The sequence below is a fragment of the Phragmites australis genome, chromosome 5, assembly GCF_958298935.1.
Source record: "Phragmites australis chromosome 5, lpPhrAust1.1, whole genome shotgun sequence".
Taxonomy (NCBI): Eukaryota; Viridiplantae; Streptophyta; class Magnoliopsida; order Poales; family Poaceae; genus Phragmites; species Phragmites australis.
This window is the reverse complement of record NC_084925.1, coordinates 32,981,868-33,053,956: the sequence shown is the minus strand read 5'-3', so window position 1 is coordinate 33,053,956 and position 72,089 is coordinate 32,981,868. Positions and strand designations below refer to the sequence as shown.

Genomic DNA, 72,089 nt, shown 5'->3' with positions numbered 1-72,089 from the left:
AGTTATGAGCCCCGCCGGCCGCACCAATACATCTGATGGTGCAACCCAGCCAAAAAGAGCCGCAAGAGCCGTGATATGAGAATGGCTAAGCGGTGCGCTAAAGGCCCGAGCATACTCCTCCAGAGCATCAGGATTAAATTGCTCTCGATCACCCAAGAAACCAAGAGTACGCATAACATGCACCGAAGCCTGAGAGTGTTGTCGCGGCGAGGTATGTGCCGCAGCTCCAGGCCGTCAAAGTGCCGCTCCAGCATCCTGACTTCCGCCACGTACGCCGCCATCTGTTGGTCTACGCACTGGTATTCCTTGGATACTTGGTTGACCACCAGCTGGGAGTCTCCCTTGACAAGCAGCCGCCGGATCCCGAGGCCCACCGCTGCTCGGAGGCTAGCGATAGGCCCTCTTACTTCGCCATATTGTTGGTCACTCAGAAATGCAGCTGCACAACATACTGGAGTACTTCACCCATTGGGGAGGTGAGCACCACTCCAGCCCCCGCGCCTTTCAGCGTGAGGGAGCCGTCAAAGTGCATGACCCAGTACCCGGGGACCGGTGTCCACTCTGCCACAAAGTCGGACAGAGCCTGACTTTTGATTGCTTGGCGGCTAACGAAGTGCAGATCGAATTCTGCGAGCTCAACCGCCCACTTGACGATACGCCTAGTGCCTTCTCGGTTCTGGAGGATCGGCCCCAGTGGGTATGTGGTTACCACAGAGACTTTGTGAGCTTGGAAATAGTGGCGCAGCTTTCTGGAAGCGATGAGCACTGCATAAAGCATCTTCTGGGCTTGGGGGTATCTTGTCTTGGCGTCTCAGAGGACTTCACTGATGAAGTACACCGGTCGTTGTATACGGCGGGCCCGGACTGTGATCTCGCCCGAGGACTTGTCACAGCCCCCGAGCTCGGCGCAGTGGTTGGGACCAGTTGAGGTCTCGAGCTCGACTCCCTGGTCGGGAGGAGCCAAGGTCCCGGGCTCGACTCCCTGGTCGGGAGGAGCCCCGAGACTTGTATGCTGCTCGGGGGCGGCCGGGAGCTCGGACCCAGCACCTTGCCCCGAGCACTCATCACGCTCCACTACCAGTACCATGCTCACGACCTGAGGAGTGGCCGAGACGTAGAGCAATAAAGGCTCGCCCTCGGAGGGGGCCACCAGTACGGGTGGTGAGATGAGATACTTCTTCAAATCTTGGAAGGCCTGCTCGACCTCCGATGTCCAGTCAAAATGACCGGTCTTCTTCAGCAATTTGAAGAGCGGGAGCCCTTGCTCCCCGACCTTGGAGATGAAGTGCCCCAGGGCTGCCATACAGCCAGCGAGACGATGGACCTCTTTCAGCCGAGCCGGGGGATGCATCTGCTCGATGGCCAGGATCTTCTCCGGATTGGCCTCGATTCCTCGGCTGGAAACCAAGAAACCGAGGAGCTTGCCCGTGGGTACCCCGAAGACGCACTTCTCGGGGTTGAGCTTCAGGCATGTGGTGCGGAGACTATTGAAAGTCCCGGCTAAGTCTTCCAGCAGGGTGGCTCGGTCTCGAGACTTGACCACGAGGTCGTCGACATAAGCTTCAACATTACGACTAACCTGTGTATTAAGGGTAATGCGCACGGCCCGCTGGAATGAAGATCCAGCGTTGTGCAAACCAAAAGGTATTGACACATAGCAATAGGTCCCCACCGGGGAAATGAAAGATGTTTTTTCTTCGTCCTGTTTGGCCATGCAGATTTGGTGATAACCCGAATTTGCATCTAAAAAACACAAAAGATCACATCCCGCAGTAGAATCTACTATCTGATCTATGCGGGGTAAAGGAAAAGGATCTTTTGGACAAGCCTTGTTAAGGTCGGTGTTGTCGACACACATCCGCAGCTTGCCGTTGGCCTTCGGGATGATGATTGGGTTGGCCAGCCACTCGGGGTGGAGGACCTCTCGGATGAAGCCGGGGTCGAGGAGCTTGCTGACTTGCTCCCGGATGAACTCCTAGCGCTCAGGCGTCTGGCACCGGATCTTCTGCCTCACCGGCCGCGCGTTCGGGCGCACGGCCAGGTGGTGCTCGATCACCTCCCTAGGGATCCCGGGCATATCCGACGGCTGCCATGCAAACACGTCGGCGTTAGCCCGGAGGAAGGCGACGAGCGCGCTTTCCTATTTGCCGCCCAGGTCATCGCCGATCCGGATGATCTGGGACGAGTCTTCGCCCACCACAACCTCCTTCGTGGGGATGGAGGCGTCGGCGGTAAGTCAGGGTTTGGATGAAGAGGGTCTCGGGCCCCCTGGGTGTCCTTCGACCTCGGCCCGAGCAGAGACCAAGGTCGAGTATAGCTGCTCGGCACAGGAGACGGCGTTGTCGGTCTCGGCGGAAACAGAGATGGAGCCAGCAGGGCCCGGCATCTTGACCGTGAGGTAGGCGTAGTGCGTCACCACCATAAACCGGGCGAGCGCCGGGCACCCGAGGATTGCGTTGTAGGGGAGAGGGACTTCCGCGACATCGAAGACGACGTTCTCTGTCCGGAGGTTGTCTCGACTCCCGAAAGTGACAGGCAGCTCGACCTGCCCGAGGGGCAATGTGTTCTCCGGTGTCACCCCGTAGAAGGGGAGGGACGGCTTTAGGCGCCTCGAAGGCACTTGCAGCTTCTTGAACGCCTCCTGGGATATGAGGTTTAGGCCTACACCCCCATCGATCAGCACCCGGCTGACCTTCACATTGCAGATAGTGGGGGACACCACCAGAGGTAGTCGCCCCACCCCTGCAGTACTCACGGGGTGGTCCGCCTGACTGAAGGTGATCGGGGTCTTCGACCACTTCAGAGGCCTTGCGACCGCAGCGCCCGGGGTCGCCGAGCACACCTCACGCCACATTGTCTTAATGCAGCAATGAGAGGAGGGCGTGTACGCGCCTCCGTCGATGAAAGTGACGGTGTGCTCGGGCTCTTGAAACCCGAGCTCTTGGTTTTCGGGGGCGGCCTTGTCGTCGCCACCCCTGCGGCGTTCTTCGCGCTCCTTCTGGCGTCGCTCGATGAGGCCGTTGACCGACCGGCACTCAGTGAGGTCGTGCCAGTCAGTTTGGTGGATTTCACACTATTTTCCCGGTTCGGGCCTCGCGGGAGCGGGCTTTTTGTCGACAATCGCCGGCAATGGGTTGCTCAGGGCGCGAGACATGCCACGCCCGAGCCTTCGCCACCTTGGCGCACTTGTCGGCCAACACGAAGAGCTCTGCGGTGGTTTCGACCTCATGCGTACCTAGCTTTTCAAGCATCCGCTCATCGAGGACGCCCTGCCGGAAAGCGATGATTATGACATGGGGGGTAATCCACGGGATGGTGTTGCGGACCTGGTTGAAACACTGTATGAAGCGCCTCAACGTCTCCCCCTCTTGCTGCTTAATGGCATGCGTGGTTTTGGTAATTAATGATAATACCTATGGACTAACAATGGTGTTGAGTTTGTTAGTAGGTTGTTCCATAGGAGATGCATGGATGAGAAATATGCATGAGCTCTAGGTAAATAGGGAGATTGAAAATGCATCAAGATGAATGAGCTCTAGGTGATGCTCAGGTAAGTGATGACAATGCCTATGAACTAACAATCATATTGAGAATCGCTATTAGGTTATTCTATAGGAGATGCATAAATGATGAAGCATTGGTTCTTTGAGAAATGCCATGAGTTCAAAGAATTGCATCAAAAGTCATTGAGATTTTAGTGATGCTCATAAGAAGAAGAAGAAGCTCAATGAGATTGGCAATAAGCTTGAAGACTAAGTTACTTGTGGAGATCAAGTAACTAAAGGTATGACTTGTCAATAGAGTTTTATGGATTAACCCGTGTGCTATGTGTTTAAGAATGAGTGGGGTTAGGTTCTAAATGAAGATTGACAATATGCATGAAGGCTAATAAGTTACTTGTGGAGATCAAGTAACTTAAGGTATAAATGTTGCCATTTAGGTTTTATGAACTAACCCATGTGTTTTGTGCTTGAGAGTGAGTTGGGGTTAGGATCCATAAGAAGGCATAAGTTGAATTGAAATCATATATGCTAAGAGTGAAGAACAAGAGTGGACTCCATATTTGATAAAATGAATTTCTTGAAGATGTCGAATACAAAGTGATTTTCTATGGCAAGACGGTGAATGGCAAGCAAGACTCGGCTGCGATGGACCATCCGTGGTGAAGGGCAAGCAATGGCTTGGCGCCGAAGGACCAATGCGGTGGTGAAGAGCGAGTAAAGGTTTTGTGCCGATGGACCGTGCGAGGCCATGGGAAGCTATGGATGATTCACATCAATCATATAAAGAATCAAGTGAAGAATATATGGAAGTTGGCAACCCTCAAGGTTTGAAAGAAAGAAGCGGTACTTAAAAGTTTTCAAATTCTCAAAGTGGTTCAAACGAGTTTTATCTTTGAATTTGAGTATAGGTATGCCGCACTATTAAGAGGGATGCAACGTGAGCTAATTGTCGCGTCTCAGTGCTCAAGAGTTCCCAACCAAACCCAAAGTGAGAGTTTCTTGTTAAGAGTCCGAAGCGGAAAGTGTGGAAGTGTCCAAAATAGGTTTTAGAGTATTCCTAGTTTGATACTATGTGTTTTAGGTCATGAATTCAGTTGGGATGTGTAGCCCTCTGAATAAACTTTCCATAGAGTCCAAAATCGTAAAAATCGGAACTGACTCTTCTCGGGTCCTCGGGGAACTGGCTCTTCTCGGGTCCTTGGGGAACTGGCTCTTCTCGGGTCCTCGGGGAACTACGGGTACTCGGGGACCACTGCTCATGGCCCCGAGCACCCCTCCTAGAACTGTGTCTTCTCGGATTCTCGAGGAACTACGGGTACTTGGGAACCACTGTTCATGGCCCCGGGCACCCCTCCCGGAACGGGGTCTTCTCGGGTCCTCGGGGAACTACGGGTACTCGAGGACCACTATTCATGGCCCCGAGCACCCCTTCCAGAACCGGGTCTTCTCGGGCCTTGGGGAGATGGCCCCTGAGGGAAGGCGCCACGTGGCATTTGCTGTCTTGGCCTCGGGACTCGGAGACCCCTGGTTCCTATGTCATCGACAGGTATACTTTCGATTGTCTGGTTGTGGACTTTGTCTGCGCTTTAAATAGATCAGATACCACTGTTGGGGATTATAGCTCAACTAGCTGTGTTACCGGATACCATTTTCGGTGATATAAGTAATAGTTAATAAGAAAAGAATGCTGATAAACACTAACAATAGAGTACAAAACTGAGGCTTGATCCCATTATCACTTTATTATACTGAAGCTTATAAGCCCTTTTTACAAGCTTATAAGGAAGGCATACAAGACCTTTTTACATGCCCTTGTGCACCGACTCTGCTGCTTTCAACCATCTTAGCCTCTTAGGCCATCCACTGACTATATGCTGCAACTACATGCTAGTAGTGGTACAACTCAAGCTATGCTAGTACGATGTGACTGGGTGTCTAGCTTATTTTTCACCTTTACAGCTAATGCTGAACCCCCCCCCCCACCCCCTCCCCCCCAAAAAAAAATTTCTGCTGAATCCGCCCCTGGTTGGAAATGAGCATCAATGATAGTAACATCTGATCTGGAAAGTTCCTCTCCACAAAACTAACAATGCTGATTTCATCCTCAAACATAGAGCCGGTTGGTCTTTTGCCTATTAGCATCTCCAGAAGTACTCTCCAAAACTGTAAACATCCCCACTGGTTGGCTTGAACGCTTTGAGCATACTCTGAAAAAAAAACAGACAAAAGGAATTGATTAGTGCAATCTAAATTTTAAATATTCATGAGAGCAACAACATTCCTTATTCTTATACAAATACAAGATATGGCGGATCTTTCCTGAAGGTACGGATGTAAGTTTTGTATTTTCTAGATTATTGGTTCGACCCAAACTAAAAAAAAATGAACTAAAGATTCATCCTCACCTAATTAAATTAAAAAAATAAATTAAGTGTTAATCCAGAACTACCATTTATTATCTACTTGCATCACTACTAGGTATATATCCTACAGTTATTGTCATTGCGATTGAACTATTAGAACCAGAATGTCCAACTGTCATTGATGTTGAATCATGAATTACACTCGCAATACAGAAATCTCCCAAATGGGCATTCATATCATCATCAAGAAGGATATTAGTTGGTTTCAGATCACTGTGGACAACAGGCATTCCAAAGTCATGGTGTAAATTGGCCTATTTAGCTAAAAGTTTTGGAGCTACACCACCACGTTTCTGTTGCAATCTTCTTTATTATTATAATCTAAATCCTCTCGGATTCTCGGCCTGTAGTTGAGCCACGTGGGTAGAAAAGTGTGAGCCGTCCGATCTGAGCTGTAGTCAATTTGTACCGTCCGATACGAGACAGAGTAGACATCCGGCACTCACTAGAATCTTCGTTTTGCTTCCCGTCCGCTCACCTACGCGCGCAGCCCTCGTCTCCTCCCCGCGCGTCTCCCGCTGCCGCATCCCCGTGCTCACCGCCTTCTCCACCCCGAGTGCCTCCTCCCCCGAGCGCATCCTCTGCCTCCTCGCTACTCTCTGTCTCCAGCACCGCCGGCCCCCTCCCTCCGAAGCACTGCCACAGCCGCCGTCCGCCTCCTCTTCTGAAGGATCGGCGCCGCCGCCAGCACCCTATTTCCTCCGAAGAATCCTCGCCGCCGCTAGTCCTCTCTCTCCTCCGAAGAACCCTCGTCGTCACCGGCCCTCTCCCTATTCCGAAGCCCTGCAGGCCCCCTCCCTCCTCCGTCTTCTTCAAGCACCGGTACGTGCCCCACGCAGCCGCCGCCGCCCAGGCGCCGCTCGCCGCGAAGCACCACCGGGTCGAGCCGAACCCTGACGCGTCGATTGCACCACTGGATCCTCTACTGTATCGGTGCCGCGGACCCTAACATCATCAGATCCACCGTCAACAAAAATGCTCACGCCTTCGTCTCCGCCAGGTGCGGGGTCCGCAACCACTCCGGCGCCCTCCTCTCCTCTGATCTATGCGTGGCGGAAGGAGGGCACAACGGAGATGGCTGGAGGAGGGCACACTGTGCTCAGCCGTGGTGTGCCCGAGGCGACTTCGGCGGCGCACGGCGACCTCATGCTCTTCTCCGAGGTTGACGTTGCCAACGTTATCCCCATCCTCGAGCGCATCGTCGCCAAAAGGGTCCCGATTGATGGCCAGTCTTCAAGACAGGCTTCTACCTCGACCACTTCTGCGCCGTCCTGTCCTGTTGACTGGCTTTATTCCGTCGGATCGGGCATCCCCAACCCCACGGCGCTGGGTACGTCTTCCATCCCCCCTCTCTCTCTGATGGTGCAGCAGCAGTGAAGTGAGATGGAAATTCTAGGATTGTCTCTCTAAAGTGGAATCATTCTAGGGTTCTATGATTTTTCTTCTGAGTTTCGTCCGATTTTGTTTAGCTCAATTAAATTAGCCTCTTTGTCGACTTTAGTTCCTTCTCAGTCCGAATATAGACCCTGACTATGCTGACCCAGACTATCCTTGCTTTCTTAGTATACTAATTTGGTCCACCTGAAGGAAACAACTGAAGCAGTTGATTCTTGGATGTTCCTTGCCATTGTTGGATTGATTCTTGGATGTTCCTTGCCATTGTTGGATTGATTCTTGGATGTTCCTTGCCATTGTTGGATTAATGGGGATCGACGGCCATATAACTGCAAGGTTCTTTTTCTAGGTAGAGCCTGGCACATCGGTTTTGCTTGTTTGTCTTCTCTGAACAATGGTTACTGTTCAGAGCTGAGGCCCATCCACTCTGTCTCGCTCTCACCAACTAGAAAGGAACTGAAGAAGAACGTCTTGATGAACTTGAAACCGCCGTTGAAAATCGAGTTGCACAAGTCCTTCAACAAAAATGATCCCACAAACAAGCCTGCCACGAGGAAAATAAACTTCTCTTCCATTAGGGCAATTGTGTACACAGTGGCAAACCTGCAGGTGGCAACGGAGAGCTTCAGTGCTGACAATCTGGTCGGTGAAGGCTCTTATGGCCGTGTTTATAGAGCGCAGTTGTCAGATCAGAAGGTATGTCCAGTAACCTTTGTATAACATTTTTCTTTCCAAAGGTGAAAGAACATCTCAACCTTCATTATTGCAAAATTTGTACTCAGTTCATTCTACCAAACTTAAGAACACTGATAATTTAATGCTTACTAATTTTATGATTTTATAGTATTAGTGACTATGCCCGTAAGTAAGAACTGAGCATCTAGCTCATGTAGGCTGTATCATATTCAGCTGGAAGTTCACTCTCTGCACACCATCCAAGTCTGTATACAAGTCATAATGTGCTATTTGACTTAATATGCTTGATTCTTGAAATAGGATTAAGGGTTTCAATTACAGATCTCATGATAGTGTTAGTTCAAATTTTATTTTATTTTCCTTTAATTTTGTTTATATTTTATCATGGTGTTGTAATGGACAGGTGTAAGCCTGCCTTACAAATTTTTATTAAACAATTGGAGCCTCAATTTCTGGTTGCTCTTATTCCAGATTTTATCTGTGTAAAAGATCAATTTCTCTGCCCTCCCAAACCATCCATCTGATTTCTTCATTGAGCTGGTTGCCAACATTGCAAAGCTAAATCATCCAAACCTCTCTGAGCTAGATGGTTACTGCTCCGAGTATGGGCAGTGCTTGCTGGCATATGAATTTTACAAGACTGGATCTCTCCATGACTTCCTTCACCTGTCGGATGCATACGGAAAACCGTTGTCTTGGAATAGCCGTGTCAAGATTGCGCTTGGATCTGCGAGGGCATTAGAGTAAGTCATACAGACTCATCAAATGGTTGTTTTGTTCTGGAATTGAATATGTGCTACCTTTCAGGTACCTACATGAAACTTGTTCGCCATCTATCATCCACAAGAATTTCAAATCGTCTAACATACTGCTGGACAATGAGCCCATATTTCGGATTGTGGGTTTGCAGACCTGATTCCTAACCAGGAATTCCAGGTATTAATTTGTCCGTGTGTACTTTTACAGATTATTGCTAGGAATGCATGAATACGAGAAATGTACTCTGATATCTGATCTTTAGCAAGTATTTTGCTAGTATAAAGTTATTTATTGTTTGTAACCAATTAGATGGAATGAAATATGGAAGATAACTCAGTATAATAAGCAGTCTATCAGAATCAGAAATCTGAAAGTTTTGGCTAAGAAATTATCTGGCAGTTCATGCAATAATTATCGTACAAAACAGATACTTAGTTTTTTTTTTTTTAACTTTAGGTTCCATTTGTGATGTATTTTTCATGCTTTATGCAATTTCAAGTTAGTAGTGCGGAAGTTAATGGGCAAACTTTCTCTAAAGATTTCCCGAAGTGCTTAAATATGACAACTTCAGGAATCAGATGACAACTCGGGATACAGAGCTCCTTAGGTGACCATGTATGGTCAGTACTGTCAAAAGAGTGATGTTTACAGCTTTGGAGTCATCATGCTAGAGCTGCTGACTGGCCGGAAAGCATTCGACAGGTGAACATGGAGACGATTGTACTGCTACTATTAAATTCCTCAAGAAAAATGAGGCAGTGAGTTTGAACTAAAAGAAAATATAGTGCTGCATAGAATTAACTGTTGTCTGAAACTATTTCAGCTCCCAACCAAGGTCCCAGCAATCATTAGTCCGATGGGCTACTCCGCTGCTGCACGGCATCGACTCGCTGGATCAGATGGTTGATCCTGCACCGGAGGGGCTGTACCCAGGTAAACACACTCAGTTTAGCTAGCTGCTATTTCCCTCTCCAACCTTTGTGCTCTGTTGCTGATGTATCCATTTCCAATTGCAACAGCCTGAGCCAGAATTTTATATTGTAGAGATTGCCAAAGAGGCTAATGTAGTGCTCGCAATGTGTTTGACAAAATGCCCACTGTCTGTTTAGCTTAGCAACATGATGCACACAGAGCTCCAGCCCAATTCCTTCACGGTAAACGTAGATTCTTCATCCTTATTTTCATTTGTGGCATGGTCTTCTAAAGGACAATAGCAGCGACCCAGGACAGCGGCGAGACACACTCGATATGCACCTGCAGCGCTCTTTGCTCCGTTGTGTGCCGTTGAGCGATGCCACTTGCTGATCATGGACACCTTTGTAGGGCGTTGCCGGTGCTCCAGGATCCACGGTGGCCATCCTCCTCCCACAAGCAGGTTGCTCCTCTTGCTCCTAACCTTTAGCTTTTGATCGATTCTTTCGATAATAATAGAATTTACTGAAGCACCATGACAAAAAATGATTGGTACAGCGACATTTCATATTTGTGGGAGAACTGAAGCAGCTGCAAATGAAATAGCACTCGCTGCCAATTTCTGTAGATCTCCAAGCATGTAGCTTCCTCGGCAATTTAATGATATAACTTGGTCAGAGTTCAGATTCATAATAAAAAACAGTCAACACTCAGCACCCTCAGTTTGTAACCTGTGTAGGCTTAAAACTTTTAAATGTACATTTTTTTAACCACCATCTCTGTCAAATTCAAGCAGATCTTGAAATGCATTATAAGTATAGCATGGTTTGTCCTTTAAGAAATCAAAGCATGACTTCTGAGTGACAGATCTGATCTGACATTTTACTTGATGTGGCACATGGACAAAGTCTATTTAGTACTCTAGAGCAGATATTGAGTCATAGTGATCACCCATGCTTCAAGTTCTGAATGTTATTTCAGTTATTATTCTTTGCTCTTGGGTTGCAAGTGGTACATAGATATATACACTGAATTGAATTCAACATGGCTGAGCTTCTGGGTGTATTTAATTCAATGCCGTTGCAGATTTGTTGGAGGATTAGGGGTAGGTGTCACCCCAAAAACCCCAACCTAGATATCGAGCATGCATATGCATCATGACATTATAATTCATGTTTTTGGTTTTTGTTTTATGTGTTCCAAAAACTTTTTGAAAAGGTTACGTCAGTAAACACCTCGCCTTTTCCACTTACATTATGAGTGGGAATTGTTTGAAGGTAGCTAGATAGCCCAAAATCATTTAGGAAGGAAAGAGAGAAGAATTGGTAGAAAAGGGAAAAGGGAGGGAGAACTTTTACCATGTGGGTCAGCCCGCGGTTTGACCGGACCTCCCTGTGGTATGACCGCTAGGGCTCAGAGTGGCAACTAAAGCCCAATCGACCACCTCTCACTCGTTCACTCCTCCCACCCAAGAGAGAGAAAAAAATGAGAGCGTGTTTTTCTCGCACACATCGAGCATCTCACCAAACAGATTAAATACATGGAATCCAGAGAGAAAACTCAGAATAAGAGTGTATATTGACAATTTGTACAGAAGTGGTAACTTACATGGTTGGTGGCAGCCCTCGGCCAACTTGGGCAGGGGGACCCTGGCCTGGTTGGCCCGAGCACGAACATGTCCATCTAGGGATAAAGTTTGCGCAGATGCTCGATGTTCCACGCGTTTGGGAGCGGCTGCCCGTCTTCTGTGACCAGCCGAAACGAGTCTTGTCGCGGGACACCGGTCACGATGAAGGGACCTTTCTACATAGGGGAGAGTTTATTCTTTCCTTCGCGCGTTTAAGCGCGTCGGAGAACTAGATCCCCAACCGAGCTCGGATGTGACACTGATGATAGCACCGCAGGCTCTGTTGGTATCTGGCTGCTCGGATGGTGGCTCGTCGCCAGCGCTCCTCCAGGTGGTCGACGTCGTCGCGTCTTCGCTGTTCCTGTTCGCCTTCTGAATAGGCATTCACCCGAGGGGAGACGAGAGTGAGCTCGGAGGGGAGGACCGCCTCGGCGCCGTACATGAGGAAACGGAGTCTCCCCGGTGGCGCGGCTTGGCGTAGTCCGGTTGGCCCATAACACAGCAGGCAGCTCTTCGATCCACCCTTTCCCGTGCTTTGCGAGCACGTGGTAGATCCGGGTTTTGAGCCCCTTCAGTATCTCGGCATTTGCACGCTCGACCTGCCCATTGCTCCGAGGATGAGCGACAGAGGCGAAGCAGAGCTTGATGCTGAGGTCCTCGCAGTAGTCCCTGAACAGGGCACTTGTGAACTGGGTGCCATTGTCAGTGATGATCCTGTTCGGGACGCCGAATCGACTTGTGATACCGCGGATGAATTTAAGCGCCGTGTTCTTGGTAACCTTGATAACTGGGACTGCCTCCGGCCACTTGGTGAACTTGTCGATGGCGACGTAGAGGTACTCATAGCCCCCGATTGCTCGGGGGAATGGACCCAGGATATCGAGCCCCCAGACCGCGAAGGGCCATGACAGGGGATGGTGTGGAGAGCCTGAGCTGGCTGGTGAATCTGCTTTGCGTGGAACTGGCACGCCCTGCAGCGCCGAACCAACTTGGAAGCGTCCTGAAGAGCTGTAGGCCAGTAGAAGCCTTGCCGAAAGGCCTTCCCGACCAGCGTGCGGAACGATGCATGGCCACCGCACTCGCTCTCGTGGATCTCAGTGAGGAACTCACTGCCTTCTGCCCGGGTGATGCATTTCAGGAGGACACCGTCCGTGCCGCGCCGATAGAGATTCACATTTACTATGGCATAGCGTTTGGATTGCCGTGCAATTCTCTCCGCAGAGGCATCAACCCTGGGAAGGATATTTTCTTTCAAGTACCCTCGGATCTCGTCGATCCACGAGGCATCTTGAGAACCACCGGCAAGCGCTGCGCACTCACCGGGCGGCGGCACCTTGACGGGACCTCCCACTGAGGGTGCTGCCTGGGTTCCCTCAACTAGGCTCAAGGGTTCCCCTTCGTCTTGGTCGGCAGGTAGGACGGATGGCCGTGTGAGCCTTTCTTCAAAGGCTCCGGCTGGGACGAGCGCCCGGGCAGAGGCCAGGCGGGAGAGGTCATCGGCCAGAGCGTTGTCGCGGCGAGGTATATGCCGCAGCTCCAGGCTGTCGAAGTGCCTCTCCAGCCTCCTGACTTCCGCCACGTACGTCGCCATCTGAGGATCCGTGCACTGGTATTCCTTGGATACTTGGTTGACCACCAGTTAGGAGTCTCCCTTCACCAGCAGGCGCCGGATCCCGAGACCCACCGCGGCTCGGAGGTCAGCGATGAGGCCAACATATTCCGCCATGTTGTTGGTTGCTCGGAAATACAGCTGCACGACGTACTTGAGTACTTCACCCGTTGGGGAGGTGACCACCACTCCAGCCCCTGTGCCTTTCAGCGTGAGGGAGCCGTCAAAGTGCATGACCCAGTGCCCGGGCCCGTCTTGCCCGGGGTACGCGGAAATCTCTTCATTGTTGATGTCGGGGACTGGTGTCCATTCTGCCACGAAGTCAGATAGAGCCTGGCTTTTGATTGCCTGGCGATTGATGAAGTGCAGATTGAATTCCGTCAGCTCGACCGCCCACTTGACGATACGCCTAGTGCCTTCTCAGTTCCGGAGGATCGGCCCCAGTGGATATGTGGTGACCACCGAGACCTTGTGTGCTTGGAAGTAGTGGCGCAGCTTCCTGGAAGCGATGAGTACTGCATAGAGCATTTTTTGGGCTTGGGGTACCTTGTCTTGGCGTCTCGGAGGACTTCACTGACGAAGTACACCGGTCGCTGTATGCGGTGGGCCTGGACGGTGGCTTCGCCCGAGGGCTTGTCACAGCCCACGAGCTTGGCGCAGTGGTCGGGGCCGGTCGTGTCCTCAGGCTTGACTCCCTGGTCGGGAGGAGCCGGGGTCTCAGGCTCGACTCCCTGGTCGGGAGGAGCCCCGAGACCCGTAGGCTGCTCGGGGGTGGCCGGGAGCTCGGACCCAGCACCTTGCCTCGAGCACTCATCACACTCCACCACCAGCACCATGCTTACTACCTGAGGAGTGGCCGAGACGTAGAGCAATAAAGGCTTGCCCTTGGACGGGGCCACCAGTACGGGTGGTGAGGTGAACTACTTCAAGTCTTGGAAGGCCTGCTCGGCTTCCGGTGTCTAGTCGAAGTGACCGGTCTTCTTCAGGAGTTCGAAGAGTGGGAGCCCTCGCTCCCCGAGCTTGGAGATGAAGTGCCCCAGGACCGTCATGCAGCCAGCGAGACGCTGGACCTCCTTGAGTCGAGCCGGGGGACGCATCTGCTCGATGACCCGGATCTTCTCCGGGTTGGCCTCGATTCCTCGATTGGAAACCAATAAACCGAGGAGCTCGCCTGCGGGTACCCCGAAGACACACTTCTCGGGGTTGAGCTTCAGGCGAGTAGTGCGGAGACTATTGAAAGTCTCGGTTAAGTCTTCCAGCAGGGTGGCGCGATCTCAGGATTTGACCATGAGATCGTAGATGTAAGCTTCGACGTTGCGGCCAACCTGTGAAATAAGGGTAATGCGCAAGACCCGTTGGAATGAAGATCCAGCGTTGCGCAAACCAAAAGGCATTGAGACATAGCAGTAGGTCCCCACCGGGGTAGTAAAAGAAGTTTTTTCCTCGTCCTGTTTGGCCATGCGGATTTGGTGATAACCCGATGTTGCATCTAAAAAACACAAAAGATCGCATCTCGCAATGGAATCTACAATTTGATCTATGTGAGGTAAAGGAAAAGGATCTTTCGGACAAGCCTTGTTTAGGTCGGTGTAGTCGACACACATCCGCAGCTTGCTGTTGGCCTTTGGGACGATGACTGGGTTTGCTAGTCACTCTGGGTGGAGGACCTCTCGGATGAAGCCGGCGTCGAGGAGCTTGCTGACTTGCTCTCGGATGAATTCCTGGCGCTCAGGCGCCTTCCGCTGGACCTTCTGCCTCACCGGCCGTGTGTCTGGTCGCACAACAAAGTGGTGCTCGATCACCTCCCTAGGGATCCCGGGCATATCTGACAGCTACCATGCAAACACGTCGACGTTAGCCTGGAGGAAGGCGACGAGCGCGCTTTCCTATTTGCCGTCCAGGTCACCGCCGATCCGGACGACCTGGGAGGAGTCTTTGCCCACCACGACCTCCTTCGTAGGGATGGAGGCATCGGCGGCGAGTTGGGGTTTGGATGAAGAAGGTCCCGGGCCCCCTGGGTGTCCTTCGACCTCGACCCGAGCAGAGACCAAGGCTGAGTAGAGCTGCTCGGTGCAGGAGGCGGCGCTGTCGGTCTCGGCGGGCACGGAGATGGGGCCTGCGGGGCCCGGTATCTTGATCGTGAGGTAGGCATAGCGCGTGACCACCATGAACCGGGCGAGCGTCGGGCGTCCGAGTATGGCGTTGTAGGGGAGAGGGACTTCCGCGACATCGAAGATGACGTTCTTCGTCTGGAAATTGTCCCGGCTCCTGAAAGTGACGGGCAGCTCGACCTGCCCGAGGGGCCGAGTGTGCCTCGGTGTTACCCCGTAGAAGGGGAGCAACGGTTTTAGGCTCCTGGAAGGCACCTGCAGCTTTTTGAAGGCCTCCTGGGACATGAGGTTTAGGCCTGCACCCCCATCGATCAGCACTCTGCTGACCTTAACATTGCAGATAGTGGGGGACACTACCAGAGGTAGTCGCCCCACGCCTGCAGTACACGCGGGGTGGTCCGCCAAACTGAATGTGATCGGGGTGTCCGACCACTTCAAGGGCCTAGCGGTCGTAGTGCTCGGGGTGGCCGAGCATACCTCACGCCGCATTGTCTTGATGCAGCGACGAGAGGAGGGCGTGTACGCGCCTTCGTCGATGAAGGCGACGGTGTGCTCGGGCTCTTGGAACCCGAGTTTTTGGTTTTTGAGGGTGGCTCTATCGTCGTCGCCCCTGCGGCGCTCCTCGCGCTCCTTCTGGCGTCGCTCAACAAGGCCTTTGACCGACCGACATTCTGTGAGGTCATGCCAGTCAGTCTGGTGGATCTCGCACCACTTGCCAGGCTCGGGCCTCGCGGGACCAGGCACCCTTGCGGGAGAGGGAGCCCTCGCGGGACCGGGTCTTCTGTCGACAATCGCCCGGCGTGCCGGCCTGCGGGCAGGGCCCTCCGTCGGCACGACAGGGGCGGCGTCGCCCCTCCTTTTATTTTTCTTTTCTCGCCTGTCGGAGCGGGAAGGACTTGGCTTGTCGGCAGCGGGTTGCTCAAGGCGTGTGACATGCCACGCCCAAGCCTCCGTCGCCTTTGCGTAGTTATCGGCCAACGCGAACAGCTCCGCGGTGGTTTCGACCTCGTGCGTACCTAGCTTTTCGAGCATCCGCTCGTCACGAACGCCCTGCCGGAATGCGACTATGATGGCGTGGGGGGTGATCCGCGGGATGGTGTTGCGGACCTGGCTGAAGTGTTGTATGAAGCGCCTTAGTGTCTCCCCCTCTTGTTGCTTTACGGCATGGAGGTCGCATTCCAAGCCGGGGCGTGTGAAGGTGCCCTGAAAGTTGGTCACAAACTGGTGGCATAGATCATTCCATGAACTAATAGATCCTGGGGGTAAGTTCATAAGCCAGGAACGGGCAGAGCCCCTCAAGGCTACATGGAAGTAATTGGCCATAACCTTTTCACTGCCGCCCACCGCTTGAACGGCGATGGTGTAAATCTGGAGGAACTCGACGGGGTCGATGGACCCGTCGTACTTCTCCGGTAGTTCTGGCCTGAACTTCGTGGGCCAGTTGACCCGACGGAACTCGTTGGTGAATGCGCGATAGCTTGTGCCGTCTCCCTCGGCGTGAGCAGCGCCCTTGGGAGGCGAACGTCGGCGCGCTGGGGAACCCCGGCGGTCACGGGCCGGCATAGAGGAAGCTTGGTCCTCTGCCTCAGCCTCGTGCCGAGACTCCCGATGGCGCTCGAGGGTGACACGCGCATCTTCGACGGTCCTCCGCTCATTCAGGTGTAAGCGGAGGTACTGAGCTCCGGTTGTGGCCAGGAGGGCAGCGCTCCGCTTGGAGGCCCCCCGACCGGTTCTGCTGTCGTCCGAAGATGGACCGGCCTTGGTTGCGCCGCGGTGGGTGGTGGCACGGGAGCTTTCGGCCTGCACCTGTCGGTGAGTTGTGCCCACCAAGGAGGCCACCTTTTGCAGCCAGCGGCCTTCTGGGGTTTCCCCCGCTGCCTGGACAGGCGGGTGCCTGAGGAGTGCTTACGCTGCAAGCAACGCACTCCCAGGGCTGGCGTCACCGAAGGCGGGCCTGCGCCGTAACGGTGTCCGGCGCTGTCCGGACGTGGATCTTGCGGCAGGGGCGTCTGCCGCTTGCTGAGGGTTAGGCGGCCCGTCTGCGATCGCTATCCCTAAGGGAGGGAGCGCCGTACGGGTGGACCGCTGCTGCTGCTGCTGAGAAGCAGCAGAAACTAGGGCCTCTTGAGTGATGGGCTCCACTTCTTCGCTGGAGTTGGAGCCGGTGCGTTAGAGACGATGTCCACCTGCCATCTTTTCTGCAGAAAACAAAGCGGACTCAGAGATGCAACCCCCCTACCTGGTGCACCAGTTGTCGGAGGATGAACTCCACAAGCGGGGATCCGGAGGGACCCCTTTGAGATTTGGCCGGGGGATGATTCTGAATCTACCTCGTACGTGAAATAAATGGGAGTAAACGAGATACAGGTGGAGTGGATGATCGGATGTTGGAGGAAATAAATGCTTAGGGGATTTTATATAGGTTCGGGTCGCACGGAGGGTAATACCTTACTTCTGTGTGTATGCTATAAATGCTCTGGGAATGCTTCTCTGAGGATCTCTGGTGTTACAAGGGTTTCTATCTAAGTCTAGAGCTTTGTGTTGCGTGAGCCTCTGCTCTGTTGTGCTTCTTGAAGTTGTCTTGGTCCTGAAGAACTCATTCTCTCTTCCTTTAGCACTCGGTCTGCAGCGAGCTCGGTTTTATACCCCGTCGGGGGCGGCCTGGCGTGCCCAGAAAGGATGGTGCGAGTTCGAAGGCGCCATAAATGGAAAGCAACCATCATGGGCTGCAACTTGATGTTACGGGGAGGGTTGAAAACGCGCCCCTGTTCGGTCCTGTCGTCATCATCCCGCTTTTCAGCGGGTGCAGCGGGGAGGGCCCACCGGGCAGCCACCGAGCAACCCCGCGTGCTCGTCCGGTCAGAGCAATCCTGACGCAGCAGGGCAGTAGGCGATATGCCTCCAGCCCCGCGACGTTATCTCGAGGCATGCCGGATGATGCGCGATGGGACCTGCCGCATTAAATTTCCCCACGCCTCCCTGCTAGGGAGTGGTAGGGACTAACAGCAGGCGTGGGGGGAGTGGTTGGAAGTGACAGGCCACACGTGCTCTTAAATGTAGCATCAGACCTCTCACCAATTGACACCTCACCGCTGAGCCCCTGTGGGGACCATCGGCGAATGACTTCTCAGGTCTTCGGGGAACTGTGAGTGCTCAGGGACTACTGTTCACAGTCTCGAGCACTCTCTCCCAGATATACCCTTTTCTTCGTCCTCGGGGAACTTGGGTACTCGGGGACCACTGTTCATGGTTCCGAGCGCCCTCTCTCGGAACTGTGACTGTTCGGGTCTTCGGGGAACTCGGGTACTCTGGGACCACTGTTCATGGCCTCGAGCACCTTCTCCTGGAACTTGGTCTTCTCGGACCTTGGGGAACTTGACTTTACAATTTTTGCACTATTACAACATTAACATGATTCTTTAATTTACCTAAAGTGTAAATTCATTCGATCATTGGTCAATTTGTAGGATAAAATGTCCAACGTCGAGTTCGAAAGACTCGAGTTAGATGACAAAAACTATCTAATATGGGCAATGGACATGAAGATAAGTTTATCATCCCGCGGACTTATGACGGCAATTAATCCGCCTTAAGAGGGAGATTCGCCACTTCAAGATCAAATCAAGTATGGGGCTTTATATTACATAAGACATCATTTACATCCAGATTTAAAATTTGAATACTTGATGAATGAAAATTCACATGACCTATGGAACTCGCTCAAAGAGCGATATGAACAGCAAAATGCAGTAATACTACCTGAAGCACAACGCGAATGGTCTGACATTCGTCTCCAGGACTTTAAGTCCATTGGAGAATACAACCATGTTGTTCACAAGACCTGCTCAAGATTGCTTTTTTTTTATAAAGCTTCCACCGATGCGGAGAAAATAGAAATTTTTTTGTCTACAATGCTTCCTGCCTATAGGATATTGCAACAACAATACCGTGCTAGGAGCTATCAACACTATTCTGAATTAATTCATACTTTACTTTAGGCTGAAAATCATGATGAACTTCTTTTTAAAAATCATCACCAGTGCCTTATAGGCATCGCCCCTTTACCTGAATTAAATTCCAATATTCAGAATACTAAGAGGTTCGACAGCAACAAACACCACCCAAAAAACTTCAAAGGCAAGCAGAACCACATCAAGAAAAAGAAATTCCATAGAAACAACAAGAGGAAGGGCATTTTCAACAACAACAAAGACAAATCTGATATTTGTCGTAAATGTGGTTGCTACAGTCACACAACTAAGAAATATCATACCCCAAAACACTTGGTTGATCTCTACCTTAAGTCCGTCGGACAAAGCCGACCAACTCAAGGCAAAAGATTTGAAGCTCATTTCAATCTTCAACCTGATACCACCAGGACGACAAGTTGTTCCCAAAGCGTTCATCCAGAACCGAACAACGACATCACTCTTCAGCAGCATGAGGACCTTGAGAGCATGGACAATATGCTTGTGGAATTTGCTTCTAACGACTTATTTGGAGATCTCAATTATGCTCCTAATTAATTAGATATTATTATATCTATGTCCTACATAGTGTTGTAATAGGTTGTTGTCATCTTATACTGTTGTATATTCCAATAATGTATTAACACATTGATACTCAATAAAGTTTTATGTATTCTATATATCTATGAAGAATTTCACTCTCTATTTCTATATATATAGATGATTACGGGAGACAATCCGATGAAAGAGGAGATGTGCTTAGTGGATAGCTGTATCACTAACTCTATACTAAGGAAGATTAAATATTTCCAAACTCTGAAAAAGAGTCGAGGAAATGTTTTGACGATCGCGGGAAACGGTGCTATGATTGTTGGCTCTGTCGCGCCATAATCACTCCCTATGGGTACTCAAATTACAATCGACGATGCACTCTTGTATCCCGATTCAACACGTACCTTACTAAGTTATAGAGATATCTGTCAAAATGGTTTTCATATCAAAACACATGATGACAATAAAGAGGAATATCTCCTCGTTACCAAAAATAACGGATATGTCAAACAAATACTAGAGAAAATTCCCTCTTTATTCTCAGGATTGTATTATACATACATTAAACCCGTACCACATGTTACGTATAAGGTAATTTTTCAAAATGTTACACATTCCAAATATGGCATGATCACCTTGGTCATCCCGGTGTCGGGATGATGTGAAAAATTATATGCAATTCAATTGATCATAGCATAAATACTGCCAAATTCTCACAATCTTTGGATTTTGTGTGCACCACATATGCCACATGGAAATTAATTTTAAGACCCTCTTATCTTAAAATCAGAGCTGAACCATTCAAATTTTTTGAACGTATTTAAGGCAATATATATGGTCATATCCAACCTTTAACTGGACCATTCAAGTACTTCATGGTTCTCATTGACGCATCTACACAATGGTCACATGTGTGTCCACACGAAACTATGTTTTTGCCAAAATAATTGCTCAAATTATTAAATTATGAGCACATTATCCTGAACATAGGATACAATCCATTCGAATGCATAATGCGGCTGAATTCACCTCACGTGCCTTCAATGATTATTGTATGGCCTTAGGAATTCAAGTCCAGCATTCAGTACCTTACGTTCATACTAAAAATGGTTTGGTCGAATCTCTCGTAAAGAGAATCAAGCTCATTGCATAACCATTATTACATAATTGCAACCTACTAACTTCATGTTGGGGTCACGTAGTCTTACACGCTGCTGACTTAATTCAATTGCGACCAACTGCATATCACACTGCTTCCCCACTACAGTTAGTACGTGGAAATCCTCCAAGCATTTCCCATATGCGAAAGTTCGGTTGTGCTGTATACGTACCGATCTCATCACCGCAGCGTACATCAATAGGCCCACACATGAAATTAGGGATCTACGTAGGGTATAACTCTCCCTTGATCATAAAATATCTCAAGCCCCTAACAGAGGACCTATTTATAGCTCAATACGCTGACTGTATATTTGATGAGGAGCATTTTCTGGTATTAGGGGGAGATTTCAAGTACTAGAAAGAATGCCAGGAAATTAATTGGGATGTCACAGACATTTCCTCCTCAGATTCACATACTTAAGAATCTGAACTCTAAGTTTAGAGAATTATAAATTTGCAAAATATTGTAAATAACATGCCAGATGCATTTACTAACAATAAAGGTGTCACTAAATCATATATTTCTGCTCGAAATGTGCTGGAAAGAGTGGAGGTACCAAATAAAACCACTCAACTCCCAAATCAAAATAAAATGGGGAGAAGTACGGACACAAAGGATAAAGCTTCTTGCAAGCTACCGCGGAAACAGAGAAATCCTTCTTCCAAAACAATAAATGCAAACAACGTCAAGTTGAAAGACACCCAAGGCCTAAGGATACTATACATCCATTGGATGCTCAACATCCAAATCCCAGCTTATCTGTGCACACAAATACTGATACCGGGATATCGGAACACCCAAACTCAATCGCAATGAGAAATCACGATGAGTCGGAAAGAGTAGATAAAATTTTCATCAATTATATTGATTCTGGAGAATCATTTGAAGGAAAGACTACAATTATCGACACATATTTCTCCTCAAAGATTGCAAACTGACCTTCTCAATGATCCAGATCCAAAGACCATGGCAGAGTGCTGCAAACGCTCAGACTGGACACAATGTAAGGATGCAATCCAGGTAGAATTACACTTGCTCTCCAAAAGAAAGGTATTCACATCAGTAATACCTACTCCTCGTAACATTTTTCCTGTGGGATACAAGTGGGTTTTTGTCCGCAAACGGAATGAAAACAACGAGGTGGTGAGATATAAAACGAGGCTTGTAGCACAAGGGTTCACCTAGAGACCTGGCATTGATTTCAATGAGACTTATGCTCCAGTAATGAATAGAATCACGTTCCGATATTTAATTTCATTGGCAGTTCAAAATAATCTATCTATGCAATTGATGGATGTAGTGACCGTATACCTTTATGGGTCACTTGATTTGGACATATATATGAAAGTCCCCGAATGACTTGACATTTCGAATCCAAACGCAAATCGCAACATGTATTGTGTAAAACTTAAAAAATCATTATATGGTTTAAAATAGTCGGGAAGAATGTGGTATAACCGACTAAAAGAATTTCTTTTACAAAAGGGATATTCCAACAATGATAATTGCCCATGTGTCTTTATAAAAAAATCCTCAACAGGATTTTATATTATCTCTGTGTAGATGATCTCAATATCATCGGAAATACAGAAGATATAGATGAAGCACGCAATCATCTAAAGACGGAATTTGAAATGAAGGATCTGGGTAAAACGAAATTTTGCTTGGGAATACAACTCAAGCATCTTCCTTAAGGTCTTCTACTACACCAAGCCGCATATATCTAGAAAATATTGGAGAAATTCAATATAGAAAAATCATACCCTTCTAAGACTTCCATGGTTGTTCGATCTCTTGATATGGAGAAAGATCCATTTAGACCACAGGGGGAAAGGAAAAGAGATACTGGGACCTGAGGTTTCTTATCTTAGTGCCATTGGGGCGCTTATGTATCTTACAAATTGCACTAGGTCTGATATCGTATTTGCAGTAAACTTACTAGCTAGGCGTAGTGCTACTCCAACTAAACGTCATTGGATAGGAGTCAAGAATATCTTACGATATCTTCAAGGCACTATAGATCTTGGTCTTTTCTTTCAAAGAAATTAAGATATGAATATGATTGGATACATTGACGCTGGCTACTTATTATATCCCCATAATGCTAGGTCACAAACTGGTTTTGTGTTCTTAAATGGTGGAACAACTATTTTATGGAAGTCTTCAAAACAAACTCTAGTGGCTACATCCACTAATCATTCTAAAATAATTGCATTATATGAAGCATCACGTGAATGCGTATGGCTTCGCAGAATTGATCAAGAGGGAGTGTTATGAATAGACACCCTTTCGGTTAAACATGTGATCAATTAGTGATTAAATTGTCATTAGCAGTTACAACAATAGGACACCCATTTGGGTGGAACTGCCATCCGAATGGACATGTTCTTGTCCCTTGAACATGTATATATGTGTGTAAACTCATCAATAAAAAAAAAGGTATTCTCATTCTCTCAAAAACTACTTAGAACACCCCGCACCTGAACTCCTGTGCTTCTTCTCCACTCGTATGCACCGCCCCTATCTCACGCAGCGCTGACCTCTCTCTGGCTTGGCCGCACCGCTGTTTATCTCCTGGGCCCAAAGCTGCCCAACCACATGCGCTTTCTTTTCGTCCTCCTTCTCTGCTCGGTGGACCACCGTCGCCTTATCCCCATCTCCAACCGTGCCCGATCGGGACTCCTCCCCCAAATCCTAACCAACCACGATCTTTATCTCTTCCCGGGGAACCCTAGCCGCCCCTATATAAGGGGAAGGGAACGGGTGCAGGGGGAGATTAATTGGAAGACCCGTGGTCGAGTGTTGTCTTCGCCGTCGTCGTCGATTCACGATTGCCGTTCGCCAATTGTCGTCCTGCCGCCGAGATGGTGAAGCTCGGTCCTCTCGCTCGCACAGGTGAGTCTGATCGTGCCATGCGTGTTTGATCTCCCTTGTCTTGTTATTCCTTCGATCGATTCTATGTTGGGTGTGGTCATGTTGCTCCGGCCAGCCATCGTGTCGTCGCCGTCGATCTAGCTATTCGTATGCGTGCTGTTGTGCTTATGCTATGCCCGTCCGTCAGTGTGTTTCTCCTCCCCTGTACCCATATGCGTGCCATTGTGTTTATGCTATGCCCGGCCGCCGGTGTGTCCACCCCCCGTGCCTGTGCGCGTGTCGTTGTGCTCATGCTATTTGCCCGGCCACCAACGTGTGTTTCCTCTTTATGCCCATCGTGTTCATGTCCGAGCCCGGCCGTCGCACCATCGAGTTCACATCTGCTCCAGCCATAGCGCTGCGCTCCGGTCGTGCCGTGGTGGCTTCGTGCCCCTTTGCGTTGTGTGCCTCGTGCCGACGCGTTGTATGTTGCCTGGCCGTGTACACGTGCCTATGATGCGCTGCTCGCCGATGTGTTTGCTGGCCAGACGTGCTCGCTGTTGTGGTCTTTGTTTCTTGGCCGGTGTATTTGCCGGCCGGGCGTGCTCGCCGTTGCGTGTTCCTAGTCGATGTGTTTGCCGGCCGGTGTGGTGTGCTTGTGTGCTAAAGCCTGGCCACTGTGACCTCTCTTTCTCTATTGGGGTTGCGATCATGTCACCGTTGTGCTTGTTCTGGAGCCTGGTCACCGTGATCCCTCTCTGTTCTGGGATCGGGTGGAGTGTGTGTATTCTCTGCTGCCTCCTCTGAGCCTAGCTATTGTGTTACGGCATGTGGCCAATGTATGGCCTGTTGGTCTGGCCTGATTTGCCTGTAGCCGTATTCTTGTTGCCGGATGACGTGTTCTTGGCTCCTGAGGTGATGAGGCCAATTCGGTTCCATGGCCCATTGTTGCGCCTTATTGTTGTTATGTCATCTGTGATGGTTAAATTGAAGCTTAAAGGCTGAATTGGGTGGAGCCTTTGCTGTTTAGTGTTCTCTGTGTTATTTGATGGTGGCAATGCTCAGATGGAGTTGATCAATTCACAGTGGCAATTTCCTTGCTTGATAATGACTTGGACCAACAGTGTTGTTAAGGCCTATGGTGGGCAATCTTATGCTGCCCCCTATTCACCTTGCTGCCTACTGAAGCATTGGTCATGCTGTTGCCTATTGAATCATTCTACTGCTGTGGGAGATGACATATACCTCCCCTCCGTGATATTTATGAGCAATCAACAGCGAGAAATGTGATTACCCTTGCCATCGGGGCTTGTGGCCTGTGTGGCTTTTGCCTCCGTGGCTGTTGCCTGTTGCTTTTGGTTGACCGATGAAGTTTCATACTGAGGTCCGAGGGAGTTAGTGAGCTAAGTACGGCGCTGAGCTTTTAATCGTAGCCTAGCTGTTGCACCGGTTGAAGCTACGCGTCGTGCTGTACTGCTAACTCATCTCTGTTGCCTTTACAGTATGTCGAGGTCAATATCGACCGATGATGGGTTGCCTATGGTTAATGAGACAGCTTTGCAGACTCGGAGACAACCTCGAGACGACGACCATCAGCGTAGCTTAATCGAAGGTAGCTCGAAGGCGTAATTAACCGGAGTTACTTTGCGAAGCCTCGGGAACCAAGAAGATATAATCATCGGATCATCGTGTGCGTTGTGAAGTAATATGTTATAATCTGAGAAATCATGTACTTTATGAATTCGATAATAAATGAATAAAGGTCATGTTCCCGTTACATCGTTCTCCTTTACTTCGTATACCTTGCGTATACTGGTACGACCGCATTTATTACTTTTCAAGTTTATAAACTTCGACACAAGTTTCCATTCGGGAAACATAGAGCTTTGAAATCATTACCTCTATTGTCTATAGCTGAACATGCAGTTAGGATAGGAGAAGGTTCTGATGATAAATGCTTCTCAACACCTCACATGTAGCTAGTGGTCCTCTAGTCATGTGGTCATCTGGTCCTCTGTATTTCCAGAACAGATATAGAAGGATCCATATCATATACAAATATTAGGTAATTTTGTTATTCACCAAAAAGTCTTGTTGTACATTTGTACTCTAATTATTTAAAAAAAAAGAACAACATAATGGATTGAGACTTCAAAACGTTCTCGGGGATCAGAGCATAAAGAATCCTACATACCCATCGCTAACTCCCAGGGCCGCAGCTCCACAGTTCCAGTTAAACAAGTCGCTCTAGCTAGCATACTTAGGCTCTGTTTCGCAGGGCTCTAGCTCTCAGCTCCACATTAGATATATAGTTTGTATACTAAAATAAAGTAGTTTAAACATATATTTTTAGTTTAAAATAAAAACAAGATAGCTCATACAAACACCTCTAGTGTACCCATAGTTAGTTCCACAAATTTTTAGAACTAAAAAATCTAACTTCAAATTTTTTTAAAGTTAAAGCTCTATCAAATAGACTCTTAGATTTCCGTACAAGACATGACGTCTTAATTGCATGCATCTTGGTGGCTATTTGTCTCATGTTCATTCGTTCTGTTGGCAATGCGTGGGTACAAGAAAGCGCGACCTGCAACAGAGACGCCACGCATTGGGTGAACACATTTTCTGGTACCATCGTTTGTTGAGAAAAGTCCTTGCATTCATCTATGAGATGAGGATCAATGACTTGTAACATTTGTTCCGGAAAGCTGCTCTCCACGAAGTTGACGATGTCAAGTCCATCCTTGAACATAGGATGTGTTGGTCTTTTTCCCGTCAGCATCTCCAAAAGCACTATTCCAAAACTATACACATCCCCAGAAGTTGATGCATGGCCTCCGCCCGCTATTACCCGTCAGCATCTCCAAAAGCACTATTCCAAAACTATACACATCCCCAGAAGTTGATGCATGGCCTCCGCCCGCGTACTCTAAATAGGCATGTATGTCAAATGTGAAGTTATGTAGAAGTATAGTGTTGTATTAGATAAAATAAAGGTTATACAGAATCACCATACCTGGAGGAATATATCCTATAGTACCTTTCAAACTGATTGTACGGATTGAGCATGTTGATGTCACGAAGAAGCAGCATAAAACCTTGCAATACCGAAATCTCCCAAAAGAACGGTCATATAAACATCTAGAAGGATGTTACTAGGCTTCAAGTCACAATAAACAGTGGGCCTTCCACAGTCATGATGCAAATAGTCCAATGCATCAGCTATGTTTACGGCTATGCTTATTCTTTGGGTTAGGCCTAGACGCTTATTTAGAGCCTTACCCTCTCCATTGGGATGCAACCATGTGTCCAGATTCCCGTTAGGCATGTACTCATAAACTAAAGCTTTGAAATCATCACCGTTATTGATCGACGAGCATGCAGTTATGATGGGGAGAAGATTCCGATGCTGAATGCTTCTCAGTACTTCACATTCTGACATGAACCTTCTCTCTACACCTTGCATCTCAAGGTTGAAAACCTTCACGACCACCTCCATTTTGTCTTCCTTTAACTTTCCTCTATAGACTGAACCAAAGCTTCCTCTCCCAACAAGGTTAGATTCTGAGAAGTTCCTTGTGGCTTGATCTAGATCATTGTAAGAAACTTTAAGAAAATCCTGGCCAAAAGAAGTCAGTGATATATTTTTTTGGGGGGTCTTCTTCACAAGGAGTAAAAGGTAGATCAACAATAGGAGTGACATGAAGCCAAATATGGGAATCAACACTCTGACCAAGTAATATTGTTTTCCAATTCTATGAGAAACAGTTGGGCATGAGGGCATATGGAGAATGATAGCTCCTCCGCAGAGTCCCCGATTTCCATAGAGTGAAACAACGGTAGGATCTGCTAACACTCCATTTTGTGGTAATTCTCCTTGGAGATTATTGTATGAAAGATCTAGCTTGTTGAGGATTGATAGATAATTGAGGGTTATAGGGATGCTCCCCGACAAATTATTATGGGAAAGGTTGAGTAAGATCAAGCCCTTTATGTCGCCTATTGACGTCGGAATGTCTCCTATGAGAAAATTTTGGTCCATTTCTATTGTTCCTAAGTTTTGGAATTGCCCCAGACCATAACTAAGGAATTTCCCCAGTAAACTTGTTTGATGAAAGGTCTAGTCGAATGAGTTGTTTAAGATTTCCAACCCATATAGTTATGTTACCCTGGAAGTTATTGTCGGCAAGGTTCAGCTCTGAGAGCTGTACAAGGTTTTCAATACTGAGAGGCATGAAGCCTTCGAATTCATTTCTATCTAGATAGAGATATGTCAGCTGAGTAAAGTTGCCAATGTAGGATGGAATTGGCCCGGTAAAGTTGTTACCACTGAGAAATAGACCTTGTAGGTTTCTTAGCTTCCCAATCCATTCTTCAACTGCACCACTCAAATTGTTCTCTTCTAGTCCCAGTAGAATCAGGTTATGAAGGTTCCCTATGGTAGGGGGAACTATCCCTGTTAATTCGTTTCTGCCGAATGACAATTTTTCAAGGGTGGTGGATAAGGTACCAACCGAATCTGGTATATCTCCCTTCAATCGATTACCATGGAGTGAGAGCACGATTAGAGAACCACAGTTTCTCAAAGCATGTAAGAATTCCCAGCTTTGCCTATCCTCTGCTTCAAGCTTGTTCGTTTCAAGGTTTAGCTTGTTTAGGCTAGAAAGCTGTCCCAAAGAAGCAGGAACTAGGCCTGTGAAACTATTTGCTGATAAGTCTATCAGCTGCAGCCCTGAAGCATTGCCTACGGAAGCTGGGATTTGACCTACGAACGTGTTGCCATCCAACGCTAGAAGTTGGAGACTAGGGAGGGCATCCCCAATGTTAGATGGCAAAACATTGCTTAGATTATTTAACTCCAAACCTAGACTTTGGAGACGAGACATATTAATCGATTGTGGGATTTCACCTGAAAGGTTATTATTACCGAGATTCAAAACCGTCATATTGGACGATTGCCAAATTCCATGGGGAATGCTTCCTTCAAGTTGATTTGCTACAATGTTGCAAAAGGTCAAGCTGGTGAGGTTTGAAAAGGTTGGAGGGAAGATCCCGGTGAGATTATTATGGCCAAGATTCAAAACTCCTAGATTGGAAAGGGAGCTTATTTTAGGAGGAATGGTACCAGAGAGCTTGTTGTGAGAGAGGTCCAGATTCTTTAGTTTGGAACAATTTGTAAGTGCATCAGGAATATTTCCCTCAAGTGAGTTCCTTCTCAGATAAAGAGTTTCTAGTTGCTGGAGACCATTAAGAGGAGGTAACTCCCCAAAGAAGCCGTTGACGGACAGTTCAACCACACTAAGAAAGGTCAGGTTTGCAAGAGAAGAGCTGATTTGGCCTTCTAAACTTTGGCCCGTAAGGTTGAGCCCTGAGACGCGCCATGGTCGTGTCTGGGTGCATGTGACATACTTCCACCTACAATAGTGGGTGTCCGAGTTCCAAGAGCTTAAGGCCCCATTAGGATCGCTGGTGACGCCCTTTTTGAAATCCAGCAGTGAGTGCAGATCCGTGTTGTTATCATGAACGCAATAGATGTTTCCAGCTCCATAGCATAGGAGCAGCAATGCCAGTAGAATAAGCATGGCGAGTTTCACCAGCTGCCTGGAGAAACAGATACGACACTTGTCACTGCAAAATATAAAGAATAAACTTGGTGGCGTACTATATACTGCATGTTCACTACTGGAACTACTCGTGCGCGTACTCTATAGCTGGCTAGAACAGGTAGCTTGCAAGTTCCTTTCGAAAAAAAAATCAACAAGCGCAAGCCTGTCGAATTCGCCTACGATATATCCGAGCAATACATGTGCTTGTCAATTACTTAAAAGAAAGGAAGAATTTTGTCAATTCAATTGTTCACACTTCGGTCCCAGCGATAAATATTGGCATGCATGGCTGAGTTACAGCAAGTAACAAGCTAAAATGGTCTGTTAAGTAGGAGCACTAATCAGGAGGGGGGAGAGAGAGAGAGAGAGAGAGAGAGAGAGAGAGAGAGAGAGAGAGAGAGAGAGAGAGAGAGAGAGAGAGAGAGTGAGTAGGGTACCTCTACTCGGCTGGAGCGCAGAATACAGCAACCTTTTCGTTCTCCTTGGTTTTGCCGGGTGGTGTACTGGTGTGTGAACTGTGAGCTTCGAGTTGGATACTCAGCTGGTTCAGGGCCCAGGGGTTTAAAAACAGTTTTACAACGCCATTACATCCACACACTTGCATCTTATCTTAGCTTGACCGCCATTAGCGAAGACACTGAGTCCATCAAACTTACCAGTTAGTTACTGCCACTTGCGTTATCTCTCTCTTTAGTCTTTTCTTTTAGCTTCCATCTCCTGAGCTGGACAAGATTGTTGCAGCATGTCCAGCTTCGAATCCCATAGTTGTACTTGTCCAGCTCCTTACTTTTCAGCAGGAACCGGATAGAGAAATTCTACGATCTCCTGATGTGACACTTGTTTTGGTCGGTTTCGATTCTGACAAAAAAAAGCTCGTGGAATGGTCTACTGGTACAAGATTCTCGTATCCAAATCCGATTTGGTTCTTCGTGATGAGCGCACTTCCAGAATGTATTGTGTGGGCATAATTCGTTCGTAGTTTTTCATTCACAGCATAGCGAGTCAAGTCAACTTGTATCTATCCCGTCTGGACAAGAATATATAGTCTGTACAGTGCCGTGCTTCACACGGTAATGGTGAGTTCGGTTTGAATTGTACAAATATCTAGCCAAACAATTATTTTTATGAAGGTAAAATATATGCGCACTACACTTTTTATATATAAAAACCGCTCATTTGAGCACGAGACAAATATAAGATGTTCTCCGAAGAGTCAAATACACGGTCTTCAGGTAATATTTTAAAGTTTAAACTCTACTAAATTTCTATAGCTTGCTTAATTTACGAGTTTGGTGAGCCGATTATATTGGAAAACACAGGCAATATATACTTTACCACTCCTCAAGTCTAAGTTCCCTCGAGCTTACAACATGGATTCGAAGCGGACTCAAAAAACTTTTTCCTCTTAAACTGGGTTACCTAGGTTTCAAATTTGGAATTTTTTGACTCTGATAGCATATTAAATTCACGTATACCCAAAAGACTAAGTTACAGATAAAATGATTAGTTCAAAAGGTTTATTTTTAGTTTCTGTCATTAAAATTCAGTGGCCAGAGTTTTATACAGTTCTATATTAATTTAAGGTTTTGTTTGGTCCGAGGTTAATGGGTGGGTTAGGCGGGGTTAAGAAAATCCAATCAAAGCCTTCAGCACCTCTAAATTAACTCAGTGTTATACTGACCCATCAACGTGTTAGCTTGGGCTAACCCACCATTCAAAGAAAAACTTGGGCTAACCTATCATTTTTTATTGCTAACCTAGTTTAACGCACCTAATTTAACCAAATAGTAACTGGGCTAACTATAGGTTAGTTTGCCAAAACAATATCTAGGATCAAGTTAGCCAAGCTTTTTTTTATAACAAAATAAATTATTATCTCAGCCTCTACATCAAAAGATGTATATAGCCGATCATTATTACACTATCGAAAAACATGACACTCTGACAAAAAGATACACAAAAGCCCTCAGAAGACACAAAGGATAAGCTAAAGACTCCAGCACAAATTCAGTTGCTAAACTTCCACCCCATGCTAGCCAAGCAAAGCTTAGGTTAGCTAGCATGTTTTTATCGTCACCAATTTTGCTATTTCTCAAATTCTTTAAACCAAAGTTTTTTATTGAATTACTATGCTAGGCCTTTGGATCCTCAGGGAAAATAATCTACATATAGGCGCTGAAGTGGTTGGCGTAGACTGTGGGCCTAGAATGGTGATTGAAAATAAGTTAATTCCTAATACTTGAAAAATAATCACACTATAATAAACAGGACTTTTACTGTTTTATTCTTTTGTGGGTATCTGCTTGTACCACTTGCCAGTTAACCCATCTTCAGAATCAAACCCAGTAAATTGGTCATCAGAACATCAACGGACGACGGTACAAGTGCATGCGGTACGACAGCCAGAGCCGTGTCTGCTCCACGTGGATCAGACGTGACCATAAGGTTGGATGCTGCAAATGTAGTTTAGTACGGGTTAATATTAAAATATTATATTAAAATGGGTTAAAAATGGGGAAAATACAACTATCCTCCTACAAGTCACTCCAAATTATAAATATCACCATATAAGTAAAATAGTTACATATTACCCGACAAGTATAATCCCGTTGCAAAATGCCTCCTTAGAGTTCTAACTTAATAATATAAAATATTTGTTGTGATATGACCTCGAGTACTCGATGTAGGTTGTCCTCACAAAGAGGTGGGGATGAAGAAGGGTATAACCATGTATTAAAGTCTATTGGATCAAATTTATCATTGCAATTCTCTCCCTAAATCAGACTAGACGAGAAGTCTTCTAGTCCGAATATGTTGTCAAACCCTTCCATATTGCATCCTTACGGAACACTCGAGTTCAGATCACAACAAATATATCCATATTGAGACAAGCAAGAACCATGAGGAGGGATTTTACACTAGGGTTAAACTCGTATATGCGCAATACAACTATTTTACTTATAGAAGAGTAATTAAACTTGGAATGACTTGTAGGGGCCTAAGAGGTATATACAATTTTCTCTTAAAAAATTATGTACAATTGTACAAAGCCACTGCAGATAGCTTGTCTCAATTGTTGATTCCGCAGACCGCAGCCGTAAGAAGCCTGCACAAAACCGTTGCAAAGACACTACTATAAAAACCCCTATATATATCATCTCATCACTATTGATTTCTTACAAGCTGATAGTGATGAACTATCATTGTCGGTCTGTATTAAAGACCGACACTAAAAGTCCATCCTAAAAGAACCGACAGTAATAATTGATTATTACTACCGGTTCTAACCATAAACTAGCAGTGAAACTTAACTAATTACTACCGATTGTAGCTACGAATCGATAGTGATAGTACGTCAAGTATCACCGCCGGCAATGTTAATAGATGATAGCTCATCTTAAAGAATTCATAACTTTTTATATGAAGTCCGATGACAACAAATTTTGTATGAAAATTATAGTTCTTAATAAGATCTACAACTTTTTAGTTGACCATTTTTTTATTAGAAGCCATATACACACGAGCACAGCTGACTACGCTCGTTTGTGCTCGTGCTTGTTTGTACCGTGGTCAGCCGTGCTCGTGCTCGTTCCTGCCATGTTCATATTTTTTTTATTTAACTCTTAATTTTATTTGGGAGTATAAGAGTGATCCAAAAATTCTAAATATTTTTATGAGAAAACTATAGCTCACTAGTAACCTATTTTAATTGATTTGATCCAAAAATCTTAAGTCAATATTTAATTAAAATTATAAAAAAACTACTTTTATAACTTCTAGTAATTTTTAATGCCTCAAATAAATTTCCCAAAAATTAGGGAATAATTTTTTAATAGTGGGTCTCCAAAATGGACACCAAAGTTGGTGGGTTTGTGATAGTTTGCCCCAAGTATTAGTGGGTCTGTAAAATTTACTCACAAATAAACGTCTAAAGACTGTTGAAAGAAACCACATACTTGACCACAAACTAAATTGTTAGATCTAGTGTAAAATTAGTCGGAATGATTGAAAAAGACACACACAGGGTCATAAAGTTAAAAAGTGCAAATTCAAAGATTTTTATTGTGAGTTTGGTAAGTTGGATTGATGAAACGTCTGCATAGCACTGAATTTCAGATGTAGCACCATGTCTCCAAAATTTTAGGCAAATTAGAGAAGGTCAATTTTCAACCAAAAACTTCAGAACTCTTGTGGAGGTTCAAACTTCAGAACTCCTGTCGAGGTTCTTTCTAGCCTTTCTTGGGCATGTGTATTTTTTTTGGATGCGCCTGCTCTTTAGCGTTGAAAGTAGAGGTCGAACATCGAAGTCAGACTCCATATGCAAAAAATTATGGCTATTTTACTAAACACTTCACGGATTAGATACAAACTTTTTCATACGAAGTCGGATGGAGACAACCTTTATATGAACATTCAATATGTACAATTTTGTAGTTGATAATCTTTTCATTTAAAGCCATATAAATCCTCAAATAATCATAATAATTTTCAGAAAACAAGGATCACAAGGAAATGATATTTTATTGTCATCACTAGCACCTCTGCGATGGGATAATAAGGACAGATCGTGCGAGCTGAGAGATCTCGGATTCGAGTGCCACAAACCGCACGCACGTGTATATTGAACGAAAAATCGCGTTAAGTGTGTGATCGACCGAGTGGACTTGCATGGTCCCATGGTCGTTTTGGGTGGTCGACCGAGCAGAAGTGTGTGGTCGACAGAGTGCTCGTGTATGGTCCCATGGTCGTTTTGGGTGGACTTTTGTCTTTTTTCTGAAAAATAGCAACATTGCCAGCTGAAACCACCGGCCGGCAGTGATGCTCCTGGAATCACTGTCGGCTCAAGGCACTTTCATTGTCGGTCCTAGCACTTTCATTGTCGGTTCCAGGACTGACAGTGATAGTCTGTTGCCCACTACCAATTGAAAAACCGGCAGTAAAAATAATTTACCAACCGATAGTAAAATTCTATTATGAAGTAGTGGGAGAACCAGCAAAATTCCAGCTGTTGCTGCTGTACGCGTACGTGCACGTGAGCGTACTACTATACTCATCCACAAAACTCGAGCGGCCAGCCTAGGGATGGCAACGGGTCTGCCCCCATCGGGTTTTGCTGGAACGGACTTGAACCCGAAATCCGACTCGCCAAACCCGATCCGAACCCGAAATCAATATCGAGCTCAAAACCACCCCCGCCCCAGGACCTGACGGGGACCCGAAACCCGACGGGGCAACCAGAAACCCGGCAGTGTGATGGCGGCGGGTCGGGGTGGGGCGGGGTTGGGCGAGGCGGGCGCGGGCGGGGCGGGCGGGCGGGGCGGGGGCGAGCGTTGGGTGGACGGGGTTTCGGGTGACACCCACAGGTGAAAAAACAGACCTGAACCCGAACCCGACCCGAGTTAAGGCCCCGACACAATCCAACCCGATAGCTTCGCGGGGTTTTTTTTGCACCCGAACCCGCCCCCGTCGGGTCTGAAACCCGCGAGGACCCGACCCGACGGGAAAAATTGCCACCCTTAGGCCAGCCGAGGCTAGCGACACAATTCACGGGCCTTCGCTCGGCATGCATGGGATCGAACGAACCCAATCAGTGTAGGCATGAGCACACATGAACACTGCCATTTTGTGCAGGCCGGGGCGGGCGCCCGACGGTGTTGATTGGTCTCAGCACGAAGCCAATGAATCTAGGTGTTTTATGTCCTATGGTGGGTGACCTAACTGGTTGGATACTTGGATGGGCTCGAAAAGGCTTGAATGGTGACCACCAATGATTCACTGATAATGGCGGTACCGTTTCAGGAGCTCGGAAGGGTCATTATTTATCACAATCAATTCACTGATAACTGTGGTACCGTTGCAGGGAGCTTAGAAGGGTCATTATTCATCACAACCACTGGATTCAAAATTGAGAGATTGATCGGGGTGTACTGAGAATAGATCACTGATTATTCAAGAATACATCGTGTGGTAACGTATACTGCACATGCCTTTCTTTGTGAGCACAAACTTGCGCTTGTTGCTTTCGAATCCGGTGTCATATGACTAAACAGACCTAATCATTCATACATCGAACCAAACGTTGTGCTGGAGGATTCGTTAAAAAAACAATTATGTTAGAAGTGAGTTTCATTTGGTAGGTTTGAAATAATTTCTTCAGTTCATCGTTCTGGCAGCAGTTGGAAAGGGACTGGAACCTTAGATGAGTGAGTTTTTAAACTCACTTGTTTGGTTAGTATATTGGGATATATAGGGATAGCTCTTCTTCTTTTTTTTTAAAAAAAAAGGATAGTTCTTCCTTATTTTTTTTAAAAAGTAGTTCTTCAAAGTTTAAACCTCAGATATCAAACTCTGTTAAAAATTTCGTAAGGGACTGTTACACCTTTTTATCACTTAATTTACGTTGTTCTTTATTTCTGCCAAGTTTTTGGTTGAATTTCGTGAGGTGGTACAATACTTCAGGAATTCTCCTTAACTCCCTTCCGAAACCCATGTAACAGTTATATTTATCTGACATGATTTTTTTAACTATTTAACCGACATGATTTTCGTAATTACAAAAAAAAAAAAACTTGATTTTCACATGTTTGTGAAATCGGTGCTGGTAGCAGGAGTGTAGGACTGCGGGAGTTGGTGCAGCCCCTGGAATACAGCGTGCACCTATTCGAGTGTACTAATCCCGCGTGTTGTATTTCCCGACGTGACCATAAGATTAGATGCTGCAACTTGATTTTCAAATGAACAGAAGATCTACAATTTTAAAGAGCAAATTGGACAAAGTCAGTACAGAGAGCTTGCCCTCCGCTGCCAGAGTCTCCAACTTGGGAGAAACGTTGGGCAGAAGGGACGACGACGAATAGCAGGTTACATATGGTGCCCACGGCCGGCCACTGTACCCGTAGGCGCACGTGAACGCACAACGCATCGCCAGGACTCTAGTGGTCGGTCGCAACTCGCGACACATTCTTTCACGGGCCACTCAGCTGCAAGGGGACGAGGTCGCAGCAACGGTTCCACGCGTGAATGAGGTTGTGTAGTGCCGTCTTGCGCAGGGGCGGCCGCGCAGCGGTATTTGGCTGGGCTCATCGCGAAACGGTGAGCGATCCATGTGCGCTAGCGCCCTGGCCTCAACTGTTTGGATGGTCTAAAAAAAGCTCGAGCGGAGACGACTGGCTCACCAATAATGATGGTATCGTGTCGGGGAGCATCCAAAAGACAGCTCCGTTAGGAGGAGCTGGAAAGGGTCGTCACAACCGCTGGAATCAAATCGATCGATCGATCACAATTCACAGTTGGTGTAGTTCAGAAATCCGTGGATGGAGCCACTGGGTGCTATGCTTCTTTCTACGTGAGAATGCGAACTCGAGGCCTAGTAATCTCCCAATTCCTACGGTAGATTTCTTTTGGGTAGTTGGACATGGTAGTAGCGCAATGGTACCATCCGATTGACCAGTCCGAGGAAAATTCCGATCACAGGTATGTTGTTCCTTTTTCCTTTTTGCTAATCCTTGTTATTAATTCACTATTTTGTAAAGGAAGATTAAATTGTAATATTTTGTGTCTTCTATATGAATTCAATAATTTAAAGTAACTGATTCAACAATTTTTCAAAGCTAGTTCGATAATTTGGTTTGGCATGCTCAATTTTTATGAATTTTTTGAAACACCTCTCGTATACATTCAACATTTTTTTAAAACTCAATTCAACAATTTATATTTTAATTTTCGAAACAACATTTTAAAAATATTGAAATAGTATCTCAGAATTGTTGAAATAGAGTATTAGATTTGTTGGTCTTTTTTCAAGAATTCAAAAAATATTGAAAATATATTTTCATATCAGATCTCATTTTTGTGCATTAATTATGAACACCAACATGGTTCAAACGGATTTAAAAATGGATAAATGGTTTAAGAGAAAAATACATTTGAAGTTTTAGATACAAACTAATCTCCAATCCACTTCGACCAACTAGAATCTGACATGTGTCCTCCAACCCATCCGACTCATGCCCACAGACCCGATCCACGCTCGTGCCTACCCACCTGCACCCGCTTGAATTTTTATTATATATATTTTTTAATATTTGCAAAATTATATACCTGTTTCAAAATTTAGTAAGAATTGGCTACTGTCGTTCGTTCATCGGGCGAGAGCAAGGTCCCCATGAACGGGCGACATCTTATGGGCCCCACTAAATCTCCGGATAGAATTGAATAATGACGGTGACCTAGCGGCCGTGTGTACGTTTTGCCTGTTCACTGGGTGAGACCTTGCTCTCGCCTAGTGAACGAACAAGATCTCCCTTGCAGTGCCCCCCCCGATGGACTCACCCAAAAGGTGTCACTTCCTGTTCAGGCGAGACCTTTTGGGTATAAAATGCGGCCGCACCACCCCTGCCGAGAGAGAGGGGGGGGGGGGAGGGAGAAGAGACCGCTGAGAGGGAGAGGAGGGGAGAGGAGGAGAAGGGATGGGAGGGAGGGGAAATTGAAAGCAAAACCCTACCGGAGGAAGAATGTATGCTTTTTTTATCCATTTTTTTCTTTTACAAATCTGGTAGGATAGCCACTAGTGCTAGGTTTTGACATAGGTAAGAGGTTAGATCTAGGGTATATTCTAAGGACATTCTAATAAGGAGGTAGGAGGTCGAGCTTCAAAGGCGTGAGGAAGACATACAAAGGCGTGAAGCACTCCTGCGCTAGCAAGAAGAGGCCGAGCTCGAAGCAGCACGTCAATGAAGGGGGAGACATCCGGGTCCACCCAGTAGAAACATTTTTCTATCCACATCAATGTAATATTACCTCAACTTTGTGTTTACCCACAAACATGCAACCGTTATAATAAAATTGACAAGTTGTACTAGAACTGCTCACATTAGTAAACATGTACTCCATTTTCAGACCTAGCCATTTCGGACCTAGCCTTTTCAGACCTGCTATTTTCAGAAGTAGACTTTTCAGAAATAGCCTTCTCATCAGTAGCATTTTCAGACCTAGGCTTTTTAGAAGTAGCTTTTTCAGAAGTAGCCTTTTTAGATCTAGCCTTTTCAGATGTAGGCTTTTCAGAAGTAGCCTTTTCAATTGATATGACCAATCCTTACTGCAGAATCTACTGCTTTCCCAGGGCCAATTTCCATGGACTTACTCTGTGTACCAGCACGAATCCGCTGTATAAATAGATGATCTTGGCCACATGTAGAACCAAACCACTAGCCTCAACCTCCACAACTCCGATGAAAATGGTGTCCGATTCTTTCCACAAGAAATACATACCGGATACTACGCCTTATGAGTGTTTTGCTCATCCGAAACACTGCTTTTTGTATTTCAAATTGCTGCATTGTATCACTGTATATGCATCGCGGGCGTGCCAGTATACTATTGTATACAAAGAACATGAGACAATTGTAATCGAAACAAGTAACTTTATTCATTCAATCTCGAATTCATAAAGTATAGTTTCATATGCATATAATGTCACACACACGAGTACAACACACACACTATCTGACTACTTCTGGCGACCGTGTCTTCTGGTTCCCAAGGCCTCGTGAGACCGCCGGTTAATTACGTCCAACTTCCGGCTGGACTACCTCCGATTAAGCTACTTTGCCGCTGGTCGTCGTCAAGTCATCTCTAAGTCTGCAAGGCTGTAGTCACAAGCAGCACAGACCAAGCAAAGTGATAATGTCATAAATCAAAATAGTAAAAGAAACGGGACAAATAGTCTAGCATGAGCTTTATGGATTGTTTATACATCCTGGGTCATCATCGGCCACACAGGCCTCAGAATTGTAGCCCTTCATCATCGGCCGTAGCCTCAGGTACTACGAAGAGATAAAGGGAGAGAGAATCTAGCTACATGTCTGTTTACCGGCTACAACCTGTTGGGAGCCCGACACACAGCGATGTCTCTAGACTCCTATCTACAACCTCTAATCTCGACCTATCCCACAACAATAGAGCCACACAGGCAAATACCGCAAAGGTGAAGGGTGATAACAAGTTGCATATCCCCACAGGTAACAGCCACAAGGTAATAGTGACACAACAACTGCCAATCTTACCATCCATCACAGAAACAACACCTAAGGTAGCTAGCATGATGGCATACGCTCGGCCCGATGGCGCTCGAGTTCCCAGCCGCGCCAGTACTGCCCCAACACGATGGTGCCCGAGTTTCGAGCCGAATCGGCGCTGCATCAACACGACAACAAACAAAGAACAGAGGGGGAGGGCAGCAAACACATATGCCCATCCACAGCCCACCCCCCAAAATCACAGCAATAACACACACTGTTGGCCACAACGAATGTGAGTTGGCTGCCGGCGTATTCTCTAGACGATGGTGTTTAGATCAAGCGCTCAAACACGGCAACAGATCATTCACCCAACGGTGCTCAAATGCGGCGGCGTTCGGACACCCTACTGGCAAACCGTTGGCTCTCTGATTCCCCGCCAGCAACCTATGAGCACTTCAACAAACAGAAAGAAGGGGCAACAATACATATATGCCCACTAAAACTCATGACAGCCCATGTGCCTTCATAGCCATGGCGCAAAGCGCCGGCCGACTCTCATCATAGCACCAAGCTACCTCCACGGACATGGCATAATAGCCAGATTTCATCAAAGCACCGAGAACATCAGCCGGCCAACTCATAACACTATCTCACCAAAACAATAGTGCCGCTGGCCAAGATCAAAGAAACAGAACAACAGCTGCTGGCCAACATCAAAACAACAGATCACAACACCTTCACGGACGCGGTGACGAGGCACCGACCGATCACCTACTTGCACGGACGTGGCACAAAGCCGGCCAGCCACCTGCTTGCACGGACGCGGCACGAAGTCAGCCGACACCACCTGCTCATCTCACAGATGTGTCCAGATCACCGGTGACACCTGCTCACGTGTGGACGCGGCCCGAAAGCCGGTAGACCACCTGCTTGCACGGGCGTGGCTCCGAAGCGCTGGTCGGCCACTTGCTCATCGCACGGCGTGGCGCGAACACCGACCAGTGGCCCTGTAGCGAATAGAAGGAGGGGAAGGCGCAGCTATGGTAGAGACCCACCGGCACACGAGGCGAGGACGGCCATGGCACTCCAGCAAGCAAAAAGGCGACGACGAGCTTTCTCCCTCCCTCCCTCCCTCTCTCTCTCTCTCTCTCTCTCTCTCTCTTCTCTTCTCTCTCTCATAGATCCGGCCTCCCCTCTCCACGGGCACCCTCTCTCAACCTATATAGAGGCGGCGGCTGGGGGGGGGGGGGGTGGGGGGGGGGGGCGGGGCTCCCACGCGGAGGGTTTCGGATCAATTCGGTTGGGGATGAGATAGGGTTGGGGAAAGGATAAGCTTGAGGGAAGAGATAAGGGAGATGCGCACGGGAGAAGGCGAGCACGGCTCGGGAGCGGCGGTAGCGCAGCTCGGGCATGGCACGCGTTCGGGCGCGCTAGTCCAGGGGGCAGAGAGAGGTGAGAGGGGAGAGGAGAGGGCGCAGGCGCAGCCTAGCCAGCGAGCATGAGGAGACAGCGCACGAGGGAAGCGGCGGCGGCGTGGAAAGAGAGGGAGGGGAGGAGAAGATGCATAGGGGGCCGATGCCCCTCCCCTAGGGATGCAGTGCCATCGGATAAGAGGGAGAGGGGAGCGGGCCAGGCCGGCCTGACCGGGCCACGTGGTAGGGAAGAAGGAAGGGAGATGGGCCGGGCCGGCCAAGGCAAAAGGCCGGACCAGGACTTGTTTCTTTTTCTTTTTTTCTTTCTTTCTTCTCTTTTTTTCTTTTGTGTATAAATACATATACAGGGATTGCACACAAACACGGTAAAAATACCGTCGTACAAATACCCCCCACCAAGTTGAGCCCACGCGAGGAAGGGAGCGGGGCTTGACTTGGTGCACTTGAACAGCGGCAGAGTATCACCCTGGAGCCCACCTTTCACTGCATCTGCTTTGCGGAGCCAGCCAGCGATGCTTTTTGACTTGTGATGGACAGAGGCACCACTCCTCAAAGGAAACATACCAACTCTACTGCGGCCTTGGGAGGCTCCAGCCAGTATCGTTTAGAAGGGTTTGACTCCGCTGCGACCTTGGGAGGTGCCAGCCAGCGAAGGACCTCTTGCAAGATTTTACCAACTCTATTGTGACCTTGTAGCAGCCATGGTGCCAGCCAATAGGGTTGAAGGGTGTCAGTTCCACGTGGACCACACTGACACGCTTCACTGCTCCCAATAATCCTCAGTTGCGACAAAGCTCGGTGCCACTTTTAAGGGGATCCTTGATTCCACTGCTACGTAAGGAGGTGCCAGCCAGTGAAGGCGAGGAAGGGTAGAAGACTCCACTGCGACCTTGGGAGGTGCCAGCCAGTGAAGGTGAGGACTTCACAGATGCGTAAATACAAAGATAGTGTATTTCTCTACTTCATCAAGCTGCAATAGCTATGAGAAAAGGGTTAATTGATAATAAAAGGGGAAATGCATACTAATCGCCCTGTTTGATGCATTTGAAATATGGGTTTTTCTCGTGTCACCGAGCTATGAGGTGACCCTAAGATACATCCACAAGAGACTCTTTCCTCCAGAAACAACGAAGAGTCATGATAGTTGCATTTAATTGTATGGCACTTGAGTGTATGTGTGAAGAACACATGTCTGAAAGTGCTTCTAAAAATGATGGGGGCTCCCCAAAACTGCTTCCTTGGCTAGAGCACGTTGACAATCCTGTACTCCCTGGAGGCTATATCTGTGTGTGGTATGGATCAAAGATGGGTATGAAGCAAACTGTGGCATTGTTGCCTCCGTTTTCTGCGAGGGTCGTGAACGATGGTCACTCGCTGGCATTCGCAGTCTTCATGCCACCCATTGATGGTGACTTTCTTGTACTTTGATGATTCTTCTCCCTTAAATTTGGGAGGACTTTGATTGGATGACACCCAAGCATAGACAAAGGAACATGTGTCTCCTGTGTAGCGTGTGTTCATTATCACAGCTTACAACTGCCAAAACACTTCATACATCTCCAGAGGTGAATCCTGCAAGTGGCCATACCCTGAGATCGTAGCTCGGTGATGGTTAGAAAAGCCCTGATTAATGTTGGGTGGATCGACACCCTTTATTTATGAAAACATGCAACGATCCTCGGAGTTCTCCCTTTTCAATGTTGATCCAAGGGGAACGGAGGACGGCTTTTAAGAGAAATACTTTTTGAGAAAGCGGCCATTAATAGGGGGCATTGGATGAACGCCCTCATGATTAATGAGCTGATAGGCACCTGCGTCATAGACCTGTTCTACAATGTAGGGACCCTCCCACTTCGACTCAAATTTGCCCTTGCTTTTGCCGGTGAGAATGATCGGGCGCCTCAAAACAAGTACTAGTTCGCCCTTCCTGAATACACAAGGTTTGATAAGCTTGTCATACGCTCGGATCATGTTCTGTCGATAGAATTGAAGATTTTGGAGGGCGTTGAGACACTCTTCTTCAAGGGCATCCAATTCTTGGAGCTGCAGGCAAGCCCGCTCGTCTTGTGTGATTTCATTATGCACGGCAATCCAAAGTGCGGGGAGCTCTAGCTCAAGTGGTAAAACGGCTTCTGTGCCGAAGATAAGAGAATAGGGCGTTGACTGTGTGGGGGTATGAACAGTAACCCGATACGCCCATAATGCTTCAAAGAGACGGTCATGCCAGTCCCTCTTGTGTTTTGTGACTGTCTTTTTCAAAATACCCACAAGGGTCTTATTGAATGCTTCAGCCAATCCGTTGTCCTGTGGAGTAGTTCCACTGAATTTTGTACTTTTAAGCGAACTTATAAATCTTGCTTGATTTCAAAGACAGCCCATTGTCGGAGGTGATGCGGTGAGGCACCCCGAAGCGATAGATGATCTTCCATTCAAGGAAGTTGATGACATTGTCAGATTTTGCCTCCCTCAAAGGAACTGCTTCCTTCTACCTAGAGAAGTAATCAGTGGTAGCAAGAATGAATTATTGCCCCTTAGAAGAGGGTGGCTCAATTTTGCCAATTATGTCAATACCCCAGGCGTCAAAGGGCCAAGAGGGTACAGTGGGGTGTAATGGAACTGGAGGACGATGCTTGAAGTCACCGTGTATCTCGCAGTCATAGTAAGCCATCATACCGAGCCAATATCCTCCTAACAGTTTTAGGCTATGGTACATCTTTGGCCCACCTTGATGACCACCGCAAACTCCTGCGTGTACTTCTTTCAGAGCTTTATTAGCCTCGCTTCGGGACAAGCATCGAAGCAGCATCTCATGCCCATAAGATTGTCAGTATAGGACTCTCGCTTTGTATATGTATGAGGGGAGCCGCCTTTGTAATTGGCGTCTTGCGACGGGGTCGCTTGGTAAACCACCATGCTTGAAATAATCCAAGAAAGGCTTATGCCAATCCTGTTCATCAACTTTAGTAGTTACCACGGCATTCACTTCGTGGTCTTTAGGAACGAGCTCGAGTACGGCTGGTAGAAGCCATCTCTCTTCAACTTTCACTTCTGCCTGCCCATCGGGTAACACGAGGGCTGTAGCTAGCTTTGCAAGAGCGTCCGCTGAAGAGTTCCTACTTCGAGGGATATGCCCAATATCTATGAATTCGAATTTCTCCATGAGCTTGTGAGTGGCTTTCCAATATGGAACCAACTCGGACTTGCGCACTTCATAGACTCCATTAACCTGCCTCACGATGAGTTGTGAGTCTCCGTATGCATAAAGCATGCGTATCTCCATAGAGAGTGCGAGAAGCAGCCCGAAGATGAGGGCCTCATACTCGGCTTCATTGTTGGAGCATTCCTCCTTGAGCAAGGAAAAGGAATGGTATAGTGTTTCTCCTTTGGGGCTCTTAAACACTATTCCCACACTGGCTCTTCTACGATGTCACACCCAGTTTTAACGGCCAAAATCAGATGCGGCTTATGTGTGCCCAGGATGTTCAACACACATAAGGACGTCACAGGTGAAGTAACAAAAGCAATACTTTTATTAAATAAATGTTAAACTCTTATAGCAATTGACATATATTGTCTTCTATGAAGATATCTGCAGCGGAACAGAAGCACTGGTGCCCAACAACACCGCGGGCAACTGATCGGGAGACACGCGCCTAGAACGTCACAACCTTGTCTTTATAGTCTTCAACATCTTCACTCACTGAGTAGCAACACACATGTCGCATGGTGTAGGGAAAATAGCAAGTGTGAGCACATGACACGCTCAGCAAGTGTGGGAAAATTAATGATATGCAGGCTTATATCAAGAATAGGCTAACATATGGTATATTTGCGTAAATGCGAGTAATGAAAACACATTTGGACTCAAAAGCATTAAGAAATAATTAAATGAATGTAACCCAAACAATTCAGCATCCAACATACAAGGCTCCCCACCTTGCACACCATAACCTTCTAGTACTCCCTGTACTATAACCAAAACCATCTAGTACTCCCCGTACCAGAACCATAATCACAACCATCTAGTACTCCCTGTACCAGAACCAGAACCACAACCATCTAGTACTCCCTGTACCAGAACCATAACCACAACCCACTAATCATATGAGGATCCAAATCTCTCATATCCGTGAGCACGGCTGTTATAACAGTTTTACACTCTGCAGAGGTTGTCCAGCTTTCCTCACGAGTTAGTGAATTCCATGTTGCCGTGTTCGTGAAACACTTAACACACGCTAGTGGTGTGCCACCAAGAATCACTGCATGACATTTGCCACCAACCAGAGACTAATCCAGTATGTGTCTGCCCACTAGGTTTCACCGCCAGGCTTTACGCAAGCTAAGCTCCTACCCAGAAGCCCCCTTTTGTGCTGACCCAACACACACTGGATAGACTCTAATCAGTATGTCACGCCTTACCCATATCAGCCTCGTGGTTAGTACGTTACTTCTTGGGTTGTCGCTCCACAAACCGGTCCTTACTTAGGTTACTTGAGCAAACACTAAACCAACATCATAACCATGACAACCATCAAAACTACTTTGCTCAAGGCCTAAGGTTCCATGTTGCTAGACCATTAACAAATTAACCATCATTATTGCATATGTTCATTAGTCAAGATTATGACACTTCCTAGTATCCCAAAAGCATGGCTAAGCAATCTACTCAACAAAGACATCTAACCATAAACCATCTAGATTCCAAGGGATGATAAGGGAAAATTTAGGGAAAACCCTAACATAGGTGACTACCCATCATATTGACAGACATTGCATGCAATTTTGTAAAATAAAACATTTAAAAACATAGGTTCAATATGATCAAGGACACTTGCCTTTTTCCCAATACTGCTCAGTGTTGTCGAAATCTTGGTCTTGAAGTCCCTCGAACTGCTCCGGAACGTTATCAACTAATTGCGAGAACTACCGACAAACAACACAAAGCAAACACTAAGAACAACATACCAAACATCATCAAAACACTTTAAAAACACTATGGTTGGATAGGGATGATTTTAGAAACATTTAGACACAAGAATCGCCTAAATCGGAGTTAAGATGAAAAGAGAACAGCTTTCGGGAGATGGATTAGACTGAAAAGGAAATGCTGATTTTTCCGGAACTATCTTCCTATGGGAAAGGCATTATTGCGCAATCACTGTGTCAGGCTTGACAACATCATTGCGCAAGATTCAAGAAGTGAAGGGCAGACTAGACTTCACTAACTAGGCTAAGGAGAATGATGTGGCGCTGACTTGGCATGCTATGCAAGTACCATCTTGGATTAAAGAAGGGATGCGCGGAGATCTAGTATCGACCATCTATGATGGATCAAAAAGATGAAAGGTTGCACTTCTAGGTTTAGGATACTACTAGTAACTCTATGTAGCGGTGGTGGTTCGGGTTTCGTCGGAGATGGCGATCGAGCACGTGGCCACAAACTTCGATGTCGGTTTCAGTGGTGTTTTAGTGAAACGAGGGAAGCATGGCGTAGAACATGGAAAGACTAACTCAGCGGTATGGCTGGTTTTCGAAGGGGTCATCCGAGGTAGCGGCAAAACAGCGAATACTGCTTCTAGGTTTGGTGGTGACCGCGAACAAATGCAGAAACGAAGATGCTCGCGTTCCGGGAGATTGGCTATGAAATTTGAGGAACCGTTTGAATAGAGATGTTCATATATTCCGGGAACACAATGCTATGACATGGGTTTTGGTAAATCATCCATTGAGAGGAAGAACGATCAACATAGATGATACGGGTGATGGCTACGACGTGCTGTGGTTGGCAATGGCGTCCTGGTCATGTCGCTGCACAAACGGGGATGGGCTCCTAGGGTCACGTAGAAGACTTAATGGGACACGCCATGATGCGGTTGGTGCATCCATACGACTTTCGGATTGATGAAGAATGCGAATGTAAATCCGGTGCGCGCGCAGAACGCGTCCAGAAACCGGACAGCGGGTATGTCGACCTTGATTTTGATAGTTTGGCTGCTCTACTGGCCGAATCTCTTGGTGAGGGTGTGGGGAACATCATGGGACATGCACCGGTGAAAGGGCTTAGTGATTTGACCTATGGTCGGTCGGGAACATCGATGCCAATCAGCTACAGCGCGGCTGTCTCGTGGCTGTCCGCGACGGCGACGATCGTGGGGGCATAGATTGGGCTTTGGCCGGGGCTAGGGCTTGGCTAGGGACTTAGTATGATGCTAAAACAGTAGTAAGCAAGGAGAAGAATGGGTCCTCACCTTGCTTTGATGGTCGAGAAAGGAGGATTCGCGGAGAATACGACGTAGCGCATCACGGGCGGCGGCGGCGGCGGCTCCGGCCAACGGCAGCGCTCCGGCGATGCACGGGCAGGGCAGCAGTGACTTCTAGGGCTTGGGGGCATGGAACAGAGGTAGGAGAGGGCGTTCAACTCATATATATAGGGCTAGGGTTGGCTGGTTGAGGTGGAGACCAAACCGAACACGAATTGGATTCGAGTTCGAGTCGGTTACGATTTCCTTTTTCGCAGCTCTGTATTCCAAGGATGATATCTCTATCGTTCGGACTCCAAATTGGACGTTTCTTGATTCTAAATTATAGTAATAGAAAATATCTACAACTTTGGTAGTCATTGGAACTTCTTAAAACGTCATATTGATTTCCAAAAATGCACCACAAGATAAACTGTTTGAACTCGGACTTCTCTGCGCAGCACTGATTTCGGGGGCCATAACTCCTAGCTCCATTATCGAAAAGAGGACTTCCATAGGTTCAAATCGAAGCTCTCAATGAGACCTACAACTTTGGTATTTTCAAGATTTGCATTTGACGCCGTTTTGAACTCCGAAATATCATGCGAAGATGAGGCTATCTAGAACTCTGCGAAAATTTACAGATTTCGTGGATCCTTTGTTGGGCCATCTAGAAGATTTGGCTAAGGGTTTGGAATTGAGCAAGATTGAGCCCAAGGAAACTTTAGGTATATCTAGCATTTAGAAAAAAACTTTTGCAGAGAAATTTGAATAGGATTTGAATTTGAATTGAGTTTAGAGTGAATTTAAGAGAAACGAAAAAGATGAGATTGAACAAGAATAGGACTAGATAAGGAATTTGAATTTAGATTTTGTGTAGAATTTGAGAAAGAGGAGAGATTGATTTTAAACAAGGATTTGGATAAGATTTGAATTGAACTAGAGAAGGATCAGGTATGATCAAGGATTCAATAGATGATGAATTCAAAGATTTTGAATTCCAACCATTAAGATCTTTAACTTATTCACTACTGAGTTTTGTAAAAACCTTTTCAAAATCTTTTTCACTCAAAACAACAAAGAGAAAAGAAAAAAAAGAACTCTAATGTATTTACCTGGCTCCTAACAAACCTCAGCATGCAATGCACTCAAAATAATAACCTATATTGATTGATTGATTAAGAAAATAGGTTTTAAACGTATACTATTGGTGAAGCTATTCAATAATCTTAGAAAATTTTAGAAATTTGAGAAATCTGAAAATCAGGGTGTTATATACAAGGAGTCCCATCAGGGTCGGACTCCGTACGTGAAGCGCTATCGAAATAAAGTTCCCACGGAGCCTCCATATTGACGGTGAACACTTCCTTGTTGGGCAATTCTGTGAATAAGGGTGAATCATCTGGAACAGGATGCGCTGCTAGGAAGTTTGCTAAAGCTTGCCCTTTAACGACTTTCTGAGGAATGTACGTGATGTCGTACTCCATCATCAACAACGCCCATTTTCCGACCTTGCCTATGAGAGCGGGTTGGCTAAGGACATACTTCACAGGGTCCGCTCGTGCAATGAGCTGGACCTCATGTGCTAGCAAGTAGTGTCGCAGCTTCTTGAGCGCAAAGATTAATGCTAAACAAAGCTTTTCAATGGGGAGTAGTTACATTCAGCTCCCATCATGGTCCTGCTGCGATAGTAGTACGCGACTTCCTTTCCTTCATCATTAATCTACCCAAGAAAGGCACTGACAAAGCGTGTTGTGCTGCGATGTAGAAAATGAGGGGTCGCCCTTTGATGGGGGCCATCAGCACAGGTGGATGGAGCAAGTAATGCTTAATACAGTCGAAGGTGTTTTGACATTGCTCATCCCAAATGAATGGCGCACCTTTCTCCATGAGCTTGGAGAGGGGCTGAATTCGCCTGGACAAATTGGAAATAAAGCGTCTGATATACGCTAGTTTTCCTTGCAAAGACTTAAGCTCTTTTAAATTTTCTGGCGGAGGCATCTTATGGATCGCCTTTATCTTCTTCGGCTCGATCTCAATACCTCGGTAGCGCACAATGAAGACTAGGAAAACGCCGGATTGGACGGCGAAGGCACACTTGAGTGGGTTCATCTTGAGCTGGTACTTGCGCAGTCTCTCAAATATGATGCGCAAATCTTCTTGATGACTCTCACGCTCTCGGGTTTTGACCACCAAGTCGTCGATGTAGCTTCTACGGACTGGTGGATGAGGTCATAAAAAATGACTGTCATGGTGCGCTGGTATGTGGCACCTGCATTTTTCAAACCAAAGGGCATTACTGTGTAGTAAAAGTTGCCCTTCGGGGTCCTGAATGCCGTGTCAATGGCATCATGTGGATCCATCTTGATCTGATTGTAGCCTGAGAACCTGTCCATGAAAGAGAGGGCTCCAAAACCTATAATAGCGTCAATCACCAATTCGGTGATCGGAATAGGGAAATCATCCTTCGGGCAAGTACGATTCAAGCCACGAAATCCACGCAAAGCCGGACTTGCCTGCTCTTCTTCATCACTGAAGCGATATTAGCGAGCCATCAAGGATATTGCACCTCTTTAATGAACCGTGCTTTAATAAACTTATCAACTTCGGCTATGATGTCATCTTGTAACTCTGGTTGGAAGCGTCGCGGATGCTGCTTAATGGGATGGAACTACGGGTCAACCGCTAGCTTATGAGTAGCGACACGTGGGTCATGAATTGGCATTTCTTTATACGACCATGCAAAACAATCTCAATATTGTATTAGAAATTATCTATAATCTTCACTCTCTTTAGGATAGAGCGTAGCACTTACAAAAGTGGGGCGAGGATCATCCTCACTCTCAAGATTAACCTCTACAAGCTCGTCTATAGTTTGCTGCCCGCCATCCTCCAATTGATAAGGAGCCGAGGCGGCATTGAGGATTTCTCCATGACGAACTGGCGCTGCTTCATGAATCTTGGCCAGGAGGTTTTCCTCATCTCTCAATCCATGTCGTGCGTTCGCAGCGGCACAGAATGAATGGGGCTGATGAGGGACTTCATATATCTCAATAAAGTTCTCTTCATCGGATGACATTTCATCATCATACTCGTGCCCCCAGTCTTCACCTGCACAAATAGCATAACATGTGACGAATTCGGGATCATCCTCATCCTCTTCATCACTCTCACACGAGGAGAAGGGATGGTAGCCGAGTCCATACCTAGTACGAGGGAGACGACCCTTCTTTACGAGTCATTTTGACTGGCTCCACCATTCCTCACACACGTTGGGCAGAGATGGCAATCACTGGTTCCTTTGTAGCTTAATTCCGGACTTCTCGAGTAAGGGGACCATGCTTGGTGCAACCCTCAAAGTCCCGATAATCTCCTCTTTATCCGCTTCAGGATCTAGATAATTGAGCACGAGGTTACAGCACTGAGTATGTGGAACCTTATAGAAAAGGGTCGGGTTGGTGTATCCCTGAGGATCGGGAACAACCCAGACCTCTAACGGTGTAGCAACTGAAGTGTAAAGTGATGGAAGCGGAAGAAGAGGGAGGCTCGTTGCCACCTTCTCTATCTTGGCGACTATCTTCTTCACCCTTCCCTCTTTATGCTCAGGGGGTGTAGAGTCAGCCACTTTGCTAGACACCTGGAGTGTTTGCGTGTTGCCTAGTGTTCACCATCTGTTGTTGCCAAGGTATGGAAAGCATAAGAGAGAGGCAAGGGCGGAAAGACAAGACAAGAACAGATAGGAACTGAAGGAAATAGATAGAAATGACTCCCAACTATAATATATTAACTGATGAAAATGTAGAGGGGAAAACCCCTACATCACACCAACACACATGTAAAGATCCAACTCATTACAAGGCTGACACTAAACAGACACAAGCACACACAAGGACAAACAACACGAGTCTAAACGATTTATTCTGCTAGGGACATCTTCCTAGCTCAACTCTACTCCTGACCGGCGGTGCCTGAAGGGCATGCAACATCTGCCTGACGGAGCCTCTTGCGCGAAGGAGAGCGGGGCGGTGCAGGGGTGGAAAATGGTGCTGGGGGAACCTTGTCAAGGTGCTGGTCAGGATCCTACAGCATCATCTCCAGCTCGTAGATCATCTGGTCATGCTCGGCGTGGCGCTGGTGAAGATCCTCCAAATCGTCGAGTGCTCTTTCCAGCTCGGCATAGAGGGCGGCGGTGAGGCGGACCTGCTCTCACAGACAGAGATCAAGCTCGCTGTTTACAGGCGCAAAGATGACCTCCAGACTGCCTGACGGGCGCTGTGGGAACTTCCCGAACTGAGTGAGGTGGAGGTCCTGTCTGTTCTCCCGGCAGAGAACAGCCAGAGACTGGCGAGCAGCGTCCTCGATCCCTGCCTCAAACGTAGCTCTGAGGGCAGTGGCGGTGTGGACTCAGCGAAGACCGTCGTCGGAGGGCTTCTCGAATATGGTCACCTCCACTGACCAGGAGTAACCACATCCTCCAAGCCGAACTCTGACGCCTCTGAAAAGGGGAGCGTTGTGGTAGTCGAGACCCTGTAGCAGGTACCACAGCGTACAGGCGAAGTACCCGGCCAGCTGTCTGTCGGAGTAGAACTCAGCTGGGGGTTGGTGCCTCCAGACTGCACCAGCAGAACCTCCATGTCTGGGACCAGTATGCGCTTGCACGGGGTGATCTTCGACTGGGCCATCTAAATTTTTTGAAGAAGACAGAAATTAGTAACCATTTTATAAAGAGCAAAAGACAGAGAAAGGAAAAACTGGAAGAAAAACAATTTTGTTAAAGTAGTTTGTACAAACATAAGTCCTTAGCACGTCCAGTCTATCTAGGCTGCGTCCTACGACGGCTTTGATACCACTTCTGTAACACCCAGTTTTAAACGAATAAAACAGGGCACAACACATGTATGCCAGGATCAAGTTTCATACATGTGCTTACATCATTAGTAATATCATCACAATGCCTTTATTACAACATCGTATTTAACTTAATACAAAAGGACCCGAGGGTCTAAAGAAAACACAGCGGGGAAACTAAAGGGTCTTCAGCGCCAGCGGCTCCTTCTTCCATAGGCGTCGACCGAGGGCACCACAGCCTAGAACAGTAGCTCCGGGTCGAAGTTGTCGTGGAAAGCTCCAGCTTCATTGCCGGCTTTAGTGAGGGTGCTAAGGAGTCGATGTTTGTTCATAGCCGTCTCGTATACATGAGGAGCCTGGAGGGCCTTGATTAAGGCCTTCCTTAAATCTGGCATGATCATCAATGCGTCATAAACGCTCAATAGCGTTGGAATGCGCTTTAAGTGAGCAATGATGCTGTACTCTACGTCATCATCTGCTTTACCTGGCGCCTTTGATGATGCAGGCTTGGTTTCTTGAGTGGGGAGCCTTGCACGGTGCAACCTATCGGTCTTGTCAACTCGAGGCCGTTGGAGCTTTGCTGGTTCGGGAAGTTCTTTCCCGTTCCTCAAGTTCATATGCACTTCTTCAATGTCACTGTAACACCCAGTTTTATACGAATAAAACCGGGCACAACACATGTATGCCAGGATCAAGTTTCATACATATGCTTACATCATTAGTAATATCATCACAGTGCCTTTATTACAACATCGTATTTAACTTAATACAAAAAGACCCAAGGGTCTAAAGAAAACACAACGGGGAAACTAAAGGGTCTTCAGCGCCAGCGGCTCCTTCTTCCACAGGCGTCGACCGTGGGCACCACAGCCTAGAACAGCAGCTCCAGGTTGAAGTCGTCGTCGAAAGCTCCAGCTTCATTGCCGGCTTCTGAACAGCGGTAGAATGCAGGGTAGGGGACAACAAGTGTGAGTACAAAGATTGTACCCCGCAAGTGTAGGGAAAACATTATATGCGGCTTAAGTCAAGGAACGGCTTTGACACTGGCTAACAGCACTAAGCAACTACGATCTGCCTATGACTCCAACATCAGGCATCCTATTTACTAAGTGAGAAGACACGATTGTATCCAAAGGTTTGACTCATCGGACTCCATTCGACTACCAAGACTCACCAGATAATTCCATTACCTGGCTACCCCAACCCACCATACCAAACCCTGACCCCAACTAATCCTGAAGAAGTCCAAGGTCGCTTATCCGTGAGCACGACTGATCGACCAGATTGACACTCTGCGGAGTTTGCACTGTTTTCCCCATGAGTCGTGATTCCCTTGTTGCTCCAAACTTCTGAGGTGTGGAGTCGGGGTCTCACTACAAGGCCTTTACAAAGCTCCCTCTAACCTGCAGGCACCCACTGAGGTTTCACCGCTTACAGGCAATTACATTGCTGCATAAGCCCCCTCTTGTGCCACTTATACCGACCTATGGTGCCCACCAAGCTAGAAGGTGACTAATTAGTTGGCCAGGCCGTACCCATGTAGGCCTCGTGGTTGTGCGGATAAAACTTGGTTACATGCCCAAGAACCGGTCCTTAGGACCCCACACAAATACAAACACAAACATGCCATAGGCTCCACCTCAAACCATCCATTCTGTTGGGGAAAACCTATACCATGTTGCTACAAAAAGAATTACCATCTCCCAACATTGTTGCATAGTACATTAATCAATATTAGGATTTCCCAACCAAGACTGCGCTAGCATAAACTACCCATTTTCATAACATGATGAACAATGACGACAAGGAAATATTGACTCAAAACTAGTAAACCCTAACATAGGATTCATGTTTAGACAAGCATGCATTTTTAAGGTTAAAAACAACACCTGCAAATCCTAAAACAGGATAAATATGCTCAAGGACACTTGCCTTCGACAGGGTGCTGCTCAACATCCTCAAAAGCTTGGTCTTGGAGATTGCCGAACTGCTCAGCTCCTAATCGACAGACCGGAAAAAGACACACAATACAAAAGTCTAAGAACAGTACACCAAACAGTACTAAAACTAGATAAAAACCCTACAAAAAGATTCTACACGTCGCTACGAACATTTGGACGTGAAAATCGCCCAAATCGAAGCTACGAGCAAAAAGTATGGAGCTATTGAAGTTTTAGGGGCTATTCTGCAAATTTTACTTGAATTTTAGAGAATTACCGAATTGTTTTTATACTGAAAAGTTGAATTATGATGCAATAAAGGAATTGCCGAAATATTTTCTATTGGAAAAATCGGTGGAATAAGTCTATGAGTCCCGTCGACCACGGCCTTACGGCCGGTCCACGGTCCATGGTGGACCAAGGCTCCAAGGGGTATGGCTGGCCTAATCTGGGTCGTCCATCTGGGATCGGACGACCACGGTTCCAAATGGGCGGCGGCCGGCGGCAAGGGGCGGAGCGGGCGGTGGCCAACGGTGACAGGGGGCGACGAGCTCGCCGGCGACACACCAAACGGCGCATCCGGCCACGGAATTCATCGGCGAGCGGCGCAAAAGAGAGAGGAGAGGGAGGGAAGTCTCACCGCGGACTCGACGGTGGCGGAGAGGGTCCAGAGGCTCCCGGCGATGGTGAAGGAGGCGGTGGACGATGGTGAGGCGACGGGGATGGCGTTCGGCGGTGAGAAGAGCTCCGGGAACCGTCGGGATGCACTCCTTGAGGTCCGGCGACACCAACAAAGCAAGAGTCGAGATCAATAAGGGTTCGGTCGAGGAGAATTTGAGCAGCGGCAAGCTCTTACCGGCGACGGGGAAGAAGACCAGCGTCGGGGAAGAATCCAAACGGAAAAGAAGGGGGAAACGGGTGGAAAATGTGCGAAACGTCGCAAGGGAGATGATGGATGGCTTTAATACGCGAGATAGTGAGAGCATCGGCCGGAATTTGGAGAAAATGGCCAGCGGCCATGGACTTTAATGATGTCAGTTTTTGCTTTGATTGAGCGGCAGAGAGGGTTTAAGAAGCAGGAAATGGATGGATGCACTTGATGGAGGGTTAAGGCATTGAATTCGGCCATTTTTGGGAGGGGAGAGGGCGCGGGGAGGCGCGGGATTGCGTGGCGGCCGACGGAGGGGAACGAGTCGGCGATGGGAGGAATAAGATGAGCCGGTCAGTGGGCGGCTCGGCTGGCGGCTAGGGGCCGGGCCCGCGCGTAGAGAGAGGCGAGGTGCGGCTCGGCGGGGAGCCGGCTCGGGCTGGCGGCCCAGTGCAGAGAGAGAGGGGCGGCCCGCTCGGAAGAGAAAAGAAGGGAGGGGGAGAGAAGAAACGGCCGAAAGGTAATTTTTCCAATTAGAATTCCTTTTCTATTTAGATTTTCAACAATTTTCAAAAAGGGTTTTAAACGAGCAATTTCTAAAGAATTTTTGCAAACTTTTTCCACACAATAAAACCTGTATTGCATCTACAATAGCATGAATGCATCAAACATTATCCTAGGACAAATTAAATTTAGAAATTAATTTTCCTATTGAATAAAAAAATTCAACCACCTAATTAAATTCTAGCAAAATTTTAAACTATTGGAATAATTGAAATTTGGGGTGTTACAGTCACCCTCCTCTGTGGGTGCAGCTTCCGCTTCAAGGGCCTCACGTTCTTCAAGAGTAATAGTGATTCCTAGGTTCGAGTCCTCATCGTCTTCACTTACGGTGATGGTATTGCACGGCGCCACCTCGTATGATGGAGTAGCATCAAGAGACTGCTCCTCCCTTTACGTTGAAGGTTGCCCCCAAGTCTTAGGGAAGAATTGTTCCAGTGTAGGCAACATGGTGATTCTCTGCGGAAAGACTTGTCTCCCTCTGTCTCGGGGACGAATCGGGGAGGCATACAACATTGGCTTGGCTCACACCGTGCAACCCGTACTGGCTCTTGGAAGGCACCTTCGCGACACCTGCTACCATTGCTGCCCCCTCACATGATGAGCGACAGGGGTGAGTCGAAGTCTCTCAAATTGCTCTTCTACCTGGGCGAATGGCACCCAATATTCTTCTTCTTCATTTATATGGATGGATGATGACCCATCATGTTTCACCATCACCGTGTTAACGGCGTGGTAGTCGGGGTTCATTGCTTCAGGTTTGAGGGCCAATCTCTTCTCATCGACCGCTCTTTACAACCATTGTTTAAAAGCAATGCAATCCTCAGTGACATGCCCTACGTACCGATGGTATGGACAGTACAAAGGGTTGTCAATCATAGCAACCTGCTCAAGTCTCACCGGTGTAGGCATATTTTCAAGCTTTTGCTTGTTCATCTGTTCAAAGAGGCTCTTGATGAGGTCCCATCGGAAGACATATTGCTTATTCAACATCTCCCAGACATTAGGACGCACCACTGGTCTTGGCCACTCATTTTCCAGACCGAAGACTAGAACAGTACTTATAGAATTTGACTCAGCAGGTGTCTTCCCTTTGTTGCCATTCCCTGTCGGCTTCCTTGAAGACCCGAATTGCCGGGTGTTGTCGATGGAGCTAGCGTTCTTGTACATCTCCATGATATGGGGTACCTTTTCGAACTCCAACTTGGTAGCTACAACAGGATCACCAAGCGAACTAAATGTCTTGGGGTCACGCCTTGACACGCTGACCAACCAATGTTGCAACATGCCGTGGATGCACATCTGTACGACGTCTTCTGAATGCATCTCTCTTGCAAGCCGGACATAGTTGTTTCTAAAATAGACGATGTAATCTTCAATTTTCTCCTCCCACCTTTGCCTTATTTGAAACAACTTCTAGAATCGACATGTCTTTCCTCATGGTGATAAAGTGTGATTTGAAGAGCTCCTTCATGGCAACCCAACTAGGTACCGAACCTGCAGGTAAATGACTATACCAGTGGAAGGTGGCTCCCGTCAAGGAAGCCAAGAACTGGCGCAGTAATAACGAGGGGTTGTTGGCGGTATCTCCACACACTGATTCAAAGTACACAAGGTGCTCAGTGGCGTCCTCGGTTCCATCAAACAGGGGGAACTTCGGTGGATGCTAACCAGCGGGAAACGCGACTCGATCGTGCCATGATTCATACAGCTTATCGATCTCACTTTCTAATGTTCTTGGGGCCTGATCAACTGCCAGCTGACGCATTCTTCTGTTAACCACATCTTCTGCAATACTTTTGTAATCTCTTAATGCTATGGCCAGCATAGTGTGTGTGACTGAATTTGCTGGCGTAACAATGATAGGTGGAGGAGTGGTACCTATCTGATGGCTAGGTGCGCCCCCTGCCCTCATCGGAGGAGGATGGTGTGACTGAGACGCAGCCTTCATCTCTACAAATTGTGGGTCAACTTGAGAAACCCGTAATGTATGAGGGGGTGGCGGCTGTGCGCTTCCTGACGTCAAATGCAGCATCATGGCACAGAGTTGGTCCACTCTTGCAGAAAGCTCACTCACTTGCCTTCCAAGGGCGCTATTTTGCTTATCTTGAGCGCCCGGATGTGGGGGTACCTGATGGTGTTGACCACTCTTACCCACTGTACCTGCCCCTACGAGTGGTTCTTCATGAGCGCCTTCATTTTTGTTGGCCATGTTCACAGGCGTAACATTCGTGCCTTCTAGCTCTCCTTCATCCCCAGACAAAGCCAAATGCGCCATCCGAGAATAATGCCACGACTGAGAGCGTGTTTCAAGAGAATCTACTGTATGAGCCCGGGGACTGTATTGGCCCTCGTCCTCAGAGTTGATAGGGCTACTCTCTATTCTTTGTCGAGAAGTCATCTTCAAGCGTGTATCGGAGCCAGAACGTGTGGCCACCGTGTGTAACTGCCCTTTATCTTGTGGCAAATGTGATGGAATACTCCTGTAAATGTCGTGATGGTCATACGGAGATGACCCTTTATCATGTGATTTACATCTTCCAGACACGGGAAAGCAAGGGGCAACTATGGCCTCCTTTTGTAGCTTTGCAACAAGCTGCGAGGTCCTGTTGAAACAAGCCTTCAGATTTGGCACAATCTCTTCATCGGAGGAGTACACTAACTCATGTGTGATGGGAAGAGGTTCCCAATCTGAATCTGATTCTTCGGGATTCAATACTCAATGGTGCCGCACATCATGATGTCTCCATCATTAGACTTCTTCGATCCTTCGGACGTAGTGTTGTAGTTTGTCAACGTGTCCGAGCCTAGCTCTACAAGCTGCTGTGGTGCATCAATGATAGATGGTGGTGCCACTTGCTTGGGGGTAGTCTCAGATTTGCCCTCTGTTATTGGCTTTTCACTTTATTTTGTATCAATGATGGATGAAGGTTGAGATATCTCGACCCTCTGCTGCTACGTCGCAGGCCCTGGTGTAACAGGGGCAGTGCCGATGTCTTGTGTCTGGCGTGACCTTGGCGCCAGGCATTCCAGGAGGAAATTGTACCTAGGATTTTGTTCAAGGTTCGGTGTTACCCGAACACTCACTCCTCCATCTTCCGGATGGACTTGGCCATCTGCTCGGACACGGACCTAAACGTGACATAGCACAAGGTCTTGCAGCTCTCGGAACCACGCTTGGCGATTCCTCTTCCTTCACTCGCGCCTCCGCTGATTCTCATTGAGAGCATACGGTGTCGAGTATCTGTTAGTTGAAGCGGGCCGACGCGCCGATGGTGCAGGAGCCCCATGCCTAGGGGCCTCATGACGGGGATAAGGCGTCTCATAAGGGGACCTCTGATCGTGCCCAGACGGACTTCTTGCATATTCTTGACATCGTAACTCTTGGTCCCACCTAATAGGCGGCCGCATTTGGCGCGGTCGATAAGACGAAGGTGGAGGGCCTCTTGGTTGAGCAGCTTTGGTGTGTCTGCCTTGTTGCTCATGATGATTTGCAGGACGGGGATCGCCCCCAGTTCGTGGAGTTTCTATTGCAGCAGCCCTGCGAAGCTATCTCTCAAGACCATTCATTTGGTCTCTAACCTGTTGTAGCCGCCTTTCTAGCCCATCTAGCCGAGGCGCCAGCACTTCGCTTGGAAGAACGGCGAACTGGTTTGTGTCTTTAGCTGAAGATGGGTCATACGTCGCACCGACGTGAAAGCAAGGCACCCGGTGTTGAGAGCCAGCAAGATGGGGGTTGTAGAGCCTATGCCTTCTTCCAAGGCGTTGAGACAAAAACTCCTCTACTATGGCTTCCCGAGCGGGGAGCCTAGCTCGCGACACATGGTGAGACCATACGCGGGGAATGGCCCTACTTGACACCACTTCTTCTTTTGTAGTGCAAACTAGAGTGAAACAGGAGGTGATCTGCTATCGGAGCCCCTGGGCTTTAGCGATCCTTCGTCGGCACTTCCAGTGTGCGTGTAGTTTTCCATCTGAACGAGCAAGGGTGACACTTTGACACAAGTTCTCACAAACCGCGTCTAGTGCCATGACTAACTCAGCTTCTGTTTTACCAGCGAGGGGCAAAACTCTCCAACATGCCTTTGGCCTCAGCAATGACATCGTGGCACTCCTCCTTGACCTGTGAGAAGGCTTTCTTCTGAGCCTGGTTCATCGTAGGAGCTTGAGCTGGCTCCTTCGTCATTTTGGGATAAATCACGCCCTCGTGCTGGAAGATGACCACAGGTGGGAGTGTCCCAAACTGCAGGATCGTTGGCATAGAGTAGCGGGCAGGGATGAATCCTCCGGCTTCCACAGCGTCTCTTGGTTAGTATTTTCCCGAAAATTTCTATTGCAAGCAACTCTTGTAGACTGGAGAGACCATCTGATGACCAGCACAGCGTAGCAAAGATGGGAGGAGAACCAGGTCCCACCGGGCATGCCAATCTATTTCGCTCATCTGGAACACTGCGCTTTGTATTTCGAATTGCTGTATTGTATCACTGTATATGTATCACAGGCATGCTAGTATACTATTGTATATAAAGAACATGAGACAATTGTAATCGAAACACGTAACTTTATTTATTCAATCTCGAATTCATAAAGTATAGTTTCATATGCATAAAATGTCACACACACGAGTACAACGCACACGCTATCTAACTACTTCTGGCAACCGTGTCTTCTGGTTCCCATGGCCTCGTGAGACCGCCGGTTAATTACGTTCGACTTTTAACCTGACTACCTCCAATTAAGCTGCTTTGCCACTGGTCGTTGTCTCCGAGTCTACAAGGCTGTAGTCACAAGTAGCTCAGACCAAACAAAGTGATAACGTCAGAAATCAAAATAGTAAAAGAAACAGGACAAACAATCTAGCATGAGCTTTATGGACTGTTTATACATCTCGGGTCATCATCGGCTACACAAGCCTCAGAATTGTAGCCCCTCATCATCGGCCGTAACCTCAGGTACTACGGAGAGATAAAGGGAGAGAGAATCTAGCTACATGTCTTTTTACCAGCTACAACCTATTGGGAGCCCGACACACAGCGATGTCTCTAGACTCCTATCTACAACCTCTAATCTCGACCTATCCCACATCAATAGAGCCACACAGGCAAATAGCACAAAGGTGAAGGGTGATAACTAGCCGCATAGCCCCACAGGTAACAGCCAGAAGGTAACAGTGACACAACAACTGCCAATCTCACCATCCATCACAGAAACAACACCTAAGGTAGCCAGCATGACGGCATACACTTGGCCCGACGGTGCTCAAGTTCCCAGCCTTGCTAGTACTGCCCCAGCTCGACAGTGCCCGAGTTTCGAGCTGAACCGGCACTGCATCAACACGACAGCAAACAAAGAACAGAGGGGGAGGGCAGCAAACACATATGCCCATCCACAGCCCCCACCCCAAAATCATAGCAATAACACACACAGTTGGCCACACATTAATAAATATATATCGAATTGTCTGTAGTAAAGCGAAAAACGCAATGACATGCCATCCATCAGTACTTACCAAAGTGATGGTTGATGCTTAAAATGTAGTTTGCATAGTATCCACGCCACGTGCAACCTACGAGATGGAAAAAAAATAGTATAATACCATGGTATGGAAATAAAGTAGTTGCAAAAAGTAAATTTTCATCACCTTTAGAACCACCAGCTTGGGGGCGATTAAATTTGGCTATATTATACTCCTCCGTGGACATGAGTATTATCTGTCGTGTAGATAGAAACTCTGCCTTAAACTCTGCCCAAGTTTGTCCCGTCCATGCAGAAGTGGTTGACAATTGTCCTTGCAAAATGGCATAAAACTTAGAATCTTGCCATTCATAGACCCATTGACTAGGAGGCTCTGACTGAGCATTGGGGACAGGATAGTGGTACGGATATGATCCAGAACTACTCTCCATGCCATAGCTATTGGAATAGCTCACACTATCTTGTGGTCCATCGTGGCCACCTTGTATAATATGCCTTTGTGAGGATGGGGCACCGTGGTCCTGATCCTATGTGGCATGCGAAAACTGACTCTCACCAGTGAATTACACGGGAGGAATGACAGAGGATGGGCATGGAGGAACATCGCCGCCCTGACCATCATCGTCACCGCTGTCTGTCTTTGAGCTATTGTCATTCGATTCTTGGTAAGTTGGGCTCTTTGGGTCACTATCCATGCTCTCATCGTTTTGCACTTGTCTTTTGCCCTTACACTTAATCTTCTTGCTCTTCTTTGTATGCATCATTTGCTTCTTCCTCTTTCCTGTGTGTGTGTCTCTGACACTTGGTGGTGGCTCCCTTGTTGAAGATGCTCTCCTAAGCATCCTCTTTAACACAGAGCCCCCTCTGTCACTACCACTACCACCTCCATGCTCGTAGGACTCGCCTGCCCTCCTCCTGAACTCTTCCTCATCCCTCGACTGAGCCATGGCATGCTGCACCTATTCCTCTTCCGTGTCCTCATTGTCGCTTGTCAAATCTACCTGAACTCTTATTGATTCTTGCCTCTGAACCCTCTCCTCAGCCTTTCCCTTCCTCTTATCTCTTGCCCTATCTAGCTCACTGAAATAATCACGCATATCTGGAGGCACCCTATCACAATGTATAACATTCGATCTGCGCCCTACCAAATGTTCTTTCAACCTGGTGGCACCATCGCCTTTCTTTTCCTTATTGCAGTAATTGCACCTAAACCCCAGGGCCAAATTGTCCCCGTGCTGCCACACCACATCTCTATCCGTCATCGATTATTTACGATTTCTCTGTTGGAAGAAGAACACTCAATGGTTAGCCTACTAATAAATATCTCCATGCATGTTAAAATTGCTAGTAAACTCAATTGAACGAATATTATCAATGGTTAGCCTACTAACAAACTCAATTGAACGAATATTAGCAACATTTGCGCCTAAAATCGCTAGTAAATGGTCGATTATCTTGCATGAACATTAACAACATTTGCATGTATATGGCAACCGACGTAATAAGGTTGATAACCGAGCGAATCAACCACTACATCTTCCTAATCGACTACACAGCAAACTGCCGCCCTTCTAACACCGATTACCAACCATATTACAAGAAAAAGTGCTACTAAACGGTCAATAACCGAGCGCATCACGCACTGCATCGTCGGAATCGACTGCACAAATTCCGTACCGACCCCATAGCCACGGTTACCAATCGAGAAACACGAGAAATCGCAGAGGATAGAGTGGGAACTGAGCTACCTTCATCGGTTACCAATCTGCGTCACGGAGTCCGCCCAGCTCGTCAAAGTCGGTCAGTAACCGCTGTGATGCGGTTGGTTAACGAGCCCAGGAGCTCGATAACCGCTGCTCTGACACTGAATTCACGCAGGACAGTGGCGGATTTGGTTGGGCGGGCGACAAAGCTGTTGTTTCGGCTGTGGAGAGGAGCATGGGGAATTTCTACTGTGCACAGCGCTCACCACACCACCGGCATCCTTATCCTTTCCATGTGGGCCAAAACGGGCTGCAAATTACTATGCATTCGGTCCATGCCAGTCTTTTGCACATGTCGGCCCATTTAACCAAGTTACGCACTTTGATCTCCACTTTGGTGCTGCAAACAAGGTTTGTTTTGAATTTTGTTTGCACAGATACTCTTAGAATTCGCTCTAGTTTTTTATGGATTTTTTTTTGGATTTTTTTGAGTTTTTTCAAAATTGGTTTGAATTTTTTGAATTCAAATTCGGTTACTGCTCGAACTTTGAAACCGAGCCGGACCGAGATGCCCAGTTATCGCGCATTTTGGTTAACCGACGAATTTTTGAACCCTGGTTGCAGCCCGCAACCCAGCAGGGTACGAGCGCAAGACATGAACGATCCAAACCAGTCATAGTGTGATGGCCCATCCAACTGGCCAACCTCTTCGGCCCTGCCAATGAACTGCTAAGACGGCCACATATGCACAGCTGCGACATGGCAAGCCTTCCACGGTTCCACCGCACAGTTGCGGAAGGCGCTCTGTGCATTAAGGCACCGGGGGAGGCGGCTGTAGCCAAAGCATGACGTTTGACGGCGCACGGTCCAGAACGCAGCGGACCGGCAGCCGCATGAATGGTATGCAAAGGATCTCATTCATCCCTACTCTTCGAAGTGAAATTGTAGGTGATATTTGTAGCTTCGGATTTGGGCAAAGGTATTGGGATTCGATCTGCTTTTAGCTAGGCTCCAAACTTGCAGTTGGATTAGGCGATTAGCAATCCATGTAACATGATATATTCATTATGTGTGTAGTGATCGCAACAACGAGCTGTCTAAAAAACTACCTAGTACTGTAGTCACAAAACCCATCAAAGCGATCTGAGATTAGGGATAGCAATTTAACTTGATTACCCGTGGGTAAATACCCTAATAGAGTCGGGTATGTCCCAAATTTGCTACCCATGGGTACGTTCCTAGACGAAAAACTCTACCCAACAGGTATATGGGCACAGGTATGGGTAAGACCTTTCCGTACCCATAGCACCCGTTTACCCATCTAAACATATGACATGTGGGCCCAGTTCGTTGGTCCCACTCACGAGCCCATCACCCATTCATCCCATTTTTCCATCACCCCCGATCCCTTATCCCTGGCGCCACCCGCTAGGCTCCAGCGCTCACCCACCCAATGGCCAGCCACCACCTCAGTTTTCCTTCCTCCATCCGCTGCACGAGAGTCTTGCCGGCCCACCGCTTGAGAGCCTCGCCGCAAGAGATCCTCACCGCCCTAGAGCCCTGCTCACAATCGGCGATGCCGGATCCCTCCTCGTGACCGCTGCCTAAGATCCCCATCGCCCCACCACCTGAGAGCACATTCACCCCGTCGCTTGAGATCCCCACCACCCCGTCACCGGAAATACTCGCCGCCCCACCGCCCGAGATCCCCACCACCTCGCCACCGAAGATCCCCACAGCCCCGCCGCTTGAGAGCACACCCCCCCCCCCCCGACCGCCTCGTTGTCTGAGAGCCCATCGCTCGAGATCCTCGCTGCTACCGCTCGAGATCCCCACCACCGACGACGCCTGATTCCTGATTCACCCTCATGCACGAGATGCCCTATTTCCTAATCTGGTGGGTAAACGGGTATGCCCGTGGGCAACGGGTACCCACGGGTGATGAGTTTGTTCTCAGCTCTTTGCCCGTGGTTGCCCACTGGTATGCCTGTACGGAAAAAAAAATGGCGGGTACGGGTATGGGGAGCACTATCTGAGATACTTTGTCAACTCCTTGATGCTTTATCAAAGACTTATTTCCAAATGTTTTTTTTTGAAAGGACAACAAGAGCATTGCCAATTTTCTCATAGAAGAAGAGAAATGACCCAGTTTATAAATAAAAATGGGCCCAAAAACCTCACAACTACGTGGTTTAAATGAAAACCGGTAGGCCCCGAGACGATAATATGACCTCAACTCGAAACAGACGCCCACACCAAAAGGCGCAACCAGATAACAAACAGGTCCAACCCAGCTCAACTCGTGCACTAACCAACCAAATGACTGTCTCCTTCACAACTCGGTCGGCGGAGCTATGCTCCCACGCCGCCACAACACAATTCGGTCAGTGGAGCCTTGCTCCCACTCCGCATCTCTCTATCACACAAGTCGGCAATGCATCGCTTCGGAGGAGCGTGCATTGGAACAAATCGTTGTCGAGAAGTGCCAATCAAGAATGAAGAGCTGCCATGAATCAAGGACGTAGGGGAAAACCTATAGAAGAAACTGATGGCTCAAATCAAACCCGACCAAGCCGCCACTAAGCCGACGACCACCGTGACACGAGAACTACACCTCTAGAGTGACGCCTCCAAGGAGGACGCGATGTCGAGTCACCGCTGTCGCCCGTCCGGTTGCCCGAACCAGATTTCACACAGAAGGTCCAGGGGAGGGGAGTGGGGAGACGCCTTGACAATGCCTCCAAGAAGGAGAATGGCACCCGAGGGCGTCGCCGGCTCCCACTTCCCGCCCCTCGCGCATGACCAGCCTGCGCAAGGGCCATGCCCAAAGCAACAGCAATGCCACCACCTTGCAGCCACGCTGTCCCACGGTCATCCTAGCATCACGAAGCTCCCCATGAGCCCAACCTGCAGAAGAGGGGGAGGCCGGGCAAGGGGAGGAGCAACGCAAACGCCAGGCGTCGAGACCAACACGGTGTCGCCACCACCAAATGCAACACCACCACCTCGCAACCGCACCGTCTCATGGCCATCCCAGCGTCACGAAGCTCCCCATGGGCCTAACCTATAGAAGAGAAGGCTGGGCAAGGGGAGGAGCAACGCAAATGCCAAGAGTAAGGACCGGCACGGTGCCACCACCACCGGATTCCAGCCAAAGCACCAGGAGGGGCAACCACCGCCGAAGGAGCCATGCAGGTGGACCCACCAAAGGCAACAGGCTGCCGCCCACCGCTACCAACACCGACGCCAGAGCGAGCTGGAGGCCCCGCACCACCAGGTGCGTGGAAGAAGATCGCCGCACTGCCACCCCCCCAGCGCTCACACAAAGCGCAACGACCACGCTGCCCAGCAGCATAGCGCCTTGCAGTGCCAAATGAGCTGCCCCGCATCAATGACCATACCCACGATGGTGGCTTCGCAAAGAGGCAGCCACAGTGGCCGTGCCAAGGGCGTGCAACAGGCCCACGCAACTGGGGCAAGCATGTCAGGACAACCTGGATCCGGCCGAGAGCACAACAGGGACGCACACGGTGACCAGCACTACCGCGTCCATGCCCCATGTGACGCGCGTAGCCCGGGTAAAGCAACGGAGCTGGCGCAGCGCTGTGGCCAGGCGCGAGACCAGCAGGATCACACCGCGTGTTCAATGCATGGAACTCGGAGAGGCAGCCCTACGGGAGAGGGTGCAGATCCACCCGGTGGGAGACCCGATCAGGCCGGACCAGGGTAGATCTGGCGAGAGGACCACGGCCCGGCAAGCCCCACATGACGGAGAAGAACCATCCAGCGGGGGAGGAGAAAAGGAGGGGAAAAGAGGGGGGGGGGGGGCAGCCGCCGGAGCAGGGCGCTGATGGTGACGACGGCCGGGTGGGATGCGGCAGGGGGGACGCTAGACGGCGGAGGTGAGTCGTCCTAAGGGGGATGACATGAGGCACATATAAACGACTTGTAGCCCACCACATATAGCTTCCTAGCAGGGGCGCAGGGCAGCTCATCAATTTCAGCATGCCACTCGTTGCTAATCTCATCTTTATGATTATTGGCTACTGTGTTGACAGAAAAACTAAGGTAATATCCAAGCTCCATGGCGTGTCGTAAATCCATCTAGCAAAAAAGAACTTGCTCGTGCTTGATCGCTCGAACATTTGATCTTCTGATTGAGTGCAAGTTGATGGTTACTTCTCTCATGTTCATTAGTTCTCTTGGGGATAGACTCGTGCAAGAAAGCAACTTGCACGAGAGACAACAAGCATCGATGCGCCTTTTGCTCAGAAAGCAGACTTTGTTTTCGCCCTTCTTGATCATAAAAAAAACTCTTGTGAAAAATCCTTAGTCACTAGGCAAGAATGGAAAGAGCTTCTTTGATTCCACCGCTGCTTGGATAAAGCCCTTGCATTCTTCTCGGAGATGGACATCAATAATATGTAACAATTTATCTGGAAAGTTCCTCTCCACAAAACTAACCATGGTGAGTTCATCCTCAAACATAGAATCTGTTGGTCTTTTTCCTATTATTATCTCTAAAAGTACTATTCCAAAACTGTAAACATCCCCACAGGTTGATGCATGAATACTTTGAGCATACTCTGAAAATAAACATAAAACCACTGATTAGTTCAATCTAAAGTCAAAATATTCATGTGCATAACAGATTGCCTTTGACAAATACAGGATTTGACAATGACATATATATATATATATATATATATATATATATATATATATATATATATATATATATATATATATATATATATATATATATATATAGTACCTGGAGCGATGTATCCGATAGTTCCGGTCCCAAATGGGCATTCATATCATCATCAAGAAGGATATTAGATGGTTTCAGATCACAATGGACAATAGGCCTTCCACAGTCATGGTGTAAGTAGGCTAATGCATCAGCTATGCCAACGGCTATGTTTATTCTTTGAACTAAACCCAAACATTTTGTAGGTAAACCAGCACGTCTGTGATCAAACCATGTGTCTAAATTCCCATTATGCATGAACTCATAAATAAGTGCTTTGAAATCGTTACCTGTATTGTCTATTGTTGAACATGCACTTAGGATAGAAAGAAGGTTCCGGTGACGGATTCTTCTCAACACCTCACATTCTGATACGAAACTTTTGTCTCCATACCTCATCTCAAGGTCAAAAACCTTAATAGCCACTTGCATTTTAGCTTGAATCAAATTTCCTTTGTAAACTGATCCATAGCTTCCTCTCCCTATTAGGTTTGACTCGGAGAAGTTTCCTGTAGCTTGAGCTAGGTCCTTGTAAGAAACTTTAGGGAATTGCTTACCAAAAGAAAGCAGCAATAAGTATGGTCCTCTTGATGTCTTGTTCCCAGGGATTATAATGTAAATGAACACTATGAGTAACATGAAGCCAAATATTGGGATCAATATTTTGACCATGTAGTTTACGATTTCTACTTTCCTTCTACATACAACATGGCATGGGGGCATATGCAAATCCATGGCTCCTCCACACAGTCCCCGGTTGCCATCGAGTGAAAAAATTGTAGCATTATCAAATATACCACCGTTTGGTATTTCTCCATGGAAATTATTGTAAGATAGGTCTAGTTTAGTGAGAGACTCTAGATCATTTAGACAAGTTGGCATCGGGCCTGATAAATTGTTATGGCAAAGATTGAGCATGCTCAAGCTCTTTAGATTGCTGAAGGTATTTGGAATGTTTCCTGTAAGAAAATTTTGGTCTATTCAAATGTGAAAGCGGAGAGAAATCACGCAATACTCAATTGATAATCACGGGATTACATAAATAGCCAAAGGCCAGCACAGACCTTCTATATCTCTAATACCGGCTTATGGAAACAAGCATCCGGAGAGAATAGGAAGGGAGGCCTGGGATTAGCAATAACCAAATATAGTCTAACACACCCCCGCAGTCGTAACGGCAGAAGGACGAACGTTCAGACTGGACCAAAACTCTTGGAAGACGGACATCGGCAGCCCTTTCATGAAGATGTCGGCATATCGTGAAGGGTCTAGGCGGTCCCAACTACTCTTTGTTCAAGCGGTAGGATTACCCGAGAACCCCAGAGGCTCGGTAGTGCTCGGGTTACTGCCATGCAGCCGGGCACCACAACCTACCACAACAGTCTTAAGTCAGCAGCTACTGCCTGCGCGCATACCGATCGGGATCCGTTTTTATCAGCAGAAAAAATGAGAGAGCATGTTTTTCTCGCACAAATCGAGCATCTCACCAAGCAGATTAAACATATGGATTCCAGAGAAAAAACTTGAAATAAGAGTAATATGAGCGTATATTGACAATTTGTACAGAAGTGCTAACTTACATGGTTGCTGGCAGCCCACGGCCAACTTGGGCAAGTGTAAGGCCCCTGTCCTAGTTGGCCCGAGCACCAATATGCTCACCTAGGGATAAAACTTGCACAGATGCTCGATGTTCCACGCGTTTGGGAGAGGCTGTCCGTCCTTTGTGGCCAGCCAAAACAAGCCTTGCCGCAAAGCACCGGTCACGACGAAGGGGCCTTCCCACATGGGGGAGAGCTTGTTCTTTCCTTCATGCACTGAGCGCGTCGGAGAACCAAATCCCCAACCTCAAGCGACCGGGCCCAGATGTGGCGCTGATGATAGCGCTGCAGGCTCTGCTGATATCTGGCGGCTTGGACGGCGGCTCGTCGCCGACGCTCCTCCAAGTGATCGACGTCGTCACGTCTTCGCTATTCATGTTCGCCCTCTGAGTATGCATTCACCCGAGGCGAGCCGTAGACAAGGAAGAAAGGTGTCTCCCCAGTGGCCCGGCTTGGCGTGGTCCGGTTGGCCCATAACATAATGGGTAGCTCATCGATCCACCCTTTCCCATGCTTTGCGAGCATGTCGTAGGTCCGGGTCTTGAGCCCCTTCAGTATCTCGGCATTTGTACGCTCAACTTGCCTATTGCTACGAGGGTGAGCAACAGAGGCAAAGCAAAGCTTGATCCCGAGGTGCTCGCAGTATTCCCCAAACAGGACAATTGTGAACTGGGTGCCATTGTCGGTGATGATCCTGTTCGAGATGCCGAAGTGACTTATGATGCCGCGGATGAATTGGATCGCCATGTTCTTGGTGACCTTGATTACTGGGACCGCCTCCGGCCACTTGGTGAACTTGTCGATGGCGACGTACAGGTACTCATAGCCCTCGATTTCTCGGGGGAATAGACCCAAGATGTCCAGCCCCCAGACCGCGAAGGGCCAAGACAGGGGGATGGTATGAAGAGCCTGAGTTGGCTGGTGAACCTACTTTGCGTGGAACTGCCATGCCCTGCAGCTCCGAACCAGCTCAGAAGCGTCCAGGAGGGCTGTTGTCCAGTAGAAACCTTGCCGGAAGGCCTTCCCGACCAGCGTGTGGAACGATGCATGGCCACCGCACTCGCCCTCATGGATCTTAGTGAGGAGCTCACTGCCTTCTTTCCGGGTGATGCATTTCAGGAGGACACCATCCGTGCCGCACCGGTAGAGATCCCCATCTACAATGGCATAGCATTTGGACTGTCGTGCAATCCTCTCTGCAGAGGCATTGTCCTCGGGAAGGATGTTTTCTTTCAAGTACCTTCGGATCTCGTCGATCCACGAGGATTCTTGAGGACTACCGGCAAGCGCAGCGCACTCACCGGGCGGCGGCACCTTGATGGGACTTCCCACTGAAGGTGCGATCGGGGTCCCCTCGACTGAGCTCGAGGGTTCCCCTTCATCCTGGTCGGCAGACAGGATGGATGGCCATGTGAGCCTTTCTTCAAAGGTTCCGGTTGGGACGAGCGCCTGGGCGGAAGCCAGGCAGGAGAGGTCATCGGCCACGATGTTGTCCTGGCGAGGTATATGCCGCAGCTCCAGGCTATCGAAGTGCCACTCCAGCCTCCTGACTTCTGCCATGTACGCCGCCATCTGCGGGTCCGAGCACTGGTATTCTTTGGATACTTGGTTGACTACTAGTTGGGAATCACCTTTGACAAGCAGCCACCGGATCCCAAGACCCACTGCTGCCCGGAGTCCAGCGATGAGGCCTTTGTATTCCGCCATATTGTTTGTTGCTTGGAAATGCAGCTGCACGACATATTGGAGTACTTCACCCGTCGGAGAGGTGAGCACCACTCCATCCCCCGCACCTTTCAGCGTGAGGGAGCCGTCAAAGTGCATGACCCAGTACTCGGGTCCGTCTTGCCCGGGGTGTGCGGACAATTCTTCGTTGTCGATCTCGGGGACCGGCGTCCATTCCGCCACGAAGTCGAACATAGCCTGGCTTTTGATTGCGTGGCGGCTGATGAAGTGCAGGTCAAATTCTGCGAGCTCGACCGCCCACTTGGCGATACGCCCAGTACCTTCTCGGTTCCACAGGATCGGTCCTAGTGGGTATGTGGTTACCACCGAGACCTTGTGTGCCTGGAAGTAGTGACGCAACTTCCTGGAAGCGATAAGCACTTCATAGAGCATCTTATATGCTTGAGGGTATCTCGTATTGGTATCTCGGAGGACTTCACTGACGAAGTACACCGGTCGTTGTATCCGGCGGGCCCCGACTGTGGCCTCGCCCGAGGCCTTGCCACAGCCCTCGAGCTCAACGCAATATTCGGGGCCTCCTGAGGTCCCGAGCTCGATTTCCTGGTCGGGAGCGGTCCCGAGTCTTGCAAGCTGCTCGGGGGTGGCCGGGAGCTCAGACCCAGCACCTTGCCCCGAGCACTCATCATGCTCCACCACCAGCACCATGCTCACGACTTGAGGAGTGGCCGAGACGTAGAGCAATAAAGGTTCGCCCTCGTCGGGGGCCACTAGTATGGGTGGTGAGGTGAGATATTCCTTCAAGTCTTAGAAGGCCTGCTCGGCCTCCAGTGGCCAGTTGAATCGACCGATCTTCTTCAGCAATTTGAAGAGTGGGAGCCCCTGCTCCCCGAGCTTGGAGATGAAGCACCCCAAGGATGCCATGCACCCAGCGAGGCGTTGTACCTCTTTGAGCCGAGCTGGGGGACGCATATGCTCAATGGCCCGAATCTTCTCGGGATTGGCCTCGATTCCGCGACTGGAAACCAAGAAGCCGAGGAGTTTGCCTGCGGGTACCCCGAATACAAACTTCTTGGGGTTGAGCTGCAGGCGCGTGCTGCAGAGACTATTGAACGTCTCGGCTAAGTCCTCCAGCAGGGTGGCCCGTTCTCGGGACTTGACCACGATATCGTCGACATAAGCTTCGACATTGAGACCGACCTGCATGTTAAGGGTAATGCAGACGGCCCGCTAGAATGAAGATCCAGTGTTGCGCAAGCCAAAAGGCATAGACACATAGCAATAAGTCCCCACCGGGGAAATAAAAGATGTTTTTTCTTCATCCTGCTTGGCCATGCGAATTTGGTGATGGCCCGAATTTGCATCAAGAAAGCTCAAAAGATCGCACCCCGCAATGGAATCGACAATCTGGTCTATGCGGGGTAAAGGGAAAGAATCTTTTGGGCAAGCCTTATTAAGGTTGGTGTAGTCGACGCACATCATCAGCTTGCCATTGGCCTTGGGGATGACGACGGGGTTCGCTAGCCACTCCGGGTGGATGACTTCTTGGATGGAGCCAGCGTCAAGGAGCTTGTTGACCTGCTCCTGAATGAACTCTTGGCGCTCAGGTGCCTGTCGGCGAACCTTCTGCCTCACCGGCCGTGCGTCTGGGCGCACGGCAAGGTGGTGCTTGATCACCTCCCTAGGGATCCCAGGCATATCCGACGGCTGCCATGTAAACACGTCAGCGTGTCACACACGGTTTTAACGGCCAAAACCAGATGTGGCTTACGTGTGCACAGGATGTTCAACAC

General features: G+C 48.0%; 2 protein-coding genes and 1 pseudogene across 3 annotated transcripts; 1 reads left to right on the top strand and 2 right to left on the bottom strand.

Moving 5' to 3' along the window:
- The first annotated feature begins 6,246 nt into the window (after positions 1-6,246).
- Positions 6,247-10,653, top strand: LOC133919318 (protein STRUBBELIG-RECEPTOR FAMILY 7-like; annotated as a pseudogene).
- A 14,625-nt stretch (positions 10,654-25,278) lies between these two features.
- On the bottom strand, positions 25,279-29,785 carry LOC133919317 (receptor kinase-like protein Xa21). 2 transcript variants are annotated; one of them, XR_009909917.1, is made up of 3 exons: positions 29,614-29,766; positions 26,587-29,171; positions 25,279-26,499 (listed from the first exon to the last, which is right to left on the bottom strand). XR_009909917.1 is itself a non-coding variant. In XM_062363680.1 (2 exons), exon 2 carries the CDS (start codon positions 29,150-29,152, stop codon positions 27,653-27,655), a length of 1,500 nt encoding a protein of 499 aa, XP_062219664.1. In that variant the 5' UTR covers positions 29,153-29,171; positions 29,614-29,785; the 3' UTR covers positions 27,191-27,652. The 2 variants fall into 2 exon arrangements, 1 of the variants encoding a protein (XP_062219664.1); XM_062363680.1 differs by lacking the exon at positions 25,279-26,499 and having other exon boundaries at positions 27,191-29,171; positions 29,614-29,785.
- A 36,806-nt stretch (positions 29,786-66,591) lies between these two features.
- Positions 66,592-68,053, bottom strand: LOC133917998 (probable LRR receptor-like serine/threonine-protein kinase At3g47570). Its single transcript, XM_062361791.1, has 2 exons — positions 67,306-68,053; positions 66,592-66,848 (listed from the first exon to the last, which is right to left on the bottom strand). The coding sequence occupies exons 1-2, from the start codon at positions 67,931-67,933 to the stop codon at positions 66,592-66,594; spliced, it is 885 nt and encodes a 294-aa protein (XP_062217775.1). The 5' UTR covers positions 67,934-68,053.
- Between the last annotated feature and the right edge of the window lie 4,036 nt (positions 68,054-72,089).

Coding starts and splice junctions, on each gene's coding strand:
- LOC133919317 (XM_062363680.1), bottom strand. CDS start 29,152: ATGCTTATTCTACTGGCATTGCTGCTCCTATGCTATGGAGCTGGAAAC.
- LOC133917998 (XM_062361791.1), bottom strand. CDS start 67,933: ATGCTCAATCTTTGCCATAACAATTTATCAGGCCCGATGCCAACTTGT. Junction 66,849..67,305: donor TTCAACAATAGACAATACAG/GTAACGATTTCA, acceptor GTTTATTTTCAG/AGTATGCTCAAAGTATTCAT.